The sequence below is a fragment of the Peromyscus leucopus genome, chromosome 17 (genome assembly GCF_004664715.2).
Source record: "Peromyscus leucopus breed LL Stock chromosome 17, UCI_PerLeu_2.1, whole genome shotgun sequence".
In the NCBI taxonomy this organism is placed as follows: domain Eukaryota; kingdom Metazoa; phylum Chordata; class Mammalia; order Rodentia; family Cricetidae; genus Peromyscus; species Peromyscus leucopus.
Window position 1 is genome coordinate 24,241,731 of NC_051077.1, and position 72,089 is coordinate 24,313,819.

Sequence of the window (72,089 nt, forward strand, 5' to 3'; positions counted from 1 at the left end):
ACACAGTCTCTTACATTATTTAAACTGCTTGGCCATTAGCTCAGGCCTATCATTGTCTAGCTCTCACTCTTATATTCAGCCCATTTCTATTAATCTTTACTTTGCCACATGGCTCGTGGCTAACCAGTACTTTACATCTTCCTTGTCCTGGCGGCCACTCCAGGCAGTCTTCCCTCTCCTTCCTCCTTTCTCCATTCTCCTCTCTGTTAGTCCCGCCTATACTTCCTGTCTGGCTATTGGCCAATCAGGTTTATTTACATATAGAGATATCCACAGCAATTTATTTTCATGTATGCTTTATTTTCTATTTCTAATACCAATATATCTCAAAACTATATTGTATATTCTGTTTTGTAAAGCTTGTGAACAAAGCAAAGTAGAATATAGTACCTAGCTCCAGAATTTTATGAAAATCTCAAAAGCCAGCCCTCTATGTCTGTGTTATTTTAATGGTAATCTAACAATAATCCCCAGAACTGAAGAAATCACAGATGAATATATCAGATTCCCTCTCAAAAGAGTTTGAAATAAGAGAATCAGAACAAGGTCCTTAGTAACAGAACAATAAATAAAGATAAATTTTGCTCATTGTCTTCAGAACTGACCAGCTTCCCCCTTTTTTAAGTCCTAATAGTCCTATAATAAACCTCCTATTTTATGTCACTAAATACCACCATATACTTTCCGAGGTATCTAAACTAGATTGATGTAGTTTTCTGTGATCTGCAGCCAAGAGACCCATGACAAAGATTCTCTGCTTATAAAGAGTCGCGAGTCCTCTTGAGTACCTTTTCCATTTTTTAGATTAGTGAGCTGAGACTTGAGAAGTTCAGTCAATTGCAGCTGCAAAACTTTATAAAAACATACCTCACTTGAGGCTCATCATAATACTCTTTCAAGTTAATATCTTTATGCTAGAAGGAAAAATAAAGCACCAGAGGCATTAAATAATGACCATGTGATTAATACCTTAAATTACTTCCTAGTAGTGAATTTTGAGAGCTTTGGGATATAATTTTAATATTGTTGATCCCAGTATTCATGCTTAATCTTTGTACTAGATTAAAACTTTAAAATATGTAAAAGAAATTACAAAATTTGTTTACTAATTAACCATCTTGAAGACTTATTTATCCATATCATTTCTTCTAAATAGCCACAGATTCTGTTTAATATGCCTAATAATTCTTGTTTAAATGAAGATCAGCTTTTCTATGAGAAAGCATTTCTGATTATGCTACTTTATTTGTTAAAGAACTGAGAGAGCTGTACATAAAAATTCAGAGAACTGGATTATTAGAGGATAACAAGAATTCTCAGATATCAGAGTGATACACATGCATGCTGAGTGGAAGTTCATAGCTGACCAAGGGCTAATGTAGTTATCAGTATTATTTACTATCAACAACATTTAGAATTTATAATAGGTAAAATACAGGAGCAGGGAAGGGAAGAGGGGTGTGTTTGTTGGATGTACAATGTATGGAAGAAACTGAACTCAAAATTCCAGACAGCATGAGTGGTGTTTTCTGTTTTTGGTTGTTTTCATTCTTTTGGGGGGTCCACTGCCCAGCTCCCAAGTAAATCACACATGGAAGCTTATTCTTAATTACAAATGCCAAGTTGGCTTATTTTCTAGCCAGCTTTCCTTAACTTAAATTATCCCATCTACGTTTAGCCTCTGGGCTTTTCCTGTTCTCTTACTTTAGTAAATCTTACTCTTACTCCATGGCTTGCTGTGTAGTGATTGGCCCCTGGAGTCTACCTCCTTTCCTGACTCCTTCTTTTTTCCCTTCAATCTTCCATCTCTTTTCTTCTCAGATTTCTCCATCTATATATTTTCTCTGCCTGCCAGCCCTGCATGTCCTTTCTCCTGACTTGCTATTGGCTGTTCAGTTCTTTATTAGACCATCAGGTGTTTTAGACAGGTACAGTAACATGACTTTTCAGAGTTAGACAAATGCAACATAAACAAAAGTAACACACCTTAAAATAATATTTCCCAACAAATTTCCTGTAGCCATAGCCTCCTTTCTTTAGCAAAAACATCTTTATTTGATGCTCATCTTTGGAAAGACCTAGAATTGACTAGAAGCAAGTGCCAACCTTGTATCTGGATCCATTTGATAAGTAAAAATAGCAATATTTTAATTTGTAGTTTCCTTATAATGACACTGTACTTTTATTTAATTTATTATTTTCATAATACATTCTAGTTTCTTGTTATATGAAATATGACATTTTATTTATTGTAACTGGTTAGATGATGGAGACAATTTTAGTTGCCTGGCAAATATTATAATCATTCTAAACAGGCAAGGTATGTTACTTGGTACCATAATTTCATAGCATATGGCAAATCTACACAGTGAGAAATAAGCATCTGTAATACTAGGTACTTTTTCTGGCTGCATAGTACTTGTCTCCCAAATCCTGCCAACATCTATAGTACAATGCGTAAGAATTCATTTTGTTTCAAGTTATTTGAATGGGCATATATGTGGATTTTAAAGTGCATAAGTCATCAGAGAAATGAAAGATTGTTTAAAAATAAATTCACTCATATTATAGAATATATATATATTTTATCTTAAAATTAGCTCTAGAATAGTTACATGTAATTATGATACAGAAGGGTCCATTAAAAAGAGTTCTGCTGGAAGCAATACAGAATTGGCAAAAAAAAAAACACTAAAATTTTTTCATTGAAATCAGTAAAAAAAATCTATAAAATTATGAAAATCAATAGTTTCATAACCTTGAAAAATCTGCCAGGTCATGGAGTATTTTACAAAAGCAGTTGAATTTCAAGGAGAATAAAGCATTTTAACCTACTTTTTCCCCACACTTCTATACTACAAGATTCTTGAGAACCTGTATTTTTGTGGGTATCAGAGCTGTGGAAACACTCAAGTAGCCCCTATATTAGGAGGAATAGATTTATATCCTTCTCTCAAAAGCCAAGTCCTACAAATTCATTACTATTTCTCTGAATGATATTTTAGTTCTTTTATCTGGCCTGATTCAGAACTCCCTCTGATCCTCACAAATCATCAAACAGGTCTCAAGAACTGATACTGAGTTTCTCGCCTCCAGAATTGTGACAGTAAATTGCCCATGACATTAAGCTTATACAATGTCATAACAGCAGTCCTAGAAAATAACTTCTACCTTGTCTTTTCAGTTAGAGATACATGGAACAAGAATCTCTTCTGATCCCTCTAACATTTGATAAGAGGACCAGATTGAGAATCCAGATCATTACAGTTCTAGATTTTATTCTTCCATTGACAGTGTCTTCATTGTATTATGTCTCTTGGGCCTCATACATTGCTAACATGTTAATATTGTAACTTAGCATTTTAAGTATGTCATGAGATGAAAATAGCATTTTCAAAAACTTTTAATGTAACAGGAAACATGCATCAAAGTAAGCAATGGACTAGTCTAGTTCTGTGGTGTATATGAATCTCAATGTTTAAAATTAAACATTTTACATGGATATAAAGCATCCAACCATTGCAGAGACATGAAAAGGATAAGCATACACCTCCAACAGCACAGCCCTAACATATAAGAAAGGCTGACAATATTAAAGAGTTAAAATGAAAATTTTACAATAATAATTGGTGACTTTAACTTACTGCTTTCACTAATGGAGAGAAGAACTAGAAAAAACAATCAACAGTAAAAACAAAGTCTTAAATAACACCAAGTAATTTAGAGGTGATAGATACCTGAGGTGTACCACTTGACAACATAGCACCCCATTTTCAAGAGCACATGGTACACTTTGAAGGAAAGACTAAGTTAGACCATAAGGAAAGTCTCAGTGGATTTTACATAGTATAAACCTTCCTGGTCAAGTTCCACTTGATTTCTTCATGTGATTACTACCAGTGTGTGTGGTGTCTTTAGCCACAGGGTCTTACTATCAATTTCCTGGGTGCAAGGTTCTTGTGCTCAAACCATACTGCATGAAAGTTTTTAAAAAAAATTACTATAGATATTTAAAATAAAAAATAAGTTGAGATCATAGAAAGTATGCTTCTTGAACACCCTCACAATAGTCTGTATTGTTTCAGAGGTCTCTGAGCAATAACTCATGGGGACTTTAGGACAGAACCTACTACTGTCACTTTGATAAACTGGCATAATCCCTAATGACACTCTAAATCTTATGGTTAGACCCACAGATAAGTGCATACTTCAGTCCTCTTCAGGGAAGTCCCTCTCTACACTAAATGGAGACCATCCTAGACAACTACAGTTGGACACAATGCAGACATTAACAGATTGTGGGGAACTCAGCCCCAGTGGTTACTTCTACATCACAGCTCTGCAGCTATGGCACAGAGGACATTGTGGAAGATGGGAGGCAGCAGGGGAGGAATGCTTGTCAAATCCAGAACACCAGGGGTCACAAAGTCTGTGGAGTAACAGTCTCCATGGCTGTGTAAACAAGACTGTGACAATGACAGTGAGCATGCAACATGGGGGAGGGGTAACTTCATGGGGTCCCAACCTCAAACAAAGACCTGCAGGTAACTAGTGGCTGCTGGAGGGAGGAGAATTAGGCCTTCCTGGTTTTCCAATGTAGAGAGGCTTCAGCCCTGAGACCGTATACAGACAAACAACAAAAGTGGGCACAGCAGGTTGTCTTTATAGATTTGTGCATACATATACACATGCATATATCTGTATGTATGTAACAATATCAATCAAAGGAAAAGAAGCTATCAACTTTAGAGTGGCGGAACATGGGAGTCGTTGGTGGAAGGGTAGCTGGGAGGGCCCGGAGGGAGGGAAGTGATGTAATTCTATGTCAATTAAAAATAATGATAAACTTATAACTGCTTAGTTGATATGAAAGTTCTTTATGTGTGTTCCTTATTTACCACCCAAATCATTGAATACTACTTTTCTCTCTTTGAATCCCTGTGTGAAATAGAGCAAATCTGACCCTTTGTTGAAACCCAAATACGTTTTGCTTCATTCTGCCTTCTTATTTTGGTTCCTCTCAGATTGCCTCAAAGTCATAATCAAAATCATACTTTGCCCATTAATTCCCTGTGCTTCTCTCAGGTAAGGGCCAGTATGGTGTATTTCACACATAGTTATAATGGAACCAGTAATGCTTTCAGAGGTTCTCAACCTGCAGTTTGTGACCACTTCGGGGCTGCATATCAGATATCCTGTATATCAGATATTCACATTAAGATTTGTAACAGTAGCAAAATTAAAGTTATGAAGTAGCAAAAAAAATTTATAGTTGGGGGGTCACCACACCAGGAGGAAGTGTATTAAGGGTTACAGCACTAGGAAGGTTGAGAACCATTAGTTTAGACTCTCTGGTAATTACATATATATGCATGATCATACCTGCACGAAATCTTTCCCTCTACTCATCAGTATTTTTTTAAAAAAAGGGTTTTGAAGCAAATAGGTATAGGTACTTCATAATAACTTTTTCTATACTGAAATGTTTTTCTTGATACATTTTTCTGTCCTTAAAATCCCCCCCTCTCTCTCTCTCTCTCTCTCTCTCTCTCTCTCTATCTGTCTCTTTTTCCATCTGTCTCTCTCTCCGTTTATCTGTTTCTCTCTCTGTCTATCTGTCTCTCTCTCCGTCTGTCTGTCTCTCTCTCCGTCTGTCTGTCTCTCTCTCCGTCTGTCTGTCTCTCCGTCTGTCTGTCTCTCCGTCTGTCTGTCTCTCCGTCTGTCTGTCTCTCTCTCAGTCTCTGTCTGTCTGTCTCTCCATCTCTGTCTCTCTCTCCATCTCTGTCTGTCTGTCTCTCTCTTCATCTGTCTGTCTCTCCATCTCTCTGTCTGTCTCTGTGTCTGTCTCTTTGTCTCTGTGTCTGTCTATCTGTCTCTGTGTCTGTCTGTCTCTCTCTGTGAGTGTGTGTGTGTGTGTGTGTGTGTGTGTGTGTGTGTGTGTGTGTGTGTTAGTGGGGATTGAACCTAGGAAGTGGGAATGTTGAACAGGCTGTCTACCACTGAGACACATCCAAAGCTGGATGGAACCTTTTTCCTCTTAGAAAACATACTTACTGCTACTTATTTTCCATTTTCTTTACTCTTTCACATTTTATGAGCTCAGGCCAGATGTGCTTGAGAATGGCTTCAGGCAGATTCTATCAAAGTTAACATTTCCATTCCCTTGACTTCTTTACAATGTCTTGGTCTTCAAGGACCCTTTTTCTTTTCTTTTCCACCCAAGTGAAATAAGCTTACACTTCACATCACATGGTCATTTCTGTTTGCATCCAGGAACCATTTTTTTGCACCAGAATCCTTTCTGATTCATTTGGCACTTACTTAAAAGATCTGCCTTCAGTGTGAGAAGTCTTTGTGTAGTCTAGTCTCCAAGTTAAAAACGCTGGCTATTGTGTTCTTTAATTGCACTTTCATTATAAGTCACTTCCTTTAAAACATACAGTACTTCATTAGGACCAAATCTACCATTTGCCGTCCCTGTACATCAACAAGTTTCCATTTTATTCTACTACAATAAAATAGATTTGTTCTCACTGATGTTGCAGCTAATAGATGATACATTTTCCTATAAATGTTTACATTATTTTCACCTCATAGTCTCTCAATTTCCTATTCTAAATCCTCTATCAACATATAAAGGTTCAACGTAGTAGTGCTTCTCTAATGTGTGTAGTTATTCATGTGCATTTAATAAAATTCACAAAATAAAACTGCCCAGCTCGCTTCTTTACTACAAAGCAAATATTTGTGTAATGTATACAGGTTAAAGAGAGAATGTTTCCATAGGCCTCCTTCCTAGGCTTTCTTGATCATTATTCACCTTCTTTCCTAACACAGTTGTGCTTTTAAAAATAGTTTTACCTCTAAAATGTGTATTCTTAAGTAGTATTGTTTAACGGAAACCTATAATATGTCATCTTTCATAGCAGGCTTCTTTTGCTCAATAATATGCTTAAGAAATCCATTCCCTATGGTGAGTATAGCAGTCATGAATTCATATGCAATTTTTGTGTTATGGGATTCTAATGAAAAACAGCACAATATATATTTTCTTCTACTGCAAGGTGATATCTTGCCTGTCTTCTGTTTGTAGCCTACAAATAATGTGATTATGAAGAAATTTCAATTCTCTTTCAGGCACATGAAATTGATTGTAGATTTAGGAATATGATGTTTGCAATATGAATCACATGGTATATGTACCATTTGTAGATACTGTAAAGCAAGTTTACATATTTTTAGGAACAATTTTTATAACCCTATCAACATTGTAGCTGGTTCTTTTTGTCCAGGTTTTTGCTAATGTCTAGCTTGATCAGTTTTCATTTTCAACAATTCTAGGTGCTGGGCTTTGTCTATGGTGGTAGCTTAGGGATGTTTAATATATATATATTATATATATATAATATATATAATATATTATATATATTATATATATTTGTAGAAAGAACAATCAAACTGGATATTTCTTCATGTTTACTGATTGTTACATACTCAATTTTGGTAAGTTTCTAGTGTGTGTGTCTTTCTCTTATGTTACTGGATTATCTGTCTTTTCCTATATTGGCATTAAAATTATTGTGGATATAGCTCCGGTGTCAGTTATATGAAGCTTGTTCTATAACTTGTAACTTTAACTTGTTCTTTAACTCAGCTTAATGATAAAAAGAAGTATTTTAATATGTCAAATCTAACAACCATTTCCACTATAGGTACTAGTTTTTAATGTTCCTTTTAAGAAAGAACAAAGGTTGTCATGAAAATATTCTCTGAATTAGTTCTTTTCTGTTTAAGTGGATAATGCACCTGGAAATGATTTTTGGAGTTTCCTTCTTGTGAATAGTAACCAAGCCTAGGGTTATTCATTAACAAGTCTATTGTCAGTCTGCAGTTATGCGGGGCCATTGCCATCACAAAACCACTGTAAGACACAGAGCTCTAGGGCACCTGATGCTAGAAAGTGTCCTGTAGACATGTCAGGGAAAATGCACTCATGAAATCTCAATGATATGGTTGCCTGAACAAGACTGGCACAATAACACCACCACTTGACATGCTTTGTGCCCAGGGGAATTTCAACAGAGTCACACACACCTCTAGATGAAGAGCAACAGGTTGTCAATGGATCCTGGGAGGGAAAATCAGTTTTCTCTAGGAACAAGCTCTTATATAGATTGTCAAGTTCCAAGCGGTCAGTCTTGGACACATGTTCACACAAACAATATTACATAGTCTCAATAGGTTGTATATATATATAACAATAACAGTTAAAAAGAAGACCATGGATTTGGGAGGGAGGGGGACACAAGAGGCATTGCAGGGGAAGGCGAAGGGAAACGAGAATGGATGGAGTGGTAGAGATACAGTGCTTATGTTTGAAGCTCTCAGGAAAAATAGGTATATATTCATATATACATATGAAGAAACAGTGTCAGATATTTCAAATGCTGAAAAAAGAAGTTCAAAGTAAAAACCACATTTAATGGGAAAAGAAGTATGAGAAGCATGTGGGGACAGCCATCCAAGAGGGCTATCACTACAAAAGTGGTAGTTACATTGAGCAATGCTTGTTTCCACTCAGTTTGCTATTTTGATTGATCAGCAAAGAAACTATTTTTTTTTGTACATAACGACTGTGGATTTTCAGGCTTCGGTGGAGTAAAATAGCCATGATTAAGATATTAATTTCTCATGAACCCCATAATCAGCTCTCTGACCTGTCGAGCGGGGCAATCACATGCTTGACAGAAGTCTACTTAATTTCTTTACACATAGTGTTCTTTGGAAAGATGTTAGAGTCCTAATAATAAAGCCTTGACTAGTTTTTCTTCATACATTAAAACAGTTTGTTAGTGCCCACACAGGGGTGTTTCTGCTCATTAGCACATTGCCTGTTCTTCATGCACCCTGACAGGATGCCTATAAGTTCATTGTCATTTTGACACTTAGTGGGGCAAATCTTTAGACTCTCAACCCTTTTAGAGTGTCATTTGTCTTTATATATATATTTACAATTAGCTTATTAACTCCCACACAGCTTCTGAATTTGTTTGGGGCTGCAATGGCTTAGTGAGGACTGATGTCTTTACTTATTGTGACCTGTAATGCCTGACCATGAACTCCTCCTCCATTTGGGATTCCTACAATTTCTCTCAGTGTGTTACAACTTTCAGGAAGATGAGTGGATCAGATCTCTTTGGGCTTATTGACAGTTATTTGATATATTTGACACTATTTTAAAGTCTTGAAGATTTAATTTTTCCTTAGTTTTCAGTTCTTTAAAAAAATATAACATTTTGTAGGTCAACTTTAATATCTATCAACCTTAGTTAATTTTCTACTTTATGTATAGATTCTTTCTTAGTAACATCTGTAGATACAGTTTCTTTCCTTTCTTTGTATTCATTTCTTTTCCTTACCTCACTGACAAGGACCAACAATATAATGTTGAACAAAACCATAACTGGCAGCCCCATTTCACTCTCAATTTACAGGCGTACTTTAGAACTCAGTCACTAAATGCAATCTTTATCAACTTTCTCAGATTAAGGGAATGTAAACTAGGTTCTGAGTGATAAACCCTGGCCCAGAGAACTAGAGCCCAGGCCTTCAAAAGTGAATCACAGGTTGGCGAAGACTTAGAATGTGAAGTAAGGTCAAGGTTGCAATGAAAATGTTTCCTGAAGAGTGCACGGAGCATTTCACCCAGGACAGTCGGTCCAATAGGAATTATTCTTGTCTCCTACCAGAATTAAACTGGAGGCGTGAGGTCAGCGGTTGGAGATGAGAAAGATGATAGAAGTGCTGTGGTTGTAGATCAGAGTATTAATTTTTTTTATTTCCTGCCTTGTAAAACACCATGGTGCTCTACACTTATGACATTAGTTCAAGTGAGCAAGACTCATTTCAGAAGAGCTGTCACAGAAGAAAACGATCGGGGTAGACTTCTCATCTCCACCTGAGCCTTAGTGTCAGGTGAAAGGCTTCAGAAAAGGTAGTGGGCACTTTGAACAGACAAAGCTATTTGCTAAGGCTTAAGCTATTCATGTCTCATGTGTCCTTTTGCCCACTTCCCCTCTCTTCCCTAGGGGCAGTTTCAAGGGAAATTAGGGGAAGCAGAAGCATGGGGGAAGGGAATCTACTAAAAACATTTTGTTCAAAAATGCCATAATGGTATTTAATACCCAATATGCTAACATAAAAATATTAAAAATGTTTAAAATGTAAAGAGTTGGTATTTCTCCCAGAGGCTGCCATGGAGCTAGAGGACCTTAATCAGATCCAAAGGGGTAGACCACTAGAAGCTGGAGGTAGTTGGAGTATAGTACTGAGTCAGGACCACAGAACTATGAAGAGAAAAGCACTGTGAGGCTTGAAAGTCAACATAACTCCCAAAGAATGGTAACAGTGACACTGGATGTGTGAGCAAAGGACGAGCTATCACCATGGTGGACTATAGGCCACTTCCTTCCTTCCTCCTGTTACATAAGCCTCTACTTTGCCCTCGGATCAGTACCCAGGAGGAAATTCATGAGGATTTTGGGAGGAATTAAGCATTTCTGGCTGAGAGCTCATGGCTGGAAGCAGTATACACGTGGAGCATAATCAGAAGGGCCAGAGTGTTTCTCCAGGTCGTTGACAAGTAGAGAAATTTACCTGTAGTTAAAATACCTGTTCTGAAAGATATGATAATAACATTTCTGAGTTCATTTTTTTTTTAAGAAGAGGCCATTCTGGACATTTGTTGTTGTCACTACATTTCCCAATGTTCTTTTAATAAGAACCAAAGGAAAAGAGGTCCACTCTGAATTAAGGAAAATAATAATAACTTCTGGAGCCTCCCTGCATTTATTTATTGACATTTTCAAACTTGTCACCGACTATATTTTACTTTTTATTTTTTTTTGTGTGTGTCCCTGGAAAACTTAGAAAAGTAAGTGTGTGTGTGTGTGTGTGTGTGTGAGAGAGAGAGAGAGAGAGAGAGAGAGAGAGAGAGAGAGAGAGAGAGACTGAGACTGAGACAGAGAGACTGATAATGGATTGAACCTAGGGCCCTATGCATGTTTGGTAAATGCTCTACCACTGAGCTGTATCCCTAGCCAAAACTTAAAAGATAATTTTATAAACCACCCCCTATGGCAAGCATTAAAAGAGAACATTTCTTAAGCCAACAGTGTCAAATAGAGTTTGAGCAAGATGAACCACAATAAAGCACAATGTGATTCATGCGTCAGGACAGGTGCAAACAACACTAGCTTGCCATGGAGACACAGAATTTATAGGATTCTGGAGGGGAACCATAGAAACAAAGTTAATTGGCAACAGCTTTGTGTATAACTAGTCAATTGCTTACAGCTCAATTTGTTAATTGGTCACAGGATTCCTCCTAACTAACCAAAGCTCAGTTACTATGATTGAAATCTGTATCATTTGGTTGCTTGAGGCCAGTACAGGTATTTGGTCTCAACACATAGACTATGATAATTTTATTTAATACAAGTATTAGTATCTGCTGTTACTTCAAGATGTGTATATAATAAAGAATTAACCAGGGAATTTGCATTCTCCTTATAAAGTTGTAAGACAGTATGACTCTCTAAAGGAAACCATAATACAGTTACCCATAAAGTTATTTTTAACAATTATATCTAACAAAGAAAAGTAAACCCAAACATGGCAAGCCATACTGAGAGGAGACTCAAAGTTGCTTTCACTTTTAGCTGACAATGAGGGGAGGTGAAAATATGCAGAGATGGAATGAAATGCAACTGGCTGGTGACTTAACTCACTTTTTTAAGGTCCAGTATGGCTCAGGTCAACAATACAGAATCCCTAGATCAGTGGTTCTCAACTTCTTAATGCCTCGACCCTTTAATACAGTTCCTCAAGTTGTGGTGAACCCCCAACCGTAAAATCACTTCTGTTGCTACTTCATAAGTGTAATTGTGCAACTGTGATGAACTGTATTGTAAATATCTGTGTTTTCCAATGGTCTTAGGCGACTCCTGTGAAAGGGTCCTTGGCTCCCGGGGTCGAGACCCACCGGTTGAGAACCACTGCCCTAGGCATTACAGCAGCTAGGAAAAATAAATAGGTCAGACTCACGGCTCAACTCCTTCCCATGATTCTCCATCGAGTGTTTACATAGAAGGCTGCTGTCCTGAGAGAAAGGACCCGAGGCAGAAGGGAGAAGTAGCCTGCAAGCTGATGGAAGAGCAGAAGCACAACCAATACATCCTGATCCCCATGGCCCATGATCAGCTCCTACACAGCTACTGAAGGCTGGGCGTATAGCAGGGGCTGAGAGGACCGTCAGGCATCACTGAACTCTGACAGGGAGGAGAGAAAGTCCACCAAGCCTCCTTTTATCTCCCTCTTGCACCAGCAGAAGGCTGAAAGTGGGCAGAAGGGCGGAGAGAAACTCTGGCCAGCCCTGCGAAGGTTCTGGTCCTGCCCACTGACCACTAGTAGCCAATGAGTAGTTGCATCCAATTAATGCAGTCACAGCAAAGTCCTTATCCACGAGTCCTATTCAGTTATCAGCTTTGCCCTCATAGCTTGGCCCCAGCAGCTTCACAGGTGTTTCGCTTGAGTCTCCACCATCACTTTATACGCAACACCAGAAGATCCAACATTGAAGGGTGCCGCGAAGAGGCAACGACACGACTCACCATCAAGAGAACGTGTCTACGTTCAGAAATGGGTTGGTCAAATGAAGAGGCATGCACACAAAGAGAGAGGAAGAAACAAAGGGGGAACGGGAAGGGGGCCAGGAAAGGCGTGAAGGAGAGGACCTAGTACAACAGAGCCTCTAATAAAACCCAGTATATTTAAAAAAATCAATCATTTTCCCCCACAGGTTCAAATATTCAGTCAAATGTCTTATGAGATTATTTTACAAGTTATTTATATGTTTAGTTTATGAAACTCTAGTTTGGGCTCTTGAAGATTCTTAAGGATTTCACCATAATTTTAGCTCTCCTTGCAATTTACAATTTGAAGAAATCGGACTTGGTGGTGTCCTCCATTGGGTGCACTGGACTTCAGTCATTTTTCTTCATGATCTCATTCAACATGTTCCCCTGTTCTCTGAATTTCTTCTAAACTAGCAGTTGAAGCAAGACTCTTGACCAGATTCAATGTGAACCTTTTGAACAAACTTTATATAGGTGGTACTGGGTCCATGAAGATTCTATTATGTTGCTGGAAGAATATTTTCTTTTCTTTCTGTCTCTCTCTTAGCTTTTGTTTGTTTGTTTTGTTCTTGTTTTGAGATGGAGTTTCTCTGTGTATTAGCTTTGGCTTTCCTGGACCTCACTTTGTAGACTAGGCTGGCCTGGAACTCACTGAGCTCTGCCTGCCTTTGCCTCCTGAGTGCTCGGACTAAAGACATGTGCTGCCATGCCCAGATGTATATTTTGTTCTTTTATTAACTCATGTATGCATGTCCCATAGCAATGAATTGCTAAATTATCTACTGGAGTCAATCAATTTCAGGTTTGGATATTTAAATTCTGTTTTTAAAGTTTTCATGCCAGCTCACTCGGGAATTTCCTTTTATTTGCGGATGGGGTGACTGGTTAAAATTGCGGCTTTTTTTTTTTTTTTTTTTTTTTTTTTTTTGTACTGCACTGGGCTGTGTTTAAAAGCTTTAAGATTATAACTCAGCACCGGGTTAAGCTGCCATTTCACTTTAGAGAAATACAATGAAACAATCTCCCTTAGAGTCTACTCCTGTCTCTCAGGGTGGCCCCCTTAGGGCTCAGAAAGCTTGTACTATCTATACACAGTAGTGCGTCTCAAAAGTTCAGACTCCACTGAGGGAGGTGAGCTGCTTCCCAGCATGCCCCTCTTCACTGTTTCTACCAAGCCTCCCTTCTTATGCTGTGAGCCCCAGAGCACAGTCCCCTTGATTGGGGCCAGCTGCAAGCAGCTTGTGCCTTGCTAGGAAGAGCACTCACAGATAAGCAGTCTCCAGAAGCGATGATGCTGGAGGAAAACATTCCTCCCCTGGAGTCTCAGAGGAAGAGAGAGAGAAACAAAAAAGAGGATTTCAGCTGTGAAAAAGCTTTAATTTGTTCACTAGTCTCTCCCCTACACTGAACAGAGAAAGAAAAACTGACTTCAGGTAAATTTATGATTCTGAATTTTGGCAAAAAGAGCTGCTTCCATTAATCTTTCTGTGCGTTTAAACCTGAGCAGGACTATATATAGCAGTCAGCGGCATGGATACTGACCCTTCTGCCTCCAACTCGCATTTAGATGAGAATACAAGCTTCTAAGCTGCTAAGATTAGTAGAGGAGAAAGAAGGGAGATAAAGTAGGTCCCTCTTTACAGGGCTTCTATTATTGATAAGACCTCAGAATAATTTGACTCGGTGGGCTTAAATCTGGAATCAGTTTACACTTGCTGGCCACGCAATCCTCCGGAGCTTGGCAGCAACCTTAGATGCTCAGGACTGATATTGCTCAGGACTGATATCGCTCAGGTGGAAATCCCGCTTTCGGGCAAAGAGCCGTTCAAAACTTCCTCTGAAGCCTCCTATCTATCAGGCATCTTAGGTTGCTTGTAGTTTCTATTTGCTTAGAATAAAAATGTCGAAGCAAGGGAATGTGAAAGCAGAGGATGTTCACAAACCAGGGAGGCTGAAGCAACATGAACACAATTGCATCATCCTTTATCATGAAAGCCTATGGCTACGTATATAATGTGGTTTAAAAGGTGACTGTGTAGGGAGGCAGGGACTATGAGAAGCTCACAGTGAGGTCTTCAAATAAGACTTCCAGTAGAGAAATCTTGTCTTGGTTGCAGTAACCCCCACCCCCAGTTGGGCAGTTCGTTAGATGGGTGAGTTTTCTATTCCTGAGCTAAGGACGTATACATTTCCTAAACTTGCCACAATCAACTTAACATAACTGTGGGCAAAACGCTGAGGAAGTAATCAGAGTACATGTATGATCATTTGGGATTTTAGGACAGGGGATGTGCATGATAGTCAGATGCTCTGAGTCACAAAATATGTATTTGAAATTGCCTTCATTGCTCTGTGGTTTAGAACTCTTTACTTCCTAATACTGGTAGTTGTGATTTTCTGAATTACTTGTTGCACAATGAATCCTTAAATATAACTAACTTCATTCTTGTCCCCTTGCCTTAGCTGTTAATTTTGTGGTTGATAAACTTTTTTTTTTCTGTCACAAACATCTTTACCATCTTCATTAGAATGTAACAACTGGTAGCAAGACTTGGAAACTGAAGCAAACATCTTTAGCTGTGCATCCCAGATTCTACGTTTGCCCTCTGTACTCTGAGGGCATACATTTTCATCAGGGAATCCAGATTTAGTTCTCTGAATGTGACTGAAAAATGTCTTCTATAAGCAACAGTACTTCCTTAACCACACTCACTGCTGCATGGTCAGAGCCTGCTGTATGGATATTGCTTTTTTCTTCATTTCCTTCCTCTCTTTCTTTCGTTCTTTCTCTCTCTATGTATGTGTGTGTGTGTGTGTGTGTGTGTGTGTGTGTGTGTGTACATGTGTGTGGAAGTACACATGCCTATACCCATGGAGGCCCAAGGAGAATGTCAGGTGTCCTGTTATATCATTCCCTGCCTTATTCCCTTGAGACAGGATCTCTCACCGAATGCAGTTCTAGGTTGGCAGCCAGCCATCCTCCACAATACTGCTGTGTCTACCCATCAGAGCTCTTGGTTACAGACACATGCTGAAGAGTAGCTGTTTGTTTTCATAGATTCTGGGGATCTAAACTCAGGTCCTCATTCTTGTGAACCAAGCACTCTTTCTTGCTGAGTCAATGCTTCAGCCTAATTTTTCTTCCTCAAATGAGTTTTCTTCTTCAGATATATCTTATTATGACCACAAATAGCACATCCAATATCTCAGGTCATTTGTCTGGTTATGGAGCATCCATATTAAAAGAAGAAGCATTTTTGCTAGTTTTAAAAAATCTTCAACATTGTAAAGGAAACAGAATGCAATTTGTATGTTTTTAAATATTTCAAGTCATATTTTAAAGTAGTAAGATCAGCATGTCTCCTTGACTAAAAACTTTCATTATTTTAATTATTTACAAAACTATATGGTTCTGTGAAATGTGTCATATGATCAAACATTATCCATAATTATTGTTTTAAAATGCTGAGCAGTGACTTTCTAAGAAGCTTCATTACAATTTCAACTGTGACCTTTTATTCCATTAGAAATGTCATATGCTTTCATGTGCAATGAATATATTAGCTCCACTATCATATATAAAGAGGGACTGTGGATATTTTACCCAGGCCATAGTAGTTAAAAACTCATTGCAGAAATTTATATGTGTGCTTATATGCATATGTACCAAATATAAGCATGACAAACTCATCAAAAAGATTGACAAAAAAAAAGGTTTCTAAAGTATTATTATATTCTCTCTAAACCTCCTGTAGGAAAATGAGGATGCAATATATTGATTTCCCTAATCTTCATTTTCGTTAAAGCTTCCCTCTTACCATGATTTAATTACTGTCAATTACCTAAGAGGATTTTACACCTTGATCATCAAATCTCATGCTTGTCAGAGACTTCAGAAATTTTCTAGTGTTTGCCAATTTTGAGTGATAATTTCAATCAACTAGGGTGCTTTAAAAACAAACAAACAGACCTCCCACTGTTGGAGACTCGGATCTTATAGGGAACAGAATTTAAAAATGTCATGGAATAGTCATCATATTTGACAGCCCTTTTCTACAACACTTGGCCAAACTTCAAACTTTTATTTGGTCTGTGATTGACTACCATTGGTGCCAGGAAACTTCATCCTTCCAAATGATGCTTTTTTTCTCTTTTTTTCTGCTATGTCTCTTTTAATAGCCTTTTTCAAATTGAATCTAACTTTTTTGGTTGCTTCCACCTAATTATCTCATTATTACTTGTGATAAAAAAACCCAACAAATTAAAGTTTTGCTTTATGTAGTAGTCCTTTGACTGTTTGAGAGTGACTTGAATGTCTTGAGTTTGCTTAAGGATCAGCAATCCAAATTCAAGGAGAGTTGTGGGAGGCCAGCTCCCACCTTTTTGAAGGGTCCTTATGAGGAGAGAGGGATAAAAAAATATCAGATAGAAAGAGACACCTACAGGAAGAGAAGAAAGACAGAAACACAGGATAGCTTTGGGAAGACCTGAGTCAATACTCCACAGCCCAGAAGTTTATTCAAAGGGGCTTTTTATAACAATGCCAAGGGGTATGGCAAAAGACTACCCCTTGCTAGATCAAAGCACATCACACAGTCAAGTGTAGACCCTTCCAAACATCTGACAACCACACCTATGGTCAATCATCCCCTTATGCAACCCTGCTGGGTAAAGCAAGCTCAGAATCTCAGACCTTGAGTAATTTGGGCCTCCACAGTTTCTTGTTTTTTTTTTTTTTTTTTTTTTTTTTTTTTTTCAATTTTTCAACTAGTAAAGTCCATGGTTCTCTTCTGGCCACATTCTCACCCTTTTCCTATGTTTTTCTAGGCAGTCTAAAAGAGTGAGAGAGGTACAAATTAATCACCATTCTCTGAAGCTACTAAAGGTGTATGGAGTTGAAAACTGTTCTGTTAGTTTATATGGTTCTTACTTTCAATTAGTATGATTCTGTTTTCATGATATGTGCTGATAATAAGCTAAGCCATCTCTAATGAATTAATATGACATTGGCTTTTGAAGGTTCAAATGTTAAGTTTTTGTGTAAAACATGTTTTGTTGGATCTAACCCATCAATACATATTACAGTGGTACTTCAGAACTTGGTCCTCAAATGCATGGACTCTTCCTCCTAGCCTCTTATTATTCTTGAACAGGTAAACCTACTTAGTATGTTTTTGTCCAGTTCTGGGCATTAAAAAAATCAAGAAGTTGGAGGTCTATCTAGAGGTCATTATAAACATTTTTAGCATTACTTCAAAGGTCGAAATCTCAAGAATGTAGTTACTAAATCTATGTGTAAATTCTCTCAATCCAGCTTGTTTCCCAGAAACAATGAGGATCCTACTAAAACTTCACAGAAATCTAGAGACGTCCTCAGTTTTCCAGATTAGGAAAGCAAAGAAAGGGGTTTAATGAAAGCAATTTGTTCTCTTTTTACTGTGATTTCTTGAGATTTTTACTAATTTACTTTTTGTATCATATTTCTTCCCAGCTTCTGGACAGCTGTCATCATTGAAATCCTTGGGATAGTGAAATCTACTTTTTCTTCCTGGTTTAAAGGTTAGACCAAAATTTCCTGATGTGCAGTTTCCGTGTATCTTTTTTTTTATTGCCAAGATATCTAAACAATAACTGAGAGTGAGTCCAGAGTCTTACTCTAGAGACATTCTGTGTCTTCCTCTTCTTCCCCAAATCCTTGAGGGTAGCTTTGCACTTCCTTCATGGCAGCCACAGATAGGATGACAAGCTGTTATATTGGTAAGTCAAGCCTCTCTGTTATCCAAAGCCATTAGGAAAATTAATGCTACCATGTCTCTGCCTTGCAATTCCTTCCCATACAACAGTGCTCACCAAGGATACAGACCTATGGCATGAAGAGTGACACTAGATTAATAGTACTTGAATGTATCTGAAGGCATAGAAGACAGTGGACTTAATTCGAGTATGTATCACTTAAGCCCATGTTTTCCTCCTTCTGCATGAGAAGTCTCATCACAAAGGCAACCTGGAAAAATCATCAATGCCATCATATGAGCTCCAACCACTGTTTCTCCATGCTTATAAGCACAGGCACAGTATATATAGCTGCCTGCTTTCCTCAGTAGTGTTCTTAAATTCCTGGTCTTGTCATACTCCATTTCTAGAAAATAAATCTTCAGTAGAATACCTTTGGATCAACATTTCTGAATCACAAGGGGAAGCATTTGACCTCATTGGGAAGACTTATTTCCAACTCAGGAGGCATTTAAAACTTTTTGGTATTCATCCCACCTGTTCCAATGAAAATCTGTTTCATTTGCCAGTCAAAAAAGATAAGAATGAAGAGTTCCGTGTGTTTGTTGCTGATGGCTCCCAAGGATGGACCTGATGGGGCAGGGGCATGAGGGAATGAAGAAATGACATATGTACATACAGATAGACAGACAGACAGAAATGCTGGGGTCAGGCTGACTGAGTTCTCTGGTAGAGAAAACCCGGAACCTGGGGAGGTCAGCATACTTATTATATAGAATTGAATACTAAAGTGAAGTTATTACATAGAGCTGGATTACTGGGTGGGGATAGTACAAACAGACTAACAAGAAGTCAGAACTTGTGGTATACAGTTGAATCAAAGAAACATGTTTAACTAGTCTCAGTGGGAGCAGTCTCTGTAGAACAGTCTTCAGGCTATAAATATTCAAGGAGAGAAAGCTATGGTGGACATTTCTGTACACACTGTCAATATCCACATATGGACCACAAGGGAAAGCACTGTCATTTTCCTCTGAGTCTCATCATGACAAGGAAGACTTTGCAGTTTCCCCAAGGGTCTGATGAGAGGGTCCTTACCATGGCCAGCTCCTGTCGACAACACACATTTACTCAGGACTTCACACACTCAAGGTTCCCCACAGTTTTGTTTTTCTGTTTATTTGTTTTTCCTAAGTTTCAACATACACTAGTCTCTCAAGCCAATGGCTACTTTGACATGTTCTGCATCTTCCCTATTTTGGCACAAGACAACTTATATTACATACTTGCCTCATTTTTGCTATGTTTTTTCAAGACAGGGTATCTCTGTGTAGCTTTGGAGCCTGCCCAGGAACTCACTCTGTAGACCAGGCTGGCCTCAAACTCATAGAGATCCACCTGCGTCTGCCTCCTGAGTGCTGGTATTTGACGCTTGCCTTCTTAATGCAAATGATATGATTATGCAACTTGGGTTACTTGTTTCCTCATGCACTTATAACTTACTACTTTTTCACATAAAAGAAGTTAATATCACATAGAAAAAAGAATAGAAAAACTCAAGGAATTACTCTCTTGTCAAACTAAACCATAACTTTGTCAAAATAAGCATTTATATGCTTTTGTGCCTTCATACTCATTTTGTTATTATTGCTTTTGCTCTTGATTTCTTTTTGTATGCTTTGAAATTGTAGACTTTTTACCTTCAAATGTTTTTGTCTTTCTTTCTTCATGAGGATTATTTCTAAATTTCAGAAACTAATTCAGAAAATCCATTTAATACTTTATATTTCTAATGCTCATGGGTTTTGTTTCAGAGTATCTATACATTTTTCTCTTCAGATTTTAGAGATAAACTTTCTATCCAATATTGTCTCACAGATGGACAGATGCCATAGTTTTTCCTCTATAAATGGAAAGACAGCATGATTACCTTTTTCTTCTATTTCCTGTGAAAGTCTTAAAAAGCTGATTTCTTCTTGTTGATTACAATTTGTCTTGGAGTTGTTGTTCAGTCTTTGTTAACTTGATCAATTGTCTCAGTTCATCACTTGTGCCTCCCCAACCCACAATTTTCAGTTTTTATTTGTTTTATATCTACTTCGAAATCCTCAGGCACTGATTCATAAGTAAGAAACCAAATGACATAATCTCAGAGTTCCTGGTGAGAACCACTTTTCTCTCTGAAGACGCTGTCCTATTAGTGGATTTAGAAAACATGGAAGCTCCTCTCCCATTAGCATCTATCAGCGATGTCAGTATCTTCCCAGCTCTATTGCCATGGGGATTGTGTTCATTATCTTTTGATCAATATTTGTTCTAGTATATTTATTTATATGTTAGCACTCTAGCATAAAACTATCATCAGTTAAAGTATACTTTTGCATTAAATAGATCTGTCTTTGAAATGAGGAAAATAGACTATGGATTTTTTTGAAAAAATATATCTCATATTCTGACATATTGTAGGGAACATTCTTGGGAAAATTTTAATTTGTATAGTAACATTGCAATACAGACATGTGATTTAATTCTTTTTATTAATAAGGTAGTCTACTATCTAATCACTATTAAATTAATCTAATCACTATTAAATTACTTGGCATAGTTTTATTGTAACATGATAAGCATTTTTATAATATATAATAGACATATAAATGTCTATTCCATGAAGTAGCACAAAGTACTATTACTGGAAATACTTATATGTTGCGATGCCATACACATCTATAAAAATATTAAACCTTTGACATAATGCTTCAGTTCAGTGGTGATAATGACCAATGAAGAAACGTCTAACTGTACCAGGCTTTGCAAGACAATCAAATGAATCATTGACATATTTACCTCTAGTCAGATAATGTGGGATGAATTAAAATTACATATTATTATTCTGTGTGTTCTATGAGTGCATGTACATGCCATGCCATATGTGTATAGTGGTGTATAGAGGGTAGAGGGTAGAGGATATCTTTGTGGAGCTCATTTTCTCTCTCTACTTTTATGTGGGTCCCAGGAAGTGAACTCAGGTCATTAGGTTTTGCAGCAAGTGCTTTGACCTGGTAAGACATCTTGCTTAGTTCGAGCTTACATATTAAAAACAAAATAAAACATTTTATTTATTGTGTGTGGCGGGGCACATATGTATTGGTGTATGTTGGGGGGTGTGTTGCCGCACCAGAGAATAACTTGTGGAAGTCAGTTTTTCCCATCTACTGTGTGGGTTCTGTCTGGAGCCCAAACTAAGTTCATCAGGCCTAGTAGCATGTGACTTTACCTGACAAACCACCAGGCCAGCCCCAGGGGTGAAGTTTTGACTGCATTAAATCTATGGCTTAAGACTGTTAAATCTGGAAATAGGAAATAATTTCCCAGATTCATGCCCACAAGATTGTTCTTCTATATCTAATTTAAACATAGTCCATTCATTGAGTTCTGGTTGTTGTTTCTTAAATAAACCTGTGTTCAGGCACAGGAGAGAAGTCAGAATTTGGAGCTGTTTAGTGTGCAATCAGTTTCTTCCAACCTTTTATTCGATGACATCACTATCCGTCCACCTCTTAACTTCCACTTCTCCCCAGTGTGAATCCAGTCTTCTTGTTAGCATTGGAAGAGAGTTGGTGAGGAATTCACAAATCCTGTAAGTAATGTTCATGGTTTTCACTTCTCTCGGATGTGGGGTGAGTCATGGTACTCTAAGTACAGGTAGGGACAGCACCAGAAACTCCATCTATTTACAGGTGGCATGCTATGGTCTTTAGCTTTGAACATGGGTCCAGAATCCCATCATTTAGAATCATGACAATTTTTGCTTTCTGAAAATTCAATGAACACAACTTCTGTAGTTGGGTTATTTTGATGTAATTTTATTTTAGTAAAAGTATACTTGTATTTAATTTATTCTGTTATCCCCATATAAGAAAACAAATGGAAATTGCTAATTTTTAGTGAAAAAAAATGCATGTAATCATTTTGCCCATAGACACATTGACAAGCTGTGTTCATGAAGAGAATTTAAAGTAGATAGGTTTTGGAATGCGTTATAAAGCAGAGCAGGAATGAAAATGTGGGTCTGAGAGGGATGGAATTCAAATTTCTGAATAACCCAAATATATTCTTGCATGAGAATTTGACTCTATCCTGATTGAAAAACATACATTGTTTTCTTGGATAAAAAATGGACTTTGCCTTGTGGGGCTTGTTGTACCAATGACTGTCAGCTCTCTATTATGTCTCAGTTCTGGCACAAAAAGGCAGAGAAATCCTCTTGCCTCACTGATCTTCTGTCTTGCCAAACCAGTTGTTGTGGTCATGGTCATCATCCCAGGACTTTTTAAAGCTTGGTTGTCTGTTTAATTGCCTTTGCTGCCATCAGTCACAGGAAAACCAATTGATAGTTTATCTTTAAGGAAGAATTAGCCTTCCAATAAAATTCAAGCCTAACTTAAAATCATATGCATATACACATATATATTTCTAAAATTTTAAATAATATATATTCAAAATTAGAAGTTATTACAAATGAATAATTAAATACAAACATGATCTACTCTGTCCAAACTACAGCTCCTGCAACTACAGCTGATTCTCTGTCTCCACTATTGCATCAGGATGCAAGTGGTGTGCTCTGTGCTTCCTGAAGGCAACTGTGGACATTCATGGTCTCCTAGAACCTCCTACACAGGAAAGTGAAGGTGGCTAAACCAGGTTCATGGGGAATATCCATGCCCGGTGCTGGAGAGAGGCTCCATACTTAAGAGCACTTGCTCCTTTTCTAGAAAAATTGAGTTTGGTTCCCAGCACCTGTGTTGGGTAGATCACAATAACTTGTTTCAGGGGATCCATTGCCCTCGTCTGGTTTCCATGTGCACCCATACACAAAAATGCACACATATGCATTCAAATAAGACTAAACAAATCTTTAAACTAAAAAGAATATTTGTGTCAGATTTAAGGAATGAATAAGTATTCTTTTTTTTTTTATAAGATTTATTTATTTATTATGTATACAGCATTATACAGAAACACAGACTCAACAATCTTACACCATGTTCTGGGAATGAATCAGACTCTGAAGACAGTCGTGCTTAACACTAGCCATTCTCACCAAGAATGAATAAGTATTCTTATTTTTCATACAGATTTATCACTCCTGGTCAGTTTAATATATAAATGAGAAGGAATTTTTCATCATTTAGTCTTATAGGAATTATATTAGATTTCCTTTTAGTGATTATGTTTGGGAAGACGTTTGTGAACACATGCTGTTCAAAACAGCATGGAAATAAATGGCTGTGCTTTACTCCAGGTGTATCTGTGACTTTTCCAGAGTAAGACATAATGAATGTATTCTCAACGAGAGTTAAACTTATACATTGGAGACTTTTGCCCAGAAAATTAGTTATACTGCCCTCTATGATTTCATGATTTTCATAAGTATCAATCACGTTGTATAATGGTCAGAACACATAATATTGAGGCATAAAGCATTCTATGCTTGGAGCAAAAGAGGCTCACTTGGAATTCCGGTTCCATCATTATGGCAAGGATTCCTTCTATACCAGCCTCCATCAGTTATGAAAGGAGAGTAACAGCCACATCCTTCCTGCTCTTTGAATCTTGAATACACATCACACTACTTCAGTAAACTCTGGAGCAACTGCAAGTTCTCATTGGGAGTGACCTCTTTAAATATATTGCAGTGGGAATTCAATTAAACACAAAATCTAGAACATTAAAACTCCTAGTGCAGCAATATCAAACAGCCAGAGGGGGACTAATAAACACTGGTGACACACGTAACCCTTTAATCCCCCAGTGGAAACATTTCTCTTTGGGATAGTTTACTATTTCTATCTGAAAAACCACAAATATGCCTGAGGAAAGATATGATTGGTTTTTTTTTCCCATCTAGTACTAGTTCATTAGAGTGAAGTTTATACCCAGAATTCAGAGAAAGCTCTTTTCTGATCATGCTAGCATTTGTGATCCCTTGTATAGGGAGACAGGAATGAGTGGCAGGTTGGAGAAGGCCATATATCAGAGGCATCATTCAGATTATAAATGAAAGTATTAGGAAACTTCCTTGGAGAGGGCTGAGTTGTAAGAAACTGAAAATGGGAAACATTTACCCTAGAGAGAAATTCTTCACACAATATTTAGTTTGCCTCCTCAGAGACTACTCCTTTCAATTTTAGAACAATACTGCTCACTGAGATTTTGCAGTTAAATAGCTTTTTTTTTTCTACAACCAATTGTGGACTCAGTTCTAAAAAAGAGCAAAAGAAGCAAAAAATGTTTGCAGAAAGGAAAAGTACTGCCTGGCTTGAAGTACTTGACTTGGCTCCTGTGTTCCAGGCACAAAGCATATTTAAAACATAGCTTACTAATTTTAAACACATTCTCTCAAACCTACTTTGCTTAACCAAGCTGCTGAAATGACATCAATTCATTTCTCGAATGCTTCCAAGAAAGTTTTTGAATTTCTTTAGAAACCACAAAGAAAGCAAACATTGATAGAATACCTAGAATGAGTAGACTAATTAAGAGAAAATTATTCCATCTCATTTTCAAAACTGGTATACATTTAAGAATATATACATATATATTACATGATGGAAGGTTAAAACTTCTAGTTTAATAAGACCAGAGGACTCATTATATACACTTTCCCTTTCTTGCAAGCTGCAAAATCTCAAAAGGCTAGATTATATTCTGTAGCCAGAAGCAACACATCTTACTCATGGAGTAGAAATGGTAAATCACTAGCATGATACAATAAGAAAATGCTTCCCCTAGACTTCAGGTAGTGAAAACTTCAAGAGGTAGAAATATTTTCTCTCTTATATTTATCACGCTCCTGATTTGCAGCATTTCCCAAATCAGGATAATAAATAAAAGGAGCTTTCATTTCTTTTGTTAGAGCTCATGGCTGGACATGAGGTATAACGAGAACTGTAAAGAACTAGAGCAGCTGAAGGAGAATGCAGAGCTCAGACTGGCCAAAGAGCACAGAGCTCTTTGTCGTAGCCCTATACATTTGTAGATATTAATTTTGAAACTATAATAATTATTTGTTGATGACCATGCACGCTTTCTTTTATGAGAGACCTCTTATGTGTTCTCTTGTTAAAGTCCCAACCCCTTGCAGACTTGGAAAGGATGTGCTCAAAAATCACTTCCCAGTGCATTGTAACAAACTTTCATGCTGGATTTTTTTTAGTCAAATAAACAAGATGAAGTTAAAATAAAAGAAATAAACAACCATAGACTCTTTATATCCAAAATCAATAATTCACTTGAGATGGCCATATGCTTTAGAAAAGTATTTTATTTTTTTTTTATTCTTCCAAATAGATGTGTTTATTTTATACTGATGTAAACCCAAAGATCGCACTACACTATGGAGACTCATATAACAGAGGATCATTAAATAATGGAGTGGGCCTTCAGGATATGCTGTACAAACTAGGGTGTCAGATCACCTTCTTTAACTTGTCACAACATTGTTGCTGAGGAATATATTTAAATTAACTCTGCAGGACTTAACTGAAATGTGGCACAAATGTGATAATTTCCAGGTTTGTTTTGCAGGACCTCCTTTAGGATAGACTTCAGCATGGAAAGGAATGCAATGATTTTGGAAGAATACAAAATTTCACAGAATTTTAACGCTAAAACATGGGTTGTTTATTTTATTTCCAGGGACACACACCACATTAAGTTTCCAGTACAAGCCCCAAACCAACTTTGTTACCTCCTGCATTAAAATTCTTTTCTTCTATTAAAACTGAGAGGACCATGCCGGGCAGTGGTGGCGCACGCCTTTAATCCCAGCACTCGGGAGGTAGAGCCAGGCGGATCTCTGAGTTCGAGGCCAGCCTGGGCTACCAAGTGAGTTCCAGGATAGGCGCAAAGCTACACAGAGAAACCCTGTCTCAAAAAACCAAAAATAAATAAATAAATAAATAAATAAATAAATAAATAAATAAATAAAACTTAGAGGACCAATTGGACTCCTGGTTATAGGGTCTGCTTATAACTCAGTCCAATTAAATCAGTATTATTTACTTTGGCTAATAGAAAGGTTTACTTCCTGGTGGATAGAGCCTCCCAATTCAGTACTACCATTGGCTGGTGGAAGTCTGCAGCGTTCCAGAGCTTTCCAAGAGGCAAATTATTCTGAGACAGTTTGGATTTGGCTTTGTCAAAACTCATCTTATAGCTAGCAAGCCCACCTTTAAAGGCCAATACAGCTCATTCATATGTGGTTGTTCCAGAATAATCTATATCAACATTACTACCAAGATTAAAACAATCCTATTTCTAGAAGGCTATCTTAATTTGGATTACTGTTGTTATGATGAAGCACCATGACCATACACAAGTTGAGAAGGAGATAGTTTATTTGGCTTATGCTTCCACATCTGTAGTCCATCACTGAATGAAGTCAGGACAAGAACATAAATATGGCATGAAGCTGGAGACAGGAGCTGATGCAGAGTTAATGGAAAGATGCTGCTTACTGGCTTGCTCCCTTTGGCTTACTCAGCCTGCTTCATTTTACAACCCAGGAGCAGCAGCCCAGGGATGGCACCACCCTCAATGGACTGGGCCCTCCCACATCAATGACTAATTAAGAAAATGGTCTATAGGCTTGCCTACAGCCCAACCTTACAGAGGCACTTTCTCAGTTGCGGTTCTCTCCTCTCAGATTACTCTAGCTTAGTCATGTTGACATAAAAATAGCCAGCACAGAGGAATTTAATTTCCCATTCTTCTTCCTCTTCCTTGTGTTTGGTCCAAATCTGTTCTCAATGGTCAGTTTCATCCCTTTAGACAACTTATTCTCCCCCGAAATTTCTGTCCTAAGATTCTGTGTTTCATTTTTTTGCCTGAAGTGAAGCCCATAGTCATAGACCTTGTATTTGGTCTCTAGGTTGTCAGATGCCCTTTTCAGGCGTTAGTGAAAGCATGACCTGAGGTAGAAAATTCCACTTCACTACAAGATTTGGTTCTCAGATCTATTTTGACCATACCAAACTCACGCCCATTGTTAATGATGACCTAACCTAGGCAGCCTTTCCTAGGGTACAGTAAGTTGGTGTGTTACACATATTTAGAACCTGAGGGAGAGCTCACCCTGGTCCACCAAGGCAATGCCAAAGGCCTTCTCCTGGAAATTTATTTTCTAATATGCTTATTTGACCTCTATTTCTAGTAACTGTGATGTTCACTTTGCTTTCCTAAGGACTGAATATATTTCCTTTAAATATATGTATATTTATATGTATATGCTCTAAAAATACAAAACATTTTAAAATTAAAACAGGTATGTAACTCTTTAATTGGAAGAAAAATGAAGCTCCAAAGAGTTCTCATGGGAGTAGAGTCCATCAGCAAAACCAATGTTCAAATGGAGATAAAGGTGATTACCTCGTCTTTAAATATGTAAGAAAGTGGTTTTTGTGTTAGGGGATGTAGCAAAGCAAACAAATGAACAAGTGAGTCTGCTTGGCTTCATCCTACTTTTCAAGTATGGGTTTATTGAAAGAATACATTAATTCTCAGACTTGTGAGGTCAAGTCCACATCTTAACTTTCTTTAGTGAGAACTCTTTCTTGAAAATGAGTAATGTGGCCAGCTATGATCAATGGGAATTATTTTTCAGAGATAATAGTGTGCACACATTATCTATGAATTCCTGGTTCTCATTTAGTAGTATATTAAAAAATTAGTTCTAAACTTAGAGACTGATAGACATGTAATAATTCACCTATACTCAGCTCTCCAGGAAATTTATGTATTTCCCCCTAAATATGTAGACACATATTTAGCACTGTTTTTGCTGTAATGAGTGATAACTGAAAAGTCTTTTTTTTTTTTAATGTCCTCTTCAGAATTGAGGTCTTCCCACATTGGCTGTGAAAAATTGTAATCAGTTTACCCTGAGGCCCACACTTCCTTAACTATCCCTCTTTTCTTTTGTTCTGTTCGCGGCATTGAGAGCTTTCTAAAATATTACATAATTTGCCTATGATGGATGCACCAAATATTACATACTGCATGAGACAGAAGATGAGCCAAAGAAATCTTACCTTACTGACAGAACTAAATGGAAAACCTAGGAACACAAATCTGTAGGAGCAATGCATACAACCACAGTCTCATTGCCTAGTGGTTTGGGTAGGCACAGCAGAAGACTGAAGAAGCCTCCCCTGAACCCTCTTATAGACAGCAAGCTTTCCAGATTTTATACAACATCATAATGGCCTCCTTTTATATCAGTCTTGCAGTTTAGAAAAAGGATGAAAAGACAGAGATGTTGTGAAGTCCTGATGAAGGAAGGAATCAGAGAATTTAACATAAATGTATTCTGGTTTTTTTTTTTTTTTTTTTTTTTTTTTTTTTTTTTTTTTTCTGAATCACTGTAGCAGGTTGTGAACTCCAGAGATCGTGTTGTCAAGTGCTATTAAAGCTGCCCGGCTATGTATTCTGGTTTATGTGATCTGATATGTCAAGTTTTTTTTTTTCTTTGCAGCAGCAGATATCCTTAGATACTGGTAAACATCACAAAATTATTGATTTTTGTCTGAGAGAGAATAGATTCTGAAAATCTTAGGGCAAAAGGTATAGGGAAATAGAAATACTAAGAAAATAATAAGAAATATTAAGAAAAATAATCTTAAGAATCAGTAATCTTAAATTAAATGATATGATGTACTTGAGTTTTCTATCATACTATGCCAGCACTTAATAATTTGAAGTTACAAACTCATAACAAGCATTAAATATTCTTTGATAATATGGATTACTATTTTTTTTACAGTTTTTTAAATGTAGCATTTAGCTAACATTACTCTGAGTAGATGCTATCCCTAGGATGACATATGTATGGAATGGCCTATAAGAATATCCATAAGAGGAAACTTGAGGATAAAAATTATATAAAACAGATACATTTATATTTTAAAACAATCAAATAATTTAATGAATATAAAAACTGCAAAAACTGGTATGGAAAAAATTTAGTGGAATAAAATATATGGTTATATTTAGTTCAATGGGATTCTCTTTTGTTTGGATATATACAAATACACTCAGGGATGGATGCCACAAAGTATTCACTGCCCATCTCTGATGCAGGTTTCAGAAAAGAAGGCCAACACACCTAAATATAAGGATACTAAGCTACTTTAGCATAATGATAATTTGGAAAATACCATGTGCAACAACTGTTGCCTCCACACATTCTTTTCTCTTAGTAGTCTATAGCTCTGTTAGAGTGAATGTATGTGGAAGCCATCTGTAGAAAGATGATGTCATGGGTCCATTCCTATTTTCCTTTTATTTTCTGTACCAAGTAATTGCTTTCAGAATGCGAGGTAGGGAAAAAAATTGGACTGACCTGATCCTTACCAACTTAAACTTGAACCAAAGATACTTTAGAAAAATGAATTTATTTTTCTTAACACATACTAAGCAGGTAAGTGTAGGCGATGAAAAAGTTCATAGGGGAAAAAAAAGGAGGCTCCTATGCACTGTGAGAAGGCAGAGCCTTAAGCAGTTTAAAAAAGTTTTATTTAAGAACTTGACTTCAAATGCAACCCACTCCATTCCACAGTTAGACGGAGTGGTGCTTCAAATGTGAAAGGTAGATCACTCCTGACATATTTGGGCCAGATACAAAATTAGAGTATTTACACTCTCAGGAATTCCTGCCAATTGTTAAAATGTCACCCCACCTTCTAGCATAATCAGGAGTTCCTCCTCATTTAATTTGCTGGTGCAGCTTAAGTAAGCAGTTTGCAGTTTCCTTTCCTGAATGTAGCAAGGGTTTATTCATCTTGCCTCCTAATTGGCTTACTTATGAGCATAAAGAAAAATGGATGTGGCTTTGACATGGAGAAAAAGAGCTATCCATGTGACAGGGCAGAACCAAATATCGTCCCTGTGGCGGCAGCATCAAACCAGTTATTATGGCTCAAATGAGACAGGAAGACTGGGCATGGAAGAACTTTCTCTAGTTCCATAATTAAAAGGGTAGGGCATTCAGAGGAGAAATGCAGGCTAGCATTTTTATGAAAGAAGAAATTTGTTGAGCCTAGAGAAAAACAAGACACCAAATATTTTCTACTCTTTCTGCAACCAATATATTACAGAAGCACAGCATGTCCAACTGTGTCATTCTAGGTAAAAATATTATGTTACAAAACATATTTGATTACTCTGTCACAGAGTGGAGAGCTTTATGATAAAATAGAAACTTCAGGTCTGTATCTAGGACCACAAATACATCTGTGCCACTCCCAAAGGGCTACTATAGTAGGGCTTGTATTCAATGCCTATGGATTTCGTTCTGGTGACGACTCTGAAAGTCCTTTTGAATGGTTAAAATAAAATGCTACTTTGAATGTCTGGGAAACTGTCACTCAGTGACTGCCCAGAAACTACGTGAGGAGTCACTGCACTAGACATGGTTAGCAGTTACCATTTAGGTAGAAACACCATTAAATCAAAGAGTTTAATATTTAGTTTCTACATCTGATTCTTGAATCTCTTCCAGGTGCATTGAGAAAGAAATCTTCGTGAATACTGCAGATGGTCACGCCTTCTGCTCTTTTATTTACCATAAATGGGAAACAACTATCATTTTCTCTGTCCAAAGATAAAGGCTAATCTGCAGAAGGTCAATTCAGTTCAAAATGAGAAAATCCTGCTCTCCTGTCCCTCCAAGTAAGGAGAGGTTTGTTTCCTTTCATTTTTTGGGTGGAGTAGATGAATCAAATGTGTCTAGGGATGGTTGACTAAATATGATCTAAACACAGACAAGATGTATTCTCAGGTACAGACAGTGAGGAACAAATGTCTATTTGAAACTCAGAAGAAGGGGTAAAGCCTCTTGTGCTTCAAAATAAGAATTAGGTATGAGTCTATCCTTTGCTAATCACATAGGTTATTCAGTAAGCCAAGAGTTTGTGGACTCAATAGAGGATGAATTTCCTGTCCCCTGACAACTGAGCCCAATGCAGTCACAAAAGTATGAGGACATTTATCAGATGATCCTAAAAGGCTTAGTAAAAAATGCCTAACAAGCAGAATTTGAGCTTTTGTAATAAGTTTATCCGGAGAATGTTACAGCTCCTGGCTGCCAGAAATGGTTATAAAAATGGTAGCATTTATTCTTAGTAACACCCATGAGTCCATCTTATTACAAACCTGTACTCAGTGGAATGATCCACTGAGACCTAAAGTGCCTGTGGAAAGAAAGTATATATTTTGAGGAATAAGCTCAAAAGAGCAGGGCTGTATACCATAAGAAGCAAAAAACATTAATATTTAAGGGCTTCCACCATGAGCTGGGCACTGAGCTGGATCTCTCATATGTGACTCATTTTAATGAGAACCCAAAAGACAAAATTGTCGAGAAAGTCTTCTAAGCCCAAGTTTTGGGAGCAAGATAATGTTGGAGCAAAATCCCAGACTGCTCTAGTCAAGAGCTTGACACAGGATCTTAGCATGCAATCTTGCATTCCTCCTAGGCACTCACCAACATGCAAATGAATGATGGTAGAACTAGTTGGGGGTAATGATTAAATCTCTAGAATATATTTGGGACAAAAACATGCCCAACAGAGGGAGAAAAAATCAAATTAGATACAACCCATAAAAGTACTTTGACACCTGGTACTTAAAAGTAAATTATTACTAAAAACAAGCAGCGAATATTTATTGAGTCGTGTGGTTATTACCACCATTCTCTGCTTGGTAAGGCCAGGCTTTGTGTGGATTCTCATGGATAATATGAGCCAGAGCCAGCCTTTGAGGCCTAGTTCACTTTTTCACTATAATATTCTGCCTTAGGAATCACTCAAATGATTGACCAGTTGGAGAGTGTAGTCAGCCAATTTAGGGAAGAAAGGGCTGATTCTTTAAATAAGAATCTTAATCCATTCCTTAAAATGACTTGGATTCAAATTACTTAAACATGAAAATATATCCCCTTCTGGGAGATTAGAATGTAATGAGTGAAAATGCTCATGTGGGTTTATAAAGTACTTGTGACTATGTTATGTCAGGTAACTTGCCAAACAATTTAGCCCACAGATTTCTCTAATGTAAGACTGAAAATTGGCAATTCCTTTGGTAATTTTTCTCATGCAGAATTATGTTAATCTATTCACATTACATATGAAATACATTGACTTCAAGTGGAGACTCTTTAATTTGTTATATCCAACTTAATGATGATGAGGCAATTCTGTAATTACACTATCAAAGCAGCATACTTCAAATTTTCTGACGACTATTCATACACTCATCCCAATAAATATTTAATGAGATACATACCAAGTAATTTCTAGGATGAGTGGAAAATTAAAATAGTATTTTTCATACTTTTTGGAAACTTCCTTTTTAGTTAGAGAGACAAAAGACAAGAAGACAAATATGTTATAATTTCAGATATATTAAGGTCCTGAAGAAAAAAAAGTAGAACAAGAGAATAAGCAGTGATAATTTAAGGTAGAAGGTAAGTGAATTAATGACAGCACCTTTGGGGAGATGAAATTGTAGAGGGAATCTGCCTGGAGGCAGGACAGAGCTGGGTGATCAATGTTTCAATAGGTGGAAATAGGTCAAGGATGAAAGTAGGAGTCTTTGGGTTAAGAAGGAGCTAAGAACACAAGAAGTAAAGCTGGACAGCTGACACAGGCAAGCTCATACTGGTCAACAAGTATAGAGTTACCATGGATATGAAAGATGGGAGATGATGTTTGAGAAAGACGATTTTAGCTTCTCTGTAGAAAATAGGTTGTAAGGGATCAACAAAAGCTTGGGTGGCAAAGTCCAAGAGGGAGATGATGGTGGTTTATTAGGATTCTTCATGGACCTGGGCCAACATCAAACACACAGACACACAGACAACACACAGACACACACACACACACACACACACACACACAAACACACACACGAATCCTAAGTAGGACTCTCATATGAAGAAATTATGAGCCAGGAGGTGGTGGTGCAGGCCTTTAATCCCAGCACTTGGGAGGCAGAGCCAGGCGGATCTTTGTGAGTTCGACAGTCTGGTCTACAGGGCAAGATCCAGGAAAGGCACAAAACTACACAGAGAAACCCTGTCTCGAAAAACCAAAAAAAAAAAAAAAAAAAAAAAAAAAAAAAAAAAAAAAAAAAAAAAAAAAAAAAGAAAGAAAGAAAGAAAGAAAGAGAGAAAAACAGAAATTATAATCAAATGATGGAGAATGTTTTGGAAAGGCCAGCAATGGTGTGCTAGGTAGCTTTAGGGAGGACCCAGTGCTTTTTATTGTTCTATGCTGTAAGAATCTCCACAATACTGTTGATGATAAACATCATGAACACTTAAGGTAAGAATTAGGGCATGAAGTATGATTCATATCTTGGAAAGAAATGTATTTTTTTTTTTTTTTGAGACAGGATTTCTCTGTGTAGTTTTGCGCCGTTCCTGGAACTCGCTTTGGAGACCAGGCTGGCCTCGAACTCACAGAGATCCGCCTGGCTCTGCCTCCCGAGTGCTGGGACTAAAGGCGTGTGCCACCACCGCCTGGCGGAAAGAAATGTTTTATTTAGTAAGCTATTTGGATAGGGAATCAGATATTGTCAGGTCTGGAGCAACTCTCATAAAAAAAAGTTGATCATGATAAACTATATTTGGAATGGGCCTAGATAATGCTTTCTGTTTTGCTCTGCAGTCTTGTTTTTCTTTTTTCTTTTTTTTTTTTTTTTTTTTTTTTTTTTTTTTTTGAGGATAAAGACAACAGTGGCTGGGGTACTGGAGAGGATGAACTGTAACTTTCATAAGTGCTTCTCACACTTTATATTCCTCCTCGGACCCACCCATCTTTCTTAGCTTCCAGTGTTCCAGCCCATGAGACATTAGCTTCTTCACCATCTCTGAAGAATTTATACTCCCTCAGTGACGATGCTGATCCTGATCATAGCTAATCACTGTTAATAAATGTAATTGAACTGGGAATTCTGTGCTAATGGTAAGAATGGAGGCTTTTGTTAACCCTTTCATAGGAATTCAGATGCCCATTGGCAGTAAAATGTATTTTTCCTACAAAGGAGGTTTAATTAAAACTTACTCTTTAAAACCACACCATGAGATGGAACCTATTCCCAACAATGCTCAGGTGACCATGAACCATAGATTAGATAAACCAAAGATATAGGGTAAAACCAAGTACTACTGGTCTTATAAAAAAAAAGTAACAATAAAATGACTCCTGATGATATTCTGCTGTATTCATAGATTGCTATCTTATACAACCATCATCAGAGGAGCTTCCTCTTGCAGCAGATGGGAACAAATATAGAGACCCACAGCCAGTCATTACAAAGAGAAAGAGAGAGACCCTGGAACACTCAACTACAATGGGGATGTCTCTATCAGATGCTCCCCCTCAGAGCTCAGGGAACCCCTGCAGAAGAGGAAGCAGAAAAAGGGTAAAAGCCAGAGGGAATGGAGGATGCCAGGAGAACAAGACCCTCTAAATCAACAGGATTGAAAGCTCATAGGAACTCACAGGGACTGAAGCAGCATGCCCAGGGCCTGCAGGGGTCTGTACTAGGTAGGCCCTTTGCATCTACGTTAAGGCTCTCAGTTTAGTGTTTTCATGGGGCTCCTGAGTATGGAATTAGTTAGTCTCTATTGCCATGCCTTCTCCTGGGCTCCCTTCCCTCTGTTGAATTGCCTTGTCCAATTTCGATGTGATTGTTTTTTGTTTTATCTTGTTACATATGTTTTTTAATGTTTTGTTAGTATCTCTTAGAAGCTAGTTCTTGTCTAAGGAGAGACAGAGAGGGAGTGGATCCAGATAGTAGGGGAAGTGGGAAGGAACTCAGAATAGTAGAGGGAGAAACAAAAGGTTTATTATATGAGAAAAGAATCTACTTTCAATAAAAAGTGGAAAAAATAATTTCGTTCCAATAACAAAAAAATTAATTGAAAAAAAATCCTACAAGTTCACTCTTTAATGGAAATGATATTTCTAGTTTTCCCATGCTAACTCAGAGGTGATATGTGATTAAAGTAACTTTTTAAAACAAGAAATGAAGATACAGATATCACATACTTCTATTTCTTTTCCCTAGAAGTATGTAGAACATCAGCTTCTAAGAATACTTTTGTCATAGAGCTAAATAATGTTGTGGTGTATAGAAGAGTGGGTGACTTCTGCATCAATGTTCATTTTTGCTACCAGTGTGGGATAGTTTAGACATCCAGTAACTCTAAAGCCCCAGTGAGCTACTGGACTAAGCCTTCAGTGAGTGAGCAAAAATACTGTTATGCTTTTCTATGACTTTTAATAATTTAAAGGGCAATAACCCAGGGCAAGCCTAGACTGCCTTATTTGATCCTAAAAACATTAATAGAAAATAGATTGCCTTGAGGCTGCAGGTCCGCATTTTATTTCTAATTATTTATCTAAATAGATAGCCAGAGCACCAGGACGTATTTCAAAATACAATGTGAGTTTAAAAAAAAGCATTGAAATTGATTTCCTATATTTTATACTACTAATAAGATGACCCAATTTGCCAATTTTAAATGATTTTCTTTAATAAAAACATTAAATTACAGAGTGAATCTATTTTGATGCTATTTATTTCTGTTTCAGTCTAATTTATATTAAATGTTGTTCTGTCAAAGCAAAGTAGTTCAGTCACAGGTTGTTTAATGATTTGGTGGTTTCATGTTATAGTAAGTGGTAAAATCTCTGTAAAGCATTTTGAATCTATTTTCGAAATAGTTTATACATTTCTAATTAATATTTTAATTGCAGTTATTCCTCCTTAGTTAATGATATATTAATCTGCAATATCTATTGGCTACTGAGAGGAATTTGTGTAACACACACACACATACATACATGCACACACACACACACACACACACACACACACACACACACACACCTTTCATTAGAGGAGAAATTGTTAAAGTAGACAGAACAATTGCACTGGCCTCTAGTGAACATTGTCTGTTGTTACTTCTACAAAAATTGTGCCATTAAAACAGCAACAGCAACTTTTCTTTTTCTCAGAATGAGAATAATCTTGCCATTATTGTGAAACTCATGCTATGAAACACAAGATATAAAACTGTTAGGTGTACAGCTCTCTTCATTCCTTGTTTTCTTTCACGACTAAGCCATAGTGAAATTTTAGATAGTAAACTGCAAGAAATTTCAGCTTCATATGTATTTCAGCCCTTCATATGCATATGTCTAGATAGTGTGCTAACTGCTTAATACTCCAGATTATTTGATCCTCTCATCTATTATGTTTGTCAGGTTATAAAACTTCCTCAAACTGTAATAAATGCCATCAGGGGAACATGATCAACTTTACTTTCTTAGTTCCCTAAATATTAGTGTCTTACTTTGTTTTCCTTGTAATTTCTACTAAACAGTAGAATTCTAAAAAGAATAACAACAACATAACAGTCTGGGTTATGTAGAAACTTTGCTTTAATTTAATGAAGCTTACACAATCCACCATTGCTGTGGCATATGAAACAAATTAGGAAACTGTAGCAGTACTATTATTTATACATCATAACCTTAACTGACTGAAAATGCATAATCATAGATTAAAACAAGAATATGAATATTGATTAGGGAATATTTCTGAAACTATAATTTACTGGGTCATACATAAGACAGAAAAGTGAGAATTTCTAAAACACGACCTGATGCTTCCAGTATAACGATGTTAGGAACATTCAGCTAGTGCATTAACACATATTTACTGAGCATCAGTGGGGACATAATTTAGCATCAGGAATTTGAGAATCTAATTATATATTTAAGGTGTTTTAAAAGTATAATTAAAGAAACTTTAAATAAGCATAGAAGCCATATGTATACAATGAGTCTTATTTCTTTTATCTTTGAGATTATGATAATTACATCATTTGTTCCTTCCCTTTCTTCCCTCCAAACTCTCCCATATACCCGTTTCTTACAAATTCACTAATGACCTCTTTTTCATTAGCTGTTGCTACATGCACATATGTCTAAACATATACATTCCTAAGTTCATAAATACACCCTGCTCAGTCTGTATAATGCTACTAATATGTATATTTTCAGGAATGACCATTTGGCATGAGATTTCAACCCTACACAAAGAATTGTATTTTTTCTTATTTTATTTGTATATGTGTTGACATCAGGTCAAACTCAGAGCCCTGTACATATTAGATACATCCCTAGGCCTTGTTTCATTTTGGGGTTGGGATGTGGTCCTGCTTTATAACTGAGACTGGTGTGGAACTTATCAACGTCAAGCTTCACCCTTCCAAGTCTGGCCTTATAGGTGTTGCCTGCAATGCCTAGCTGCAATAATGTTGAAAGTGGGCTGAAGGTAAGGAGTCAGTGAGGGCTACTTGTTAGAAGGGTTTGTCAAATCAACCAGGAGAAAGTGGAGAATGGGGTTTGAAGGATAGCAAGCAGCCTTATTCCAGTACATAGTGTACCATTTCAGTTGTCGTTTAGCTGACGATTCCTAGTAAGCTCATGCTCATCTCATGGAATTCTCTACCATCCATAATTTTATAAAAATGAGATATTTCTATGAGGTCACACTTCATTTTAATATTTACATCACTAGTGCATTCTACCCAGTGTAAGCTTCTCTATGAAGGAGACCAAGACTTACTCATTGTACCGATCCGGACACTTGCTGTCATTATTGTATTATTATTGCTATTAACTATTGCTAATAACAATTGCTATTGTTATTGTAATGTGAGTGACTCTGGTGGTAAGGTGGTAGTTTGAATGAGAGCCACCACCACCCTCCCACCCTGATAAGTTTCAGACATTTCAAAATTTGGTTCCCTGTTGGTGGCTACTTGAGAAGGATTAGGAGATGTGGCCTCCCTGGTGCTGTGCGTCACTGGCACTGGCTTTGAAATTTCACAAGAACCATGCCATTTTGAGCTAGTTCCTTCTACATCCTGTTTATGGATCAAGATGTATGCTCTCAGGCAGCTCCAATGCCATGATGGCCTGCTGGCTATCATGCTCCCTACCTTGACTGACAGAACCTCTAAGCCTCTGGAATCCTAAAACTCAAATAAATTAATCATTCTATATTGGTCATAAAGTTTTATCATGGCAATAGAAAAATAACTAATATAACAATCAATCATAAATAATGAATAAGTAAATATATTCATAAGGATATAGAAAGAATTTGGTTTGAGCAAAATTAGTAATTTATGTTTATTATTCTCCTCTAAAGTTGGCTTCTTAAGCATCTTCCACACATTTCAAACTCTATATGGCCAGTGTAATATTGCTGCACCCCATATGATCACAAATAAAGTAGTGGCAGTTTTATTTTATGAATCTAAGACTTTTTAATTGAAAAGGAAAAAGCACACAAACAGTATATCAACATCCTTGCTCCTTCTCCATGTTTAGTATCGTAGGTTAATTCTCTGGTTGGAATGTCTACTTTTATTGAATATAAATGTAGCAGGAATCATAGAAAGACTTATTAATAAAATCAAACCTGAGGCCAGTTATTGGGGTGAACACTGGAAGATCAGAGAGACAGAACAGGCCATAGCTAACCTTACCTTGCCAACTTCTCAGGTGATCTTGTTTCCTCAGAATGGAAGCCTCTGTGTCCTCATATCTGAATGGGTCTCAGCTGAACTGCTGCTAGAAGCCTGACTGCTTAACCAGGCCAAAATGCTTAACCAGCCAAATGCCTCTAGCTTCTGGTCCTCATGCCTTATATACCTTTCTGCTTTCTACCATCACTCCCTGGGATTAAAGGCTCGCTTTCTGGAATTAAAGGCATAAATCACCATGTTTGGCTGTATCCTTGAACTCATGGATTTCTGCCTCTGAATGCTAGGATTAAAGGTGTGTGCTACCACTGGGTATCCTTTATATTTAATATTGTGGCTGTTCTGTCTCTGACTCCAGATAAATTTATTAGCATTCACAATATTTTGGGGAACACAATACCACACATAAATCTTAGTATAGAACATCATGAATACTGAGTAAAGAATTAAATTCTCTGATTTCAGCCCACAGAATTGGAGAAAACATTTTCTAGCTATATGTCTGGATATAGGGTTAGTAACTAGAATATACAAAATGTTCACTAAACTAACCACCAATAAAAGAGAGAAAAAAATGAAAGAGAGCTCTAAAATAAGAATTACAAATGTCAAGGAAATTGTAATGAAAGGGTTTGATATCCTTAGCCATCAGGCAATGGTAGATTGATGCTACTTTAAGACTCAGTCTAACCCCAGTCAGAATGGATATCATGAAAAATAAAATAACAACAAATATTGGCACAATATGGGAACATGAGAACTCTTATATACTGTTGGTAGGAGTATAACCTAGAATAGTCACATTGAAGTCAGTTTAGAAGTTCAAAACAAAAACAAAAAAACCCTAGATTTACCATATTACCCAAGCACACAATTCCTAAGTATGAACTCTAATGAATCCATATCCTGCTACAGAGACACTTGTGCACGCGTGTTCATTGTAGCCTTATTCACAGTAGTTGAGATGAAATCGGCCCAGATAGCCATCACCTGGTTAGCAGGTAATGAAAATGTGCTGCATAAACACAACAGAATTTTATTCAGCTATAAAAAAAGAGAGACTATGGAAAATTTAGATGAATGGATGAAACTGGAAAATATTATACCAAATGAGGTAACTCAGACCCAGAAGTACAAATACACATGTTTTGTCTCATATTCAGATTCTAGCCTCAAATCTTTAGTTGTATGTAATTATGGAGTAATTCTAAAGTCAGATAAGAGACAACATCTATGTGGGGGAATATTTCTTAAAAATGAAGGGATGGTAATATATATATATATATGTAAAATGAGAGCAATTGGAGAATAGGAAAATGAAGGGTTGGGGCAAAGACCAATCAAAACAAAAGGATTATGAAAAAGCCTATCAGAAACTTACTATCTTATAACCTAATTAAAATACATAAGGAACATTTGAAGGTAGATATCTTCAAAGCGAGGTTGGACAAGGCAGGCTATATAGATAATGGGTTACTAAACAGAAGCCCCACTGGGATACCTCTATAGGAATTGTTGCCCTGGAAGACCCCAGAGTTAACCAAAACAATATAGATTTTGCCAGTCCCCTTGGCTACCAACCAGAACTAGTTGTAAGAGTCTCTTGCTGAAGACACAACCTGTCTTAGATTTAAGATATAGAGAAATTAAGCTGGAACTGTGCTAGAAACTTCCATCCTACTGGCTAGTTTTCATAAAGCTAGATTCTGCTATGTGGGATGCTAGAGAGGGGGTATCAGCAAAGATGGTCCTATACAGCTTTGAAATCTATGAATCAGTCCACCAACCTGCTAGGCAAGATATGTCCACTGGTCCGATAGTGGCACCACTGTCACGAGTTACCAAGTACTCTCTCCTTGGATCTGTGGCCTACTCTAAAAGAGGGAACCCATGCCTAATGCTGCAAACCTGGTCCAAAACTCACAACCAAAGAGGTCTTATTTATTTATTTATTTATTTATTTATTTATTTATTTATTTATTTATTTATATTTTTTTTCATTCATTTTACACACCAAAGATCGCCCTCTTCTCTCCTCCCATCCCCCCAGCCTCCCCTTTCCAACCCACACCCAAGAAGACAAGGCCTCCCAGTAGAGGCAAGTTCAAGCTCTTCCTCCTGCCTCAAGACTGTACAAGGTGTCCCATCATAGGTAGTGGGCTCCAAAAAGCCCTCTCATACATCAGGGATGAATTCTAATCCTACTGCCAGGGGGTCCCTCAAGCTGATCAAGCTACACAATTGTCTCACCAAGCAGAGGGCCTAGTCCAGTCCCATGCAGGCTCCACAGCCATTGATCCAACTCATATGAGTTCCCACTAGTTTGGTTTGATCATCTCTGCTGGTTTCCCCATCATGATCCTGATGTACTTGCTCATAGAATCCCTCTTCTCTCTCTTTGACTGGACTCCTGGAGCTCTCTGCCTGGTGTTTGGCTGTGGATCTCTGCATCTGCTTCCATCAGTCATTAGAGAAAGGCCCTGTGATGACAGTTAGGGTATTCACCAATCTGATCACTGGGGCAAGCCGTTCAGTTCAGGCACCCTCTCCACTATTTCTAATAGTCAAAACTGGGGTCATCCTTGGGGCTTCCTGGCAACTTTTCTAGCCCCGGGTTTCTCCCTATCCACATGAAGAGGTCTTTTAAGCTCTAAGGAGAAGCTAATACTGCTGCTTAGCCAAATTGAGGTAGCATCAAAATGTTGTCTAAAAATCTGCGTTTACATCCACAGGCAAAGTCTACCCTCGGCGTTGGCCAGAGAGGCCTCTCCTTGAAGTGAGTAGAGGTGAAGACAAAGAACAACGCTTAGAATAAAGGACAGTTGAGGGCTCAGCCCTGAAGAAGACACTTAGATCACATCCCTAACATTCAGGGAAGATTGCAGAAGAGGTGCAAAAAGAATGTAAGAGCTGGAAACCGATGACAGGCTGTGAAATGACAGCTTCCAAGGATGACCACGGTACCCCAATTATGAACTCACTGCAGCTGTGCCTACCAGCACTGGACCCATTTTGTTCTCCAAATAGTCAGCTATACACAGAGAAAGGGCTCATGGGCCCCCACCATTGATTGATGATTCTTGGCAACTAACAGATTCCAGGAGAGGGGAAGGCACTAATGGATAGTTTCAACCTCTGTAAGAAATAACAAAACCTAAAGTAATAAATATGAGAAAGGGGTTTATAAGGATAAGCAGTGGGAAGGGAATGCAATGGTGGGCTGAGAGTAACCACAGTACACTGTACACATTTCTGACGTGGTCAAAAATAGCATTTATTAATACCACTTATCTGCTGGGAAATAGGTGATTACAATAAAATCTAGTAACTGTTACATGAGAAATAGGCATAGAAAACCAAAAGTAATTACCATAGGCTTTCACCTGATAAAGCAGTAGGAATCAGTAAAGACTATTAACACTTACCTTGAAGAAGTTTGACCTGAATCTCTCAAACTCCCTCTGTATGCCTTTTTCCCTTCTTATTTTTTTCTACACGCACGCACGCACGCACGCACACACGCGCACACACACACAAGCACATGCATGCACACATGCAGGTTTACTTGTAGCCATGGGAACTGAATCCAGAGCCTTGTGCATGTTGAGAGGACTCTGTTGATGAACTAACTGTACCTTCAGCTTCTGCATCTCTGCTTTACCAGATTAAAAATGATAAAAGATCAGAACAAACAGAGGAAAAAGCTTGAGCAAAATAGATCCTCAAAGCCAGTATAACCCCTTTAGAGGACTGATAGGTTTTGTCTGACTAACAGCAAAATTTAAGGAGTAGAGAAAGGGATATGATTAAAGAGGGTAATTGAGGTAGCAACTACAGGTGTATGACAGAACTTCAAGGCTGATATGTGTGTTAGCATATGAGATTATGAAGAGCCTTGTGTGCCTACTTTTATCCATCAAACTTTATAGGGCACATTACAGAATATTATGACATTATTAGATTTATAGTTCAGGAAACTGTAGCTACATAAGAGTGAAAAACTGAGCGTAAGATATAAACGTGGGAACAAGAAAGGTAGATATCACAACACTGTAGGGCTTCTCAAAGCAAAGAGCACAAGGGTGAAGTGGTAGCTGTGAACATGTGGACATATGGTTGAGGAGAATTCAGGGAGCTAGAAAGGATTGCTGGACTTGGGATGGAAGGAAAGGGGATCATGAAAGAGACAAAAATTAGCATTGATGCTGGATTATGATTTGTTCTTTGTCTTTTAAAGTTCAAGCAAATAAAAGCCCACAGAGATAAAAGATTGAGAACAAACTGTTCAAATGTGAAGATAATAATGAGTTCAGTTGTAGAGAAAGTGAGCTTCCAATGCTCACTTTCATTTAGGAGTGTGTCTGCTTTAGAAAGAAACCACATTTATTTTCTAGAGTTCTGCAAAAAAAGCTATTTGCTATGCAAGTCCCAAGTATGTAGTGGCAGAAAGATCATGCTGGGAGAGGGGTTGGGATGAGAATGCCAAGTGGAAAGACCTGGGTGACAGAGATGTAGGAAGAATGGTCTCAGAAACGTAGGTCATTGTGATGTCATGGATTTCAAAGGCAAAAAAGGATGTGAAAAGAGTAAGTAAGAATGGCCAATGATGGCAAGCTTGGTGAGCAGTTTTAGCAATAAGAGGTTGGAAATTACACACATGATTTGTCCACCAGCGAGTTTCTGGTAATACTGGGAAACAAAACAAAATAAAACAAAACAAAGCAACTAAAGAGACAACAGCAGAACTTTCCAGAATTAGACAGGGTTAGGAGACAAAGAGTATCATTTACTTTTCCAACAGGAGAGAAAGGTGATATGCAGTGCATGAAAACACCATAAGGATGAACACTGGAGAAGAAAGTAGCATGGGGGGCACGCAGATGGAAGAGAAGGAACCAGGATACTGAAAGTTAAATACAAACATAACATCTCCCTCTCCCTCCCCCCTCTCAAACACACACACACACACACACACACACACACACACACACACACACACGTATAGTAAGAAAACATTGATGAATCCATCTAGCTAATAAGAAAACTGAGATGAAAGTCACAGTGTACAGTGAAGAATTAACTATAATCTTGAAGAAGAAAGATACCTTCCCCAAGCAAAAGAGGAAAAACTGATAGAGCTACTATTTATGGCTCGAAGTCTTCAGATCATTTGACTGATTCATTTTTTTGTTCTTCTAATCATTTATTCAATTCTATTTATTGTTTGGTTCCTTTCATGGTGCTATGGGCATAGTCCTTGTTTTAGGCCAGATGAGGAATAAGAATTTAGAAAACAAGTTAGACCCATGCTATGTATAATCTGTGCAGCATATAACAGATTTCAGTGTTTGTGAAAATAGAGAATTACTACTTTAAATCTGCTTGGCAATCTTTTCTCCCTGGAAGAAAAGCAAAAAGGAGCAAGACAACTTAGTGAAAAATCATGAGAATGTGTTCTTCAGTTATACAAGCATAAGATTTTATCCATTATTATTAAAAAACTTGAGCACTCATAAACCTTTGCAGACCTGTCAGCCTGAGAAGTCATATACAAATGGAGTTCTAAGTAGGAGGCTCTTTAAAGGGGTAAAAGCTGTGTTGACTAGAGATCGTGTCTCTTCCCTGTTAGAAATTTAACTGCAAGTGATCTTGTAAATTTTCAAGGGAGCTAAGAGTACCTTTTGTTCAAATAGTTATAGTGGCTAAAGAGATAGTTTTGTAACACTTTCCTCTGAGGTTGAAACATTCCATCCTGCAGGAAAACTCCTTAAGCCAGTAGGCAAAGGACTCAAAATAGCCCCAGGAAGTCCCTGAAACTGATTAGATTCTCTAAGCCCCTGCATACCAGAGTAAATAGTAAATCTGCTTAGAGTCACTCCCAGAGATGCTGCAAAGAAGACTTGGAGATCAGAAAAGCTTCCTGGAAGAAGCAGAAACCAGGCAACTAGAAAGCTAGTTGGAAGAGGTCTAGACCAACTGATATATTAAGAAGGACACTTTCCAGCCTGTTGAGCTGCCTGAAGGCTGTGCAATGTGCTCCAGGTTCCCAGATCTGTGTGTAGACGAATTTCTAAACAGTCCTATTAAATATGAAACACAGAGCCAAATACAGAGTTAATAGCCAAAGAGATCAGAGCAAGAGACATGACTAGCTTTAGCTTACCACCAGCAGTAGCTTCCCCCGAGGGAGTGATTCTAATGTCTGACTTGTGTTATTTCTGCCTTTCTGTTCTACCTCCTCATTGGCTCTAAGCCTAGTCACATGACTTCCTCGCCACTTTCTGTCTTTACAGACCTCCAGACCTCTATGGTTGGTATTAGGATTAAAGGCTCCTGTTACCACACTTGGCTGTGTCCTTGACTACACCTACTGTTCTGCCTGCCATGTGATTGGATTAAGGGTGTGTGCTACCACCACCTGACTCTGCTTATGCTTGTTTTGATCTCTGATCTCCAGGCAACTTTATTTATTAACATACAAATAAAATCACGTTTTGGCACAAATAAAATATCTGTGAGCTGCTGTTGCTGCTGGGGTGGGCTTTGAATCATTTCTGCTCCTGTAAGTAATGCTTCACCCATATTCCTGTAAGCCATCCCAGTAAAACTAATTAGTTCACCATGCTGGACTTTGGTAGTATCTGTACCTTGATCTGTTATGGACTCCCTATCTTGGATGAGTATACATGTGTGTATCATCTCACTAGGAAAAGTTAGTTACACAACAGATAGTAACCCTTTGTTAAAAGGTACAGATGGAACAACTCTTTCCTGTAATTAGAGGAGGATTATGGGAATTAATTGAACTTACTGAGTCAGTGCAGTTACTCACAATGCTAATTTGTTTCTCAATGGATTTAATTAAAAATGCCTCCTCTTACTGTATCTTGTTTTGTCCGGTTTGGCTGTCCTCTCTGGGTGGGGGGAGGGAGCTGCTCTTTTTTGAAGAGGATAGGGAATAGATCTGGGGAAGGGGCAAGGTACAGGGCAGCTAGGAGGAGTGGAGGGTGGGGCAACTGTGGTCTTGATTTGTTCTATGAGGGAAGAATCTATTTTCAATTAAAATACATACATGTACACAAATTATACTCTTGAAAATGTACCAAGTACGTTTTAACATTGGGGCAGGCATGTGGTAATCTTGTCTAAAAGGGGAGGTACTATTGGAAGCTGAGGATGTAAAGGTCTGGATTCTATGGTCAAAAAAGTCAGACAGATCTCTAGAGGGAGGGACTGAACTTAATTCTGTGAAGAGGCTACTGTGTACTTAAGTTTGAGTCTGGTCCTATAAGCCTCTACTTATCCCCCCAAAACTAAAAGCAGAGACAATACTTTTACACAATGTCATCTGTGTCCTCAAACATTCCACAGTTCATTAAATATATAAGTTGATCTTGATTGTGTCTTGGGATTCCTGTGAGGTCTATTATTTGACCATCTCGCAAAGGCTGGTTAGAAGGAGTTGCTTTGGCTGGAATAAAAGATTTCCTCCAGAAGTGATAAACAGTCATCAAGACTGGTTGAGTGTAGGTGTACTTTGAATGAGGTCTCTTGAAAGTTACATTGGAGTGGAATATAAATAATCTGCTTTGGTATGAGAAAATTTGGAAAGTTTCACATTGTATATTAAAAGAAATACATATTTAAAAATATCATAGCTGAATATGGTGCATAAATTGAAACATACAGTATAGTTTCAAGGTCAGAAGAGTCTTCCAAATAAAGGAGCCTGAGAATGGAATCCTGAATGATGTGCATCTGATCAGGATAATTTTTGTCCTTTGGAATGAGCATAGGAGGAGCATGCTCAACCTCTTGAGACAAATAGAGAGGGAGGAAATTAGTGAGAGAGGGAATTGGGGTGGGCATTGCACATCTGAGAACTGTAGATCGCTTAGGGGATTTCTTATATTCCTATGACAACTCTTTCTAATCCTAATGGTAGTTGAGAATCACTGAACAATTTTAAAAACGATCCTATTTAGATTTTAGAAATAAGATTAAAAAGAGACATGAAAAGAGATGCTGAGATATATTATGGCATTTAAAAATGATAGACTATTGGTGACATGCTACCCACTACAATAGACAAAAATGGTTCATGGTGGAAGCAAGTGAAGGCAATGAGAATGATTAAAAAATGGATCAACTCCAAATATGTCTAAGATACTAATAGCATACAAAGTTAACTTGGAGGAGATGGAAGACATCAATAATAACTTTTGTGCTTCTGGCTTTGGCACCTGGATAGATTCTGTTATGTTTCTTTTAGAGAAATCCACAGAAGTAGAAATGATTTGATGTGGGAGGTGATAGAAAGTTGTGGATTCAGTTTTGGCAATGAAGTATCTGTGTAGTGGAAAATACTCAGCAAGCATTTCAATCTGTTCATCCATAACTCAGGAGAAATACCCGAGCTGAAGAGGGGAGCTGGGGAAGTCGATAGGCTATGAAGGCTACTCAAATGCACAGCAGTGAAATGCAGCATTCAGAAGGAGTGGGACTGAAATTGGAGAGGGCAGAAGTGCAATCCTATCTCACCTCTGTACACACATATTCAAAACATATGTGCGAGAAGAAGAAAGAGCAAAGTAGACGAACAAGCCAGGATGTGGGGAAGAGGAGGAGAAAGAGGAAGAGAAAGCTTGAGAGAAGGGGGAAGGGGAAAGACCGAAGAGTAAGAGGTAGGAGGAAGGCAGAAAGCGTGAGGAGAAGAAAGAGGAGGATTTGGGAAGGAAGAGAAGGGATGGAGGGACAGAGTGGTGGGAAGGAAGAGGGAGAGAGAAGAAACGGAGGAAGAAAGGGGAGGATGAGCAAGACAGAGGGAGGGAGGAAGGGAGAAGAAAATCTAGAAAAGTTTGCATTTATTTTAAAAAAGAATGAATGTTGTAAATAAATCAGAAAGAAAAGTATTGGAAGTTGTTCGGTGTTTTGTTTTGTTTTGCTTTAAGGTAATTATAATTAAAAAGTTGATGTGAAGGCTGAGGGTGTGAGAAAGGAAAAAAACACCGTCAAGGACTGGTAAGAAGTTGGGGTCAACAACAGTCTATCTGCTAAATACTCAACTTTGGCCTCATAGTAACCTTAGTCAATTAGTAAGGGCACAGTCACCCTCAGGTGTTAAAGTACACTCTGTAGTATTTACACAGCTATGAAACCACCTAGCAAATTATTCTTCAGAATGTGCTTCCACTGTTAAAGCTTCCAGGACTGTAGCAAACAGCAGTTTCACTGACAAGAAAAGCAAAAGGATTAGATGCTCAAAGAGTCAGTCGCTTGGGTGTTTGGTGAAGCTAGACTGGCCAGAGAATATCTAGGAAAGAAATACTAATAACTTTGGAGGTTTAAAACTCTTGGTGATAATATGATCACAAATATGGTCTCTCTAGTGTAGTCTAGTATATGACATGATCCAAAATGCAGCACAGATTCGACAGTCACTTTCATTGGAGACAGGAGGTGGAAGTGGATGTTAGCAAGTGTGTGAGAAAGGTCAGGGAAGAGAAGGCCAGACTGCCAGGCAAGAATAAATAGGTGTTGGTGGGCCCATTTAAATAAGTGAAAAGAAAACTGAATACAGTAGAATATGCTTAAAATTTCAATATGCATCATTGGTGAGTGATTATACTTAATGAATGCATAGATGCAAAATATGAAAATGGTATGTTCATAAATAAACAGTGACAATCAATTTGAGCACACAATTTAACAAAACGAGTTCATGTTGAAAACATTTGCTAAGTGGCCATTGTTCACAAAGGCCAGTATCTTGACTTTGTTCTCTGTCATACTAACAACTAGGAGTGTTCTTATTCATAAATTGTGTGTGTGTGTGTGTGTGTGTGTGTGTGTGTCCATGTTTTCTAGCAGAAAAAGAATCCAGAAAGGAGAGAGAGAGAGAGAGAGAGAGAGAGAGAGAGAGAGAGAGAGAGAGAGAGAGAGAGAATGAACCAACAGAGTCTGAAGTCTGCATCTATTTTAAATTAAGGGCCCACAGGCATTTTTAGTTTCCCTCCCATCATGTGGCCTCAGAATGATCAGACTGGAGGAAATAACCAACATCATACAATTGAGAAAAACAGGCTGGGAAGAACTGGAAGGAAAAAGTAAGAATTTTTTGTTAAGATTCATGATAATCATTAAGAACAAACTATCGCAAGTATTGAATCGCCAAGAAGCAAGAAATTAAATTACTACATAGAAATTTGAGTAAGGGAAACACCACTCCACTACTGGTGGGAGTAAAAATTTGTACAACCATTTTGGAAATAAGTATGTGGGTTTCTCAGAAAATTTGTAATCAATCTACCTCATGACCCAGCAATACCACTCTTGGGCATATACCCAAAGGATGCTCAATCATACCACAAGGACACTTGCTCTACTATGTTCATAACAGCATTATTCATAATAGCCAGAACCTGGAAACAACCTAGATGCCCCTCAATTGAAGAATGAATAAAGAAAATGTGGTATATCTACACAAAGGAGTATTATTCGGGGTTCAAAAAACAATGACACCAGGAAATTTGCAGGCAAATGGATGGAACTTGAAAAATTATCCTGAGTGAGGTAACCCAGACCCAGAAAGACAAACATGGTATGTACCTACCCACTCAGTGGATATTAGATATAAAGCAAATGATAACCAGGCTGCAATCCACAGCCCCAGAGAAGATAGGTAATAAGGAGGCCCCTAAGAGGGACACATGGATCACCCTGGGAAGTGGAAATAGATGAGATCTCCTGAGTAAATTGGGGCCAGGAGGGGTAAAGAGGAAGAGATGGGGGATGGGAACATAAGGGATTGGGGATAGGGATGGCTGAGTTGGGGGAGGGACTGAGAGGGAAAGCAATGAAAGAGATATCTTGTTAGAGTGGGCCATTATGGGGTTAGGAAGAAACCTGGTACCAACAAATCTCCCAGGAATCCAAAATGATGACCCCAGCTAAGACTCCTAGCAGTAGTTTTGAGGGTGTCTGAACAGGCCTTTTCCTGTAATCAGATTGGTGACTACCCTAATTGTCGTCGTAGAGCCTTCATCCAGTAACTGATGGAAGCAGATGCAGAGATTCACAGCCAAGCACTGGGCCGAGCTCCCATAGTCCAATTGAAGACAGGGAGGAAAGATTGTGTGTGTGTGGGGGGGGTATAAAGATCATGAAGAGGAAACCCACAGAGACAGCTGACCCGAGCTTATAGGAGTTCATGGATGCTAGACTGACAAGCTAGGGAGCCTGCATGAGACCTAAACCCTCTGCATGTGAGTAATAGTTGTGCAGCTTGTTTTGTTTGTGGCTACTAGCAGTGAAACCAAGATCTGTCCCTGGCTCATGAGCTGGCCTTTTGGAACCCATTTTCTATGGTGGGATGCCTTGCTCAGCCTTGATGCAGGGACAAGGAGCTTGGTCCTGCCTCAACTTGATATGCCATGCTTTGTTGACTCCCAAAGGAGGCCTTACCCTTTCTGAGGAGTGGATGGGGGGGGGCGTAGAAAGGAGGTAGGAGGAGCAAATGGCATGAGAGGAGGGAGGAGAAACTGTGGTTGGTATGTAAAATAAGAAAATGAATAAAAATAAGGCAGATTGATAATATTAAAAAAAGAAATTCACAGTGTTTTTATACGTAAATGTTACTCAGAAGATTTGACAACCACAAAGACTCCATGTATAATAGAAAAAAAAGATTTAAAAATCTAGAAACAAACTTAATGTGAAATATATAACATTAATCTGGGAAGAACAATACCAACCCAAATGAAAATACATTTGATGATTATAAAACATATTCTAGCATTTTGAGCCAAGTTCTCCTTGTAACCTGTTCTCCTTGTATAACCTGAGCTGTGAGCTGTGAACTTTGATTCTTCTTACCATGATTAACAGCATGAGGCACCATGTCCTGTCTTTAATATCTTACTTTTGTGATAGGATTGTCTTCTTCTTATTATTACTATTATTATTATTTTAGGATTCTCTTTACCTGTTTGGTTTTTAGACAAGATCTTGTTGTATAGTCTAGGTTGGCTTTGAACTTACCATCCTCTAGTTTTGGATTGCTGAGTGCTGGGTTGATAGGATTGATGGAAGCCATAAGCCTAAGTGACCCTTGACATACATACCACCATATTTGGGCTTCTCTCCTCTTTTCTTAGATCTAGGCCTTGCTTAAGTCTCCATAGCACCAGAACCTCTTCTCAGAAATCAGGTGATCAAGCTGCAGTTAGGCAATTAGGCAGTTAGATAAGAGTAGATAGATAACCCCCAGAGCAACATTCCCTGTTAGCCGAACAACCCATGATTAAAATCCCCTCCCTGTCTGCACCCCCCTTTGCCCCTGCCTATATATGCCTAAAGAGGAAAATAAAGTTTTGGAGCTTGATCAGACGTCCTGTCTTGCTCTCACTCTTTGTGTCTCTTGTCCCTCTCATTCTCAGGCCCTCCCTTCAGGTCCCCATTGAAGACCTCGCTGGCTGGGGCATAGGATTATACTACTATTCCTAGTCTAAGATTTTAAATTTTGGCTTATTCCAAAGGAAAACACTGCATGTTTATTTCTGATATTAAGCAGATTTTGAACTTTACATGAGAAAAAAATCCAGGGAAACCCTGGAAAAGAATAGTAATGAACGTCACTCTACTACCATTAAAGCCTAATGTATACCATGAGAAACATTCTGGTAGAACTCACAGAAAGAGAGAAGCAAGCTTTGTACTGACTTAAAACTTTCTAGTAGAAGAATTCATATACCAGAGAAACACAGATAAGGGTTCTGAATTGACCCAAGTACATATTGAAAAATTATCTATCATACAGGGGTATCTAAAGCATTTAGGAAAAATCTATGCTTTTAAAAAATGTTTTAAAAACATAATGAGCAGTAAGAGATCAATACATTTAGGTGTTTAATTCACTGAGTAAATAGTATGATTGAAATGAACCAGAATGTATGAAAAAGTCATATAAGCCTGAGAAGAAATTACAAATAAATATGTTGATATCTGAAGTGTGGAAGGTTCTTCAAACTATATATAAAACATAAAAAAATTAATATAGATATTATTTAGCACAATGTAAATAAATATGAATACTTAACATAACATAAAATTATTTCAGGATAAAATATTTTTAAAAAATCAAATGATAAGAGGTCAAATTATTTGAAATTTATAAAGCAGTGTCTATTCCTAAAATATAGAGCTTTTAAAAACCAAAAGAGATGAAAAGCTTTTTGAACATTGGAAAAGCACATGAACAGACTGTTCACTCTAACAGGCATAAATAAAACCCTGACTTCATTTATAATTATAGAAATGAAAATTAAAACTAGCATTTTTTTCCTCACCAGTCCAGTTGCCAAAAATTAAAAAATACAGACATATTCTGATTATGAATTATGGGGAAAATATGCACTCACAGAGCTGAGGATAAAAGTAACAAAGATAAGGGAACTTGTGTGACATATCACTAACTTATCTGTATCCTTCACCCGCCAATCTAGAATTCAGGCATGACACAGAGCTTTGCCAAAGCAAAACCACTGTGTTGTTTACAGCATTAGTATTTAAAATGACATTACTAGGAAAGACATTTTTTTGTCTATCTGTCCCCCCCCCCCCCCCCCGGAGCTGAGGACCGAACCCTTGTGCTTGCTAGGCAAGTGCTCTACCACTGAGCTAAATCCTTACTAAGGCTGGAAATATTCGAGGAGGACTTAAGCCATATTATCAATTGTAGATTTGTTTATTAAACAATGTGAAGGCATATAAGCCATTAACTACGAATTGTGCTAAGCCCTAAACATACCTGTGTATTACTTCTTTCAGTAGCAAAGTTCTTAAGCTATCTTCCAGGAAAAGCTAATGAGTCTTAAGATCAGGAACCAGTCTTTCAAGAATAGACATGAACATAAATAGCTAGGCTCTCAGGTTCATGATATAATAAATTCAAAATCCATACCCCTACAATATTGTTCCCCCAAAGGAACAAGTTCTTCTTCATGTCATCCACACAACATGCAACTTCTTCTCTTTTTTCTCTCTAAATCCTCTCAAAATCATGAATGCTTGGAGCAGATTTGAGCTTAAGTGTCCTGGCCTTGCTCTTTGCCTATCACATAACAGCGTTATGTTTTTTGAAAAACTCTAGTGACACATTATTGTGCAGTCTCTGTCAGCTCCCTGCACAAAGAAGTCAGTCAGTAGAGAGGGTAGGCCTAGGGTTATAGAGGCCAGTGACTAATATAATTGGAGATTTTAGCGTGAAATCTTGGGTTCCAACAGCTGGACTTGGATACCTGTCCCCAGTAAACCACTTAAAGAGATAAGCAAAGATAAAAAGCAGATTGAAGAGATGTATTCAATATGCCCATACTGGGAAGAAGACAAGATAAAGGGGTCCATGACTCTAGTCCAACTTGGGGTATTGACAAGAACTTTAGGTTTAAACAGAAGAGTTGGGCAAGGGTCAAGAGGTATACATAATTAAGCAGTTCTAGTCAAGGTGTGGTCCCATTCATCATCTCTGGTCCTGGTTTGTCAAGGTGATCTGAGGAGAACACAATGCTTTTATCACTTGAAGTTATCAGTCTGCTTTTGCAAGATGATCATTTCTGCTCTAGGTACAGTTTCACTCTCATAGAGAATTGCTCTCAGTTTTGAGGGGACATGGTCTAATCTGTGAGGATTTGTTCTTCTTATAATCCAAGGTGACTTAAAGTTTAGAACAACGACATATCACTGTGCTTTCAGCCTTAAAGGAGAATAGGATAGTTTAGACAAGCACTTTGCATGATTACAGGCTGACTTGCCAAGGTAAGCAGGAGATCTAAAGTAAAGTAGACAAGCATAAAATGAAGGTATAGAGTCTAGTTGTTTTCCTTGTCTTAGCGACCTTGTGGACCCAAATGAGAAGCCAGTGCTTTTTAGAAAGAGGACGTATTCCAGTGGAACAGAATGAGCTAGCTGATTAGAAATTGGCCTGACATAAGATTATTTCAAGGACCATCTTAGCTAACTGACAATCAAAGAGCTAACAGTGTATTTTCAGTCACCTCTGAGTGGGTGTCAGATTATACATTTATCATGCAGTCGTCCATCTCTGTGATATACTACCTAGTGTTGCATGAAGGTCAACAGATAGACTGGACTCTCCAAATCAAAAGAGAGATTCTTAAACCTGAAATTCCATGAGGTAATGTTTCTTTTGTTCCTTTTTGTTTTGGAAGCACTGACTATGTCTGTTAATATTCTAAGTCTTATTTATTTTTATAAATCTGTGTGTATGTGAATATGTGAGTTTATGTACACCCCATGCTTGCAGGCTCTCATGGGATAGGGGGGAATGAGGGGATTTCAGGTCCCCTGGAACTAGAATTACAGGTAGTTGTGAGTTGCAATGGGGGCCCTGGGAAATGAACCAGAGTCATCTGTAAGAACAATAAGTGCTCCCAACCTCAGAACCATCTCTCTAAATTCAACTTACTATTTTAATTATTTAGACTGAATTCATAATTTAAATGCCATACAAAGGTGAAAAAAAGCATCTGCAAGGGACATTTTGCAAAGCCAAGTTTCCCCATTGGTCATCACTTGTATCAGCTTCTACACAGAGAGGTCAGCAACACTTTGTTCAACAAAAATTGTCAAAAAAACATACTACTTTAAAAAGTCACTTTAGCTGCAAAATCAAATGAGATAAAAATGAAAACTGACTCAACTGCTGTTCCAAGATCTAGAAAAGAGATACAAAAACTTAGAGTCAAAAGCTGAAAGTCAAGGAACAAGGCCAATAGAAAATTCAAACGAGCTGGCATAGCAGTTCTCATAACTCACACAATAGACTCCAGACAAAAACTATCAGGAGACATGGAAAACACCACTACATAACAGTGAAAAGAACCAGCCTTTAGGAGGACATTGTTATTGTGACTATTCATATGCCAAATCTTGGAGTAGAAATTTCATTAAACTAACACCAAGAGGCATAAAACTCACATAGATACAGGAATAGCAATAATGCTCTCTTCAGCATTGTACTCTGAATCTAAACAAGAAAAGAACTCATATCTAAATATGCACTGTACTCATATCTAAACAAGTACTTCAAATGCAAATTCAACAAAGAAACCTTAGAGCTAAGTTATACCACACATCAGTTGTACTTATCAAGTATATATACAAACATTCTACCCAACAAATAGCAACTATATATTCTTCTTAATATTGAATGGAACTTCTCTAATGTTTACCACATTGCAAGCCATAAAGCAAGCTTTAATACAAAATCAAAACAAATTTCCTTCATTTTTTTCAGACATTAGAATACAACTAGGAAACAAGAGAAAGGCTAGCCTCAGAAAATAGACAACTTCTTGGAGAGTGAACAATACACTTTTGAAGCAACAGTAGGTCAATGATGCACTCAGGGAAGAAATTTTAAAAATTCCTAAAGTCAATGATAATAATACACCCTACAGAACATCTGAGATACAGCCAAGGCAGTCTTAAGAGGAAAGTTGATAGCTATAAGTGCTCACATTAATAAATCAGAGTGATTGCAAATAAATGGCTTAATTAGGTATTTCTAAGCTTTAGGAGGTAAAAGAAAGCCAAAGTCAAATACAGCAGATGACAAGGCATAATAAACAACAGGGCAGAAAGAAATGTGTGTGTGTGAGAGAGAGGGAAAGACACCACACAAAGAGCTGGCCAGAAAGCTGTATCTTTGAAAATATTAACATTGACTAACGCCTCACTGAACTAACAGAAGGGCTTGAAGACCCAAATCAATAATATTCTAGATGAAAAAGGATTTTTTTTTACAACACTACATTGAAACCCAGAAGATAATCCAGGAAAACTTATATTCCACAAAGTTGGAAAATCTAAAGAAATGTAGAAAGTTCTGATTGTTCGTGCCTACTGAAAATAAAGCCAAATGATATAGACACCCTCAGCAGAGATGTGAAAAGTGAGGGGATTAAAGCAGTCCCTCTCCCTACAAAGAAAAGCCCAGGACCAGATGGCTCCACTGCTGAATTCTACCAAACTTTCAAGGAGAATCTGATATCAAAACTTCTCAAAATGTTACACAAAATAGGAAGGGGATGAATATTACTGAAGTCATTCTGTGAATCTAGTATCACCCTGATAGCAAAACCTGATGAATATTCAAGAAACCTGCAGGTCAGTCTTGTTGATACAGAAAGATTAAAGAAAAATCTTCACAAGAATACTCAGTAACCGAATTCAAGCTAACAAAATTAAAAAAAAAATTATACATTTTAAGGGATTCAAGATTGGTTCAATGTACTCAAATAAATAGACACAATATATCTTATCAATAGAGTTGAACAAATAAATCATTGATCATTTCAATAGAGGCAGAAAGATATCTGACACAGTTCAACATGCCATCCTGATAAAAGTCCTAGAAAAACAAGGATACTTGGAGGACACCTGTGGTGATCAATTGTGGTGATATTTTATTTGTGCTGAAATGTGGTGATACTTTATTTATGCTTTAATAAATAAAGCTTGCCTGGAGATCTGAGGAAAAAGGCCAGCTTTTATAAGTAAACAAAGAAGTCAGGAAGTGGTAGCACACACCCTTAATCCTATCACTTGGCAGGCAGGATCTCTGTGTGTTCAAGGCCACACTGGAAACAGAGCCAGGTATGGTGGCACACGCCTTAATTCCAACACTAGTTAACCATGGTGGTCTGGAGGTCTGTACAGACAGACAGGAAGTGACAGAGCTGTGTAGAAAGAGGAAGTGATGTAGCTGGATAGGGAACAAATCAGATGGCAGAACAGCAAGGCATATAGACATGGCTAGACAGGAAGTAACTTGCATTTGGAAGTTCCAGAGTTGGTGAGGTAAGGTTGGCTGGTGGCTTTCCCTACTTCCCTGATCTCTCTAAGGCTTTCACCCCTATATTTGGCTCCATGTTTTTTTTTTTTAATTTAATAAGACCATTTAGAAATTCATTTACACTCAATTTTTTTTTTTCAACTTGACACATGCTAGGGTTGTTTGGGAAGAGAAAAACACAATTGGTAGCCTGGTGGTGGTGGTGGTGGTGGTGGTGGTGGCGGCGGCGGCGGCGGCGGCGGCGGCGGCGGCGCATGCCTTTAATCCAGCACTCTGGAGCAGAGCAGGTGGATCTCTGTGAGTTCAAGGCCAGCCTGGGCTACCAAGTGAGTTCCAGGAAAGGCGCAAAGCTACACAGAGAAACCCTGTCTCGAAAAAAGGAAAAAAAAAAAAAAAACACAATTGGTAAAATGCCTCCATCAGATTTGGCCTATAGGCATGCCAGTGGAACATTTTATTGATTAATGTATGATGGAGGAGGGCCCAACCCCAGTGGGCAGAGCTACCTCTGGGCAGAATTGGTCCTGGGTTATGTGGAAAACACCCTAAGTAAACCACATAGACAAGTCAGTAAGCAGTCCATGGCTTCTGCTTCAATTCCTGTCTCCAGCTTCTTGCCTTGAGCGATGGCCTGACTTTGCTTCATGATGGATTGTAAACTATAAAATAAAATAAACCCTTTGCCCCCCCCCCAAGTTAATCTTGGTCACTGTTTTACCATAGCAATAGGAAGCAAACTAAGAAAGAACATATACAGGAAAGCTAAAGGCAGTGTTATACTAAATGGAAAAAAAATCTTAGAGTGTTTTCTCTAAATTCTGGACGAGACGAGGGTACCCACTTACCCAATGTTCTTTAACATATTGCTTGAAGTCTATTTGCAAATGACATGCTTACACTTAAAAGATCCAATGGATTCTACCTAAAAACTTCTGAATTTACTAAACACTTTCAGTAAAGTGGTGAGTTATAAAATCAACATATAAAAATCAGCAGCGTTTAATATAAACTAAATACAAACTTTTAGGAAAGAAATCAGGAAATGAATCTCATTCATAGAAGTCCCAAAACATTATAAAATCCAGGAACAAGCCTATGAAGGATCTGAAAGACTTCTACAAGGAAAACTTAAGATATTAGATGATGAAAAGACACTTTATTCTCCTGTGTTGACAGAATTAGTATTGTGACAATAACTGTACTAACAAAAGATTTCTATAGTTTTAATGTAATTCCTGCCAAAATTCCAATGATAGTTTTTGTATAACTTGGGAAAAATCCTAAAATTCATATAGATAAGCAAAAGACCATGAACAGTCAAAGCAATTTTAAACAGAAAGTATGTTGGCAGAGTCATCATATTACCTAACTTCAAACCATACCACAGAGCCATAGTGATAAAACAGCATTTTCCTGTGACAAAAATATTTAAGTAGACCCTTTAAAGGCATATAACAGAAGACTAGAGTAATCCCACAACCAGAGGCACCTACTTTTAATAGAGGATCAGAAACATGCATTGGGAAAAACATTTGCAACACATTTGTAGAAGAATGAAATTAGATTCCTATCTCTCACCCTGCACAAAACCAATTCAAACAGGATGAAAAGACTTCATTTTAAGGCAGAAATGTAGATATCTCTAATCAAAAATATAGAGAAATCATTTCCGGATATAGATATAGACAAATGGGTTTATATGAAATAAAAAGCTTAGGAAAAGCCAAAGAAACTAGCAACAGGATGAACAGCCTACATAATGGAAAGGTAGAAAAACCTTTGCCAGCTGTATTGCAGACATGGGATTATATAGAATATTTAAAGAACTGCAAAATTAGATGCCAACAAAGCCTCATGATAATCAATAAATGTGCCAACAATCTGAAGAGACAGAAGAAAAGTGGACAGCAATTATTTCAGAAGCTGTCCAGCATCCCTAGTCAACATACAAATGCAAACACAAATTACAAATTTGAGAGCCTATCTCATTCTGGTCAGAATGGCCACTTTAACAAAAACAAAAGACAGCAAAGGTTGACAAGAACATAGGAAAGAACAACCGTTTATCCAGTGCTGGTGGGATGCAAAGAGGAATGGTCACTAAGGAAAGCAGAGTGGAGGCTCCTCAAACAAACAAATAAAACCAAACAACCTGGGCATATAGCCTAAACATTTTTCATCTTACTACAGAGATATCTATGCATCCCTCCTTTTGCTCCTTTTTTCACAACAGCAAAGACACATAATCACTTAGATGTCATTCACATATGAGGAGATATAAAAATGTAGCAGCCATATGAAATAGACTTTTATTCATCCATAAAGAAAATTGAAGTTAGGGAATTTGCATAAAAATGGATGGAACTTGGAAAACATTGTACTAAGGGAAGCAACCCTGGCTCAGAAAGAGAAGAGCCACCCAGTCTCTCTCATATGTGGCTTCCAGCCTTGGACTGTGAAATGTGTGTATCCAGCTGGAAGCAAATATAGGTAATGGCTAAGAAACTAGAAAGGACTCTGAGCTGCTAAAAACAGCCGATAAGAGAAGGGGGTGGGAAGGATAGTAAACTAAATGGAAGGGGGACGCAGGGACAAAAGGGTACATCAGGGAGACGGAGAGCAGAGATGTAGGACAGGATAGTAATCAACAAAAACAATTAAGTATGGAAATTTTATAAGGAAAAACTTTACTTTGTAAGCTGATTTTTAAAAGAACACACATTTTTTTTTTTTTTAATTTCATAAGATAGGGCCAGCAGGTGAATCTACAGGTAAACATTTGCTACCAAACCTGACAACCTGAGTTCAATGCTTGGACCCACATGGTAGATGGGTAGAAGTAACTCTAGCAAGTTGTCCTATCTTCTCTTCCTGAATCTGGTACACACACACACACACACACACACACACACACACACACACACAATGAGTAAATGCAATTTAAACTTTTTAAAAGTTCAATAAAATACTATTTAATGGCACATAATAATAAGTTCAAAATGAGTTTGCATTTTTATACCACTGCCGTTCACTTACAAATTGTGTATGTGTTCTGCCTTACATTAGTCAAATAGTTGTACAAGAGACAGCATGAGTGCAACCCAGAAATATAGTCCTTCAAGGAACGTAAACTCTCCGCTGGTCTGGTCTTACATTCATTTTGTAAAGGAAGTTTGTCTTTAATACTGGGAAGACAATATAGGAAGTTAGTATGCAAATAACAATGCATTCCAAGTAGTCAGCTTAAGGTGAATATATCCCGCCTTTTCTTTTATGCATTATAACAACACGACATTATAGGATACACATAGGTTTGTCTCTTGGCATCTACAGGGCAATGTTTCTAGGACCCCATGCAAATATCAGATAAATGTTCAAGTCCTTCTAAAGAATCTCACACATTTGCGTGTAGCCTTCACAAATCTTCACAGTGAAAAGGACGCTGACTTTAAGTCATTTCTAAGTCTCAGGAGCTACAAAAGGAGCCCCTCGGCACCACTTCATGTGAATGTACTCAGGGAAGTAGTTGGCCTGCAGGATACTCAAATTTTGTGTTTTTAGAACTTTATGGACTTCTTTCAAATATTTGTGCCTGCAGCAGGTGATATAAATATGGAGTGGTTCCATTGCTGGGGGTCCCTGGTAAAGCAGCCCATCATGGCATGAATGCATGACTAAGCAAACTGCTTGCCTTATGAGCCTTCAAGCAGAGACCAAGAAGGAAAGACAAGAGTCTGAGATGGTGCAGTCCTCTCTGAGTGACCTAAGGCACTTCCAATATGGCTACTCTGGGGAGTTTTGACAAGTGGGAATTTGAAGGTATTCTAAATCCAAACCATAGCACCGAATGAATGACTCCAGTGTTCTAAGTTTCCTCACTTAGAAGTTCTATCCCTTCTTGCTTTGAATGAATAAATGATGTCTGCAGCTGTGGCAGCCACATCATGACGATGGAGCCATGTCAAGCAAACAGCAGAGAATTGGTTCTGGTGTCCTTGAACTGCTGAGCAAGCAGGATTCTAAGAAGAAGAGTCTCAGACGTGGCTTTAATAAACGTAGATCAATGGTGATTCACCTTCTCATGAAATGCCTGAGAACCCAATGGACTAAGTCTCCTAGGAGTGTAAGAGAACTTAATCATTCAGACGCTAACATGAAAGGTGACAATCTAGACAGATAGCAGTCCTAAAGGTCTTACACCCACAATGCCTGTGTAATATACAATGAACCAAAAGTAGGTTACGACTAAAAAGCTGCTAAATTTACCAACGGACCACCCACATACAGAAGGATCCATATGACATTGATAAGAGACTCACAAAACCTTCACCCGAGTTTTATGTCTCCTAGAATTCAGTAATGGCAGTCAAACTCTCAGTAGGTATCTGGTTGCTATTCCTGATCTTATCATACTAAATGCAGCCTCAGATTATTCATCTGGTGTAATTTAAATCACTCCCTAGCTGCTTTTACTACACACCCAGAATTGTTCACACAGATCTTATTACAAAATGCAAAATGTTGCAGCCATTTCATTTTTAGTGACCGTGCACTCTTGTTTGAGTGGAACAAAATACAGTCACATACATAATATATAAAAGCAATTGCACTTGTACAAACTGCTAAAGAAATAAAGCAGGTAGCCACTTATCTTCAAGACCTTAAAATAATCACATAAAAATTTCATAATTGCCATCTAAGTTCCCAAACAAAACATTGCCTTGCTATTTAGACAATAAAACCTACAGAAAATATGACCAAAGGAAACCAGCCAGTTTTTGGTATTTAGGAGAATTTCCCACCTGATGGTTGGAAACTGTAGGTTGGTGACTGCAGTCTGGGCACTAACAGATGTGTCTTAGTTTCTAAAAATGTATTGAGAAGCGAAACAATGCCCAGAAACACATTCCCACAAATATAACCAAATGTGTCAAAGGATTACACTCCTACTGAGGTGATACTGTGCATTTCTCAGTCTTGTGAGCGCAAATACATAATGTGTAAGCTTTTGTATAATGTGTCATATACATATACACATTTTTACATAATGTGTCAGCTGCAGCTTTGGGGGAGGTGGCAGAGACCTGTATGAACATGGCTGTCCTGATTTTTCTGACTAGTAAGGCTTAGGATGCCCCCGTACCCCTATTTATGAACAAAAAACACTAAGTAAATAGAGATTAGTGATAGATTTCCTCCAAAGCAGAATCGATTTAACTTGTGAAGCACCCTGGCATGGCAAATGTTTTATCAGAGTAGTCCAGCTCCCTCTGAAAGGAACACAGTTGCGGCTGCCTGAGCAGATGGAGACATTTTAGTGTCTTATCTAACCAGAAATCAGATAGCAGAAAAAAAATCCTATCTGCATAGAGGAAAGCTGGACAGTAGCACTCCAACAGTGCAATGACTCTGTGTCTCCCATACTGGCTGCTCCTGAAACAGGCTGATCTCTCCTCAGGACTTCAGAAGGGGTTGGTCATCAAACAAATGGGCTCATCCTTACATCTCAAGCAGGAGACTCTGACAACTCTGTTGTCTAGAATGCAATTTACTGTGAACTGTTTGTTTCATGTAACCAAGGAGACTGGGAAACCAGTGCCAGAGATCTCATCCTATGGCCAATAGAGTAGAGTACCATGCTAGGCTACCTCCCCAAGAGCAAAGGTGAACAATTCCCTAATAAAGAAGTTAAAACTCAGTATGTATCAAAGTACAGTTGTTCCTGGGTATCCATGAAGGATTGGTTCCATGACCCTGGCATACTAAATCTACAGATGCTAACGGCCTTTCTAAAATGATATGGTATTTACATATCACCCAACACACATTCTCATATGTTTTGAATCATCTTTAGATCACTTACAATGCTCAATATAATGTAAATGTTACATCCATAGTTACTACACTGCATTGTCTAGGAAAAAAATGAGAAGAAAAACAAATCAGTATGTGTTCAGTATTGATGTATTTTCTTCACATAGATTTTTTTTTGATTATTTTATGTGTATGGTACTTTATAGTGTTTTGTCTGTGTTAGGATCCTGCCCTCACTTCTGTACATGTGAAGCTCGGGGTCTTGTGTCTTATGTCATCAGGGAGTACTGGCAACTATGTACCCACCTTAAAAAGTCGGATGCAGACCCCACACGCTCTCTACTCTCTCTCTCTGTTCCCTCTCTGCTCTCTGCTCTGCTTCTGCCATCTCTCTCTCTCTCTCTCTCTCTCCCTCTCTCTCTCTCTCTCTCTCTCTCTCTCTCTCTCTTCTCTCTCTCTCTCTCTCTCTCCAGGCCTGGCTCTCCTCCCTCCTATCCCTCACCCTTCCAATAAAGCTCTCTGTACCTCTGGTAGTGGTGGTTCATGACTTTTCCTCCAGTAACCAGCACCATTCATCCTTTCAGTCTTCATGTTTATCTCTGTACCATGTGTGTGCCTGGTACACACAGATGCCAGAAGAGGGTGTCTGGTCTGGAACTAGAGTTATAGACCTTTGTGAGCCATCACATGGTTGCTGGGCATCAATCCCAGCTCTTCTGAAAGGTACCTTGTGCTCTTTACTACTGAGTCGTCTCTCCAGCCCTCTTCACAAATCAGTCACTAGAATCCATGGATGCAAAATACATGAGCACAGACCTCCAGAAATAGTCTTACAAATATATTAAAATTCCTGACATTTATCATCTGTGCTCTTTATCATAGAGTATCATTTGCTTGAAGCAGTGTACCTATAGGAATCGCTAGTTCAGAAATCCTTTTTGTCTCTGTATATCAAGCAAACCAAAATGATTAATTTTCACATCACACTGACTCTTAAGCATGTTCTTCATTCCTAAAAGGAATGAGATGTGCAATTGTAAAAACAGATGAGGATAATCCCAATAAAAGCACCAAGCTGGGTCTAATCTCCTACATTATTTTCTGTAATCTTAACATCTCCCACCATATACCATCCCCTGGGTCACATCAACATTGTAGTGGCCTCACTTCTGACCTAGCATGTGACTTCTCAAAAGAGCTTCAGGGTAGAGCCCCTAGCAAATGTGCTGAGATGTCCTACCAAATGTGCTGAGATGTCCTACCAAATGTGCTGAGATGGCCAGATAAAGTACTTGCCCTTTACATGGTTGTACAGTAAAGGTGAGTTAATTAAAAATGAAGATGCTTTCCACTCTTCTAATTTTCCTGCCCTTTTAAACAACCCAGGCAAGAGATAAGTTAATTAAAAAGAGAAGGTAGTTTCCACCTTCCTAATTTTCCTAGAGGTTAGAGAAGTGCTTATCATTTGCTGTGAGAATATGGGCTGATGCTTCTTCACTGGTTACTTCTCAGGGATACTGGAAGACTCATCCACACCATGGTTATAGAAGGCACAGTCCTCAGTCTGACTCTGAGGTCTGCTGCAGACACTAAGCAATAGTAAAAATTTCCAGCTTCTCAATGCATCCCTGGCCTCTAGAAGGCTTGCTGTGTGTTTGGCTGCAAAAGGAGCCACAGACTCAGCCCACCCTATTTATGTTAATTGGCAGGCCTTGCCTATGCTGTGTGACCTATGTTCACCGGCTTGTTTTTGGCAAATGTGACAGAAGGGAACCATGAAAAGCCATGTACATTGGATTTTCCTTGTTCCTTGACACTAAGGAGATGAGCCCAAGCTAGTTTGGAGGATGATGAAATGACCCTGTCCTATTAGGTTAACTAAGAGGCAGACCTGTCCTAGAAGTAGAGAGGCCTAGCTGTATCCTGACTCAGTCGTGACCTCACAGAATTATACAATTTCATAATTGTTAGCATTAATGTCTACATTTTGGTGTGACTTTGCATAGTAAACTCTAGCTAGGAAACTGAGCTCTAGAGCTGGTGACTGAGTGAATCTGCTCTTCCTGGTAGTGCTTGCCTGGAACTCTGGGACATCTCTCTTCAGTGACTGTGTCTAGAGATTTCGGTCTCTAAAGTCCAGTTTGATTGTGATCAGCCCTCTAGTAACACTTTCCTTCACTTAGAAAAGACAAAACAGAGAGTGAGTATGAATAGATAAGTTATGAATGAAAAAAGAACTACATGAGTATAGAAATGGAAGTAAGGAGCCCTGGTGAAATTCTAGAAAGAAATGTGTAACTCATCATTAAAAAGATGATCTTAACCTTAAACTTTCCTGGACCATAAAAGGAAATGGCAATCTGCACAATTTATAGTACAATACCAGAAAAGTATTAATATAAAAACAATAAAGTAAATATAATTTCAGATAATTATACTTTATATCAGAATAAAATTCCTGGGCATTTGGCTTGTATCTTTAACATGTCTTTATGGGGTACATAATTTTACCTATAGTAATAAATTAATGAAATACTGAGCTGAGTTCAATAAGATGAGTAGCTCAATATTAGAAAATATATGCTTATAGAAAAAATGCCATTTTTTTTATAAAATCATCCCCCCAAATATCAGTACTAGCTAATTGCTCAGGTATGGCAAAGATCATTTACTGTATTAACTGCATACATTTACTGTATTAATTACAGATATCCTAGTTAATGTAACATAAAAGGATGCCAATGAAATCAGTATGTAGCAGACATGATCCACTAACTCCTTTAATAGTTAAAGTTATCTTAGTGGTACTGGTAAATTTGGTAAGAGTAGAAAGGCTCAAGGCTGTAGAAGAAGGAACAGAAAGACAGTAAGAGCCAGAGAAACAGGAAAGTATATCTGCTATGGAATAGTGTCTTTCATATACGACAGGGAACCTGCACCAAAATTCTCAATAACATGGTTGCCTAAGCAATATCTAAAAATGCACCAGTTAACATGCCAACGTGGATGGAACACAAGGCTTTACCCTAGAAGAACTACAGGCAATTAGTTAATGCTGAGAAAAGGCGAGGCAGTCTTCTTCAAGGATGAGTCCCCTAATAGCTTAGCCAATACCATGAGATCAGCCCTAAACATTTATGAGCTTGAGCAACACTAAATGATCTCAGCAGGTTGTCTTTATGCTTATGTACATTTATGAAACAATTATAATCAAAGAATAAGAGGCCATGTATTTGAGGAAGAGTAGGATGTGGTGATATTTTGTGTATGCTCTAACAAATAAAGCTTGCTTGAAGATCAGAGGGCGAAGCCAGCCACTAGTTAGCCATAGAGGCCAGGCAGTGGTGGCACACACCTTTATTCCCAGCAATTAGGATCTCATGCCTTTGCTCCCAGTACTTAGGAGGCACACATACCTTTAATCTCAGCACTAGGGAGGTTGAGACAGGAAGTGATAAGGCTGGGCAGAGAAAGGAATATAAGGCAGAAAGAGAGAGGAGCTCAATGTCTTTCAGCTGAGGATTTCATAGAGGTAAGAACTAGTGGCTGGCTTCTCTGCTTCTCTGATATTTCAGCTTTCACCTTGATATCTGACCCTGGCTTTTTATTAATAAGACCAATTATAATCCATGCCACAGTAGGAGAGACATGGGAGGAACTGGAATGAGAAGGGGGAATATGTTAATACAGTATTCATCTATAAAATTCTCAAAAAAACTAAAAAATAGAATCAATACTATAAAAGAAGACAAAAGCTTTGTCTTTGAGGCATATTTTCATATCTATATCACATTCATTTTAAATATAGACAAAATGGATAAACTAAAGGCCCTTTGAAATTAATAAGTGAAACTGATTTGTCGCCTCCAGGAAGAAGGGCTTCCTAGGTGATGGAGGACATTAGTGATTTCAGGGACCCCCACAGAAGAACCACTCAGTTAAGCCCAGCTTGATTGATGAAAAACATTATAGGATTCAATGTATAAATATCAGTACATTTTTACCCATGCCACAAAGTATAAAAAAATGGTAATGCAAAACAAAGACTAGACAGAAAACTGTTTCATGCACAACTGTTTATAAGCCTAACATGGATATTATTGCATTACATGGACAGAAATAGAAAGATGTATGTGGCTGCCACACCAGATGCCCAGTCTTATGATATTTCCCCCAAACTAATCTACAATTTAAGCAATCCCAGTTAGCTATCTTCAAATGTTTCTATTAAACATGGACAAATTATTTTAAGTATTTATCCCTTCATAAAGAAATAAAATGCTCAGCCATGATGAATAGAATATGAAAGGAAAGCAGCATAAAATAATTTTCATTACTAGATATTTGAAAGAACTATAATCCACTGAAATGTCTGCATGCAAGAATAGATCTTGGGTCAACAGAATAGACTAGAAAATTTAGCACTTTATTGGTGTTTTCATGTAATACATAGCAATAATGGACTGATCTAAAGAGATATGTAATGATTTTCACACAGGTTTTTCTGCATCCTCACACAACTGAAAAAATAATTGAAAAATAAACATAAAGCAACAGAAAAAATTGGAAAACTTTAAAAGGGACTATCTATATATTCATAGGATATCCTTAACCAAATCTGAAATCTGAATGTGCTAAAAGACAAATAATTATAAACAAAGTACAAAGTGTGTGTGAATTCCATCTATCTATAAGCAAATGGTGTTTTCTGTGTCTGTGTGCATGTGTGCATGCATGTGTGTTTATGTATGACAGACATGTGTATATGTGGCACACTCATGCATGTGCCGGTGCATGTGTATGCACTTGAATGTGGAGCAGGAGAGATCAATCTCAGGAGTCATTTCTTAAGCACTCCCTGCCTTCTTTTGAGACAAGATCTCTCACTGGGACCCAGGACTCACAGCTTAGCCTGGGCAGGGAACCAGTGAGTCTCATGAATCCTTCCTCTGTCTCTACCTCTCTAGCTACCAGCAAATGCATCCAGCACCCTTGGTTTCCCACATAGGCTGTGTGGATCTAACTCTGATCCTCATGCTTGGGAAGCCATTGTTTTATGTACTGAACTAGCTCCCCTGGCCTGAATTTTTCTTAAACTATAAACAGAGTGTAAAGTTTATATGAATTTCATGCATCTGCAAACAGACAGGAATTTAGTACAAAGAAACTAACATTTATAGATAAAAATGAGAGTCCCACAAAGGCCATGCTGATCTCCTCTGTCTTGTTCCAACTTTAGTATATGCGGTGCTGAAGTGCAGCTGAGACTGACCAACTCAGATACCACCCAGGCCCACATCCAGGGCTTTGAGTTGGCCCACCCCAACGTCTATCCCATCTATGACCTGCTGGAACACGTTAAGGGACTGGTCCTGTGGAACGACAGCAGCAGTTTCTCCAGGTCTCAGGAAAATGGCAGGGTATCCGAGAGGAGTTTTGGTGAGGGTCCAGTGAGTGATGACAGTGTGCCAGAGGCCAGAGATCTTCAACTAGATCAACAACCCATTGCAATGAACATTTGCACGTAAAGCTGTTCGGGCAAAGGGTATACTTTTGACACACCACAGCTCCCATGGGCACTATGACAAATGAATATGTGATGGAGTGCAAGCAAAGACAGAGGATGAAATTGTTTTTATTTTAAATTTCTTATTAGTTTTCTTTTTATTTGTTTTAAATTTCCTTTGATGGGGAAGGCTACAGGGTGGAGGGTGGACATGGAAGAACTGGGGAATGACTTAGATTAGATGTGCAACGAATCAATAAAAAAATCTTGCTCAAAATAAGAGTTGCATGATAAAAAGTCATGCAAAAATACTTTAATTGATACATTTAAATGAAGAATTAAAATATTCAAAATTACAAATATCATACAACACGCTGATGTTTAGCATTTTCCCCAGCTCTTTCCATTTCTTTCTTCAGAACAACCCTTTTAGTTTGAATTTTTCATCCTCCTCAGCTTTGGCTACGATTACAGAACACCATAACCTGGGGCACTTGACTAGACAACGGGCATTTGTTTCCCACTGTTTTGAGCGAGGATACCAACACAATCAAATTCTAGGCCGGGCTGTCTTATGTGATGTGCATGGCCAACTTTTTTGTGTCCTCACAAGGAAGGGAAAGAACTAGTTTCATCTGCAGGATACAATAAATGTGAACACTAGTCCTGTTTGTGAGGGCGCCATGCGTGTGACCTAATCACCCCTAACTACCATCACAGCACAGATGAGGACAACCGCATATGAATTTTGAACAACAAACACTATTCTTTGCTGCAATCTTAAGCTTATGTGGAACATCTCTCCCCTCATTGCATAACTCACAGCAGCTGGCGTGGGTCTCCTTGTCTCTTCAGTGAAACACAAAGTTATTCCAATTCAAGCTCTTTAATGATGATACTACATCCTTCCCTGCCTGGCTCCTAATTCCCTTTTCATGAGTTGATTCCAGATGCCCTCTTCTCCCATCTTACTTCTATAATATGTTCTGATTGTAATACTTTTTTTCCTAACTTAAACATCTGATCATTTTTTCAGGTGCTATCTTCCCCATATCATTTTCCTGACCCCAGACAGGTAGGAGCTCACATACCTATCCCCTAAGACTTCCTGATAATTCCTGTGTTTGCATAGTGTGCGTTGCTAGTTAAGTTATGAAATAGAACATTTTACTTATCTATGGAGTGTGTAGAAAAGAACAACTGCTTGAAATATATCTCTTGAGCCCAATATACGAGTGGAAGGAAAGGAGGGTTTTGTTGGATTTAATGAGCATTTTCTGCTCAGAAATTTTCAGTGGTTTTCCAGAGCCTATATTCCAAATTTTTAGCCTGGAATTTGAAGTTGATACAATTTACTATTCTAGTCTTTTAAAGTTATACTTTTGCACTTGAATTTGCCCCAATTTAATTATTCATATTCCCTCAAGTCTGTATGCCTTTCTCAACTTTCTTGTAGTTGTAATTTCATCCTCTTTGCTAGTGGATAATTTTCTCAAGGCCAAAAACCATGTCTTACACATTTCAGTGTTTCTATGGCTAAACTGAGCTATGTCACAGTAGGTACTAACAGATTTTTTTTTTTTTTTTTTTTTTTTTTTTTTTTTTTTTTTTTTTTTTTTTTTTTGTCGTCGTCTTTTTCGAGACAGGCTTTCTCTGTGTAGTTTTGGTGCCTGTCCTGGATCTCGCTCCATAGACCAGGCTGGCCTTGAACTCACAGAGATCCGCCTAGCTCTGCCTCCTGAGTGCTGGGATTAAAGGCATGTGCCACCACCACCCAGTTGGTACTCAAAAGAATTTCTTAGTAACTGCCCTTCTGCTAATCGCTAATCTCTCGTGTGTCTTCACACAATATTCTACTCTTCAATTAACATGAGCCATCTGTTCATTGAAGCTAAGTTAAAAAAATACATTGATTTAGATTCTTCTCAGTCCATTCTACTTTTCTACTACAAATACATTATATATCACTTTAGTCTGGCAGGTTTTAAAACATGATCTCACTTGATATCTCAGTTTCATATGACTTAGATATATCTTCCAAAGTGTTACAATGGCTCATTACCAACAGGTCTTCTTTTACCATGACTGGCCAATGATTCTTGTACCTAACTTCCACCATATTCCAGTGACCACAAAGTGGCTCTCCAACATCTAAAAATTACATAGAACATTTTGTGGATTCTTTTTCTTATGGCCTCTTCAGTTTCATCTTTAATATTATTTGCATATGTGCATTATCTCTCCTGTGAAGCAAAGGTAATCTTAGAACTCAAAAAAAACCTGTACATGACCAATTTCTTTATCCATTGAATATTGATACAGTAACTAAAGAAAGTATATATTTGTTGAGTAAAACTATCCGCAACCAAACACTAGGCCAAGCCAGGGAAACCCAGTAGAACAGCAGTGGGAGGCAGGGTGGGGGAGGCGAGGAGGGGGATGATATCTCTGGAACCAGAGGAGTTGAAGCCACCATAAGAACACAGCCCACACAATCAACTAAGCAGGGCTCATAGGGGATCACAGAGATGGAAGCAACAATCACAGACCCTGCATGGGTTTGAGCTAGGTCCTCTGCATATATGTTATGATTGTGTAGCTGGGTGCTCTTGTGGACCTCCTAAATTGGGGTTGTCTCTGACTCTTTTGCCTGTTCCTCAGACCCTCTTCCTCCTACTATATTGCCTTATCCAGCCTTGATATGAGGGTTTGTGCCTAGTCTTATTGTAACTTGTTATGCTGTGTTAGGTTGCTATCCCTGGGAGGCCTGCTCTTTTCCTTTATTTTGGAGGGAAACAGGAGGAGCGGATCTGGGGAAGAGCGGAAGTGACTGGGAGGAGGACGGGGAAGACTGGACAGAGAAGAAAATGCAATTTGGATGTAATGTATGAGAAAACAAAAGAAAAAAATCACTTGATGAACGTTTACTGATGAAAGGTTACAAAGTAATTTTAAAGCATTATGCAGTTGCGCCTTCAATGTAAGTTATCCTGAATGCCTTCAAGTGCCTATTCTCAATTTTTTCCATTTAAATACATGCCTTGTTACTTTTCTTATTATGACTTAACAACTGTACTGAAAAAACATTTAAAAGCTCATTATTTTTATTTTGGGATTCTATTTTAATGCCTGTATTGAAAAGCTCCAACTTGTTCAAGGTCATAGCTTGTACATGTTTAGTGTATTAGTCTTAGAAGATGATCTTTGAAATATCAGAACATTTAAATGGGTACTAAAATAATCCTCAGGATTATTTCGATATTTTTCTGTATAGGTGTAAGACAATGAAAGTTCTCTCAGATAGAAGCTAACACACATGCTGTTGACACATGTGAAGGATACATACGAAGAGCACGAATGTAATGTGCTTTCCACACTGGCTTCTGAGGCTTTTGTCAAGTCATTAAACTGGTTTAAACCAGTTTTCTTAAGCATTTTAGTTTACCCATCTGAGACTAGAAGAGGAAAAGATGAGTGTTGCCTCTGCTATACCACCCACGGTGATGCTTTGTGTTCTGAAAAAGGAAATGGTTAAAAATCACAGCAGCTTTATGAGAGACAATGCCAGCTGCTCTCCACACACTCCTTTCTGAGACTTCCTATTCTCCAAGATGCTAATGAATGCTTCATTTAAACAAAAGAAAAACAACTTCATCACCTGTACTTGAGAATTCCTATGTATTGCATTTTGTTTTGAGAAAGCCTCAATTTATTCTATAAAAGAACATAACTTTGCTCATCAAAAAGGCATGTTTGACTTTTTAATCACACTGAGTTTATAGAACTCATTCATTCAACTGATCTTTCACCTTTTAAAAATTTGCACCATCTCTT

General features: G+C 38.0%; 1 pseudogene; it reads right to left on the minus strand.

Moving 5' to 3' along the window:
* Positions 1 to 12,573: 12,573 nt before the first annotated feature.
* On the minus strand, positions 12,574 to 27,541 carry LOC114695178 (annotated as a pseudogene).
* Between the last annotated feature and the right edge of the window lie 44,548 nt (positions 27,542 to 72,089).